This window comes from Hyperolius riggenbachi, chromosome 9 (assembly GCF_040937935.1).
Source record: "Hyperolius riggenbachi isolate aHypRig1 chromosome 9, aHypRig1.pri, whole genome shotgun sequence".
In the NCBI taxonomy this organism is placed as follows: Eukaryota; Metazoa; Chordata; class Amphibia; order Anura; family Hyperoliidae; genus Hyperolius; species Hyperolius riggenbachi.
Genome location: NC_090654.1, coordinates 167,075,269 through 167,147,357, shown reverse-complemented (window position 1 = coordinate 167,147,357; position 72,089 = coordinate 167,075,269). Strand labels below are relative to the sequence as shown.

At 44.2% G+C, this 72,089-nt stretch overlaps 1 protein-coding gene and 1 long non-coding RNA gene across 2 annotated transcripts; both read left to right on the top strand.

Moving 5' to 3' along the window:
* Positions 1 to 16,063: 16,063 nt before the first annotated feature.
* LOC137532785 (uncharacterized) lies at positions 16,064 to 58,627 on the top strand. Its single transcript, XR_011023996.1, has 3 exons — positions 16,064 to 16,153; positions 58,163 to 58,220; positions 58,332 to 58,627. It is a non-coding gene; the product is annotated as an uncharacterized lncRNA (long non-coding RNA).
* Positions 48,404 to 49,735, top strand: LOC137531774 (protein phosphatase 1 regulatory subunit 42-like). The gene has a single exon (XM_068251732.1). It carries the CDS (start codon positions 48,495 to 48,497, stop codon positions 49,611 to 49,613), a length of 1,119 nt encoding a protein of 372 aa, XP_068107833.1. The 5' UTR covers positions 48,404 to 48,494; the 3' UTR covers positions 49,614 to 49,735.
* Positions 58,628 to 72,089: the final 13,462 nt, after the last annotated feature.

Genomic DNA, 72,089 nt, shown 5'->3' with positions numbered 1-72,089 from the left:
CAGCTTATCCGGATTTTGGGACCGCCTTGGCTGGATTTATTTGAATCTGTGATCGGTAATATCCAAGCAACACTATGTACAATATAATTTATTTGTAAGAGTAAACAGAGGCTCCAGCAGGAAAAAAGGTTCTAAAAGGCTTAAAATCCCTCAGGACGTGGTGGTGGTGGACTCGCCTCCCCGAAGCAGACAAGATACCATCAGTTTTATGACAACAGGTTTCTTAATATACTCCAAAACAAACTGTGCAACGCGTTTCACAGGTATGTTCCCGCTTCCTCAGGCAATAAAAAGATAGGAGTACACTGTAAAGACAGACAGGTAGCGTGTCCTTAGACCAATTTACATGTGTGCTGATGATTTTTAGAGTATAGTTTCGTTAACTTGAATAATGGGTAAACAATGCTGTGGTTAGAGGTATATTGGGAGAGGGGGTGAAGGGCTGTGCGGGGATTGTTATAAGAGTAAAAATCGTAGTGAAAAAGGAGTGGGGAAGGGGGGAACATTTTTTTTTTTTTTTTTTAATATAGTATATGAACAAGCAGACACACCTTTATTTTTATTAGCCTTATTGGCCTTACACACAAAGAAAGGTATTTTTAATGGTCTACTTTTTCTTTAAGAAGGAAGAAAATCTATTCTGACAGCAATGACTAAAAACATTAACCAGTTCACCACGGTTCACCCTTACAGTTCACCCTTACAGAACAGAGCAATTTTTACATTCAGTGTGCCTCCCTTTCATTTGCCAATACTTTTATTACTACTGATCACAATAAAATTATCTATATACTTATTTTTTTCACCACTAATTAGGCTTTCTTTAGGTGGTACATTTTGTTAAGAATTATATCTTCTAAATGCATTTCAACATAAATAATATGAAAAAAAATTGAAAAAAAAACATTATTTCTGTTTTTAGTCAATATAGTTTTAAAATAATACATGCTACTGTGATTAAAACCCATGTATTTTATTTGCCCATTTGTCCCATTTATTACTCCGTTTAAATTATGTCCCTATCACAATATATGGCGACAATATGCTATTTACAAATAAAAGTATATTTTTTTCAGTTTTGCATCCATCACCAATTACAAGCCCTCACTTGCAAAACTAATAGTAATACAGTATACCCTCATGGCATACATATTAAGAAAGTTGAGTTCCTAAGGTAACTATTTAGGTATATTTTTATGTAATTGTGCTTTTTTTTAATAAAAGTGTTTTATTTCGGTAACTATGGGACGGGAGGTAAGGGTTTAATTAATGAGTATTTTATGGATTTTTATTTAATGGGATGTGTATGTATGCGTAATTTTACTATTTGGTCACTAGATGTACCCCCGCGTTATTCTGATTGTGTATCTTTAACTGCAAGCATGTGTTACAGGAAGTAACACGTGTATGCATTCACTTTCTGTTTTGACAATGAACACGGCATTTCATTGATGCCCATTTTATTGATCACAGGCACTTAGATTAGTGAATGGGAACTGTGTCATTCACCGATCTGTGTACTAATGGGCATCGACATGAATCCCCGTGGAAGCGTGCGCGGGAACATGTGCAGCGGCGGTCGTGGCGAGATATGTATATCTACACCCCTGGACTTAAGATGAAGTCTCCGGGGGCGTAGATATACTGTAGTATTTTCATTAAGTGGGTAAAGGTGCCCACTAGGGATGCAACATTTTTGTCCAATCTTACTTGATCCATGTAGCTATTACATAGAAGTGGTAAGATTAGACAATAAAGATTGTATTATTAGTGGTCAGTTTTCTTACATGAATCAAGTACATTGGTATACTAAATGTATTTGATGTATGTACCAAACGTATATTTTAATATGGCAAATTAAAGCTTTCAGTTCCAACATTTATAAAACCCCTTAAGGACCAGAGCAGTTTTGATGTTTTAGCTATGTTCCTGTGCAATCAGCAATAACTTTATACCTACTTATAGACTACTAAGTAATAATAATTAGAGATGGCCCGAACGGTTCGCCGGCGAACGGTTCCAGGCGAACTTCGGTGGTTCGCGTTCACAAGCAAACTTTTCCGGAAGTTCGATTTGCCCCCATAGTGCATCATGAGGGTCAGCTTTGACCCTCTACATCACAGTCAGCAGGCACATTGTAGCCAATCAGGCTACACTCCCTCATGGAGTCCCCCCCCCCCCTTATAAAAGGCAGGCAGTGTCAGGCTTTTCGTTCACTCGTGTAATTAGAGAAGGGAGAGCTGCTGTGCAGAGAGAGCTATAGGAAAAGCTTAGTTAGGCTCTTGTAGGCTTCTTAGCTTGCTCCTTGCTGATTCTTATTGCTAAAAAAAACACCCCTCAACAGCTCTTTTGAGAGCTAATCTTGTTCTTGTGATCTATTTTTTTTTTTTTTTGGCCCACTTGCATTATATACAGTCGCAGCTGGCCTTTGGCCCCTTGGTGGTATAATTACTACTGTGCCAGGTGCACATTGTAATACCTATCACTGCATATACAGTGGGTTGCAAAAGTATTCGGCCCCCTTGAAATTTTCCACATTTTGTCATATTACTGCCACAAACAGGAATCAATTTTATTGGAATTCCACATAAAAGACCAACACAAAGTGGTGTACACGTGAGAAGTGGAACGGAAAATCATACATGATTCCAAACATTTTTTTACAAATAAATAACTGCAAAGTGGTGTGTGCATAATTATTCGGCCCCCTTTGATCTGAGTGCAGTCAGTTGCCTATAGACATTGCCTGATGCGTGCTAATGACTAAATAGAGTGCACCTGTGTGTAATCTATTGTCAGTACAAATACAGCTGCTCTGTGAGGGCCTCAGAGGTTGTCTAAGAGAATATTGGGAGCAACAACACCGTGAAGTCCAAAGAACACACAAGACAGGTCCAAGACAGGTCAGGGATCAAGTTATTGAGAAATTTAAAGCAGGCTTAGGCTACAAAAAGATTTCCAAAGCCTTGAACATCCCAAGGAGCACTGTTCAAGCGATCATTCAGAAATGGAAGGAGTATGGCACAACTGTAAACCTACCAAGACAAGGCCATCCACCTAAACTCACAGGCCGAACAAGGAGAGCACTGATCAGAAATGCAGACAAGAGGCCCATGGTGACTCTGGACGAGCTGCAGAGATCTACAGCTCAGGTGGGAGACTCTGTCCATAGGACAACTATTAGTCATGCACTGTACAAAGTTGGTCTTTATGGAAGAGTGGCAAGAAGAAAGGCATTGTTAACAGAAAGCATAAGAAGTCCCGTTTGCAGTTTGCCACAAGCCATGTGGGGGACACAGCAACCATGTGGAAGAAGGTGCTCTGGTCAGATGAGACCAAAATGGAACTTTTTGGCCAAAATGCAAAACGCCATGTGTGGCAGAAAACTAACACTGCACATCACTATGAACACACCATCCCCACTGTCAAATATGGTGGTGAGCGCATCATGCTCGGGGGGTGCATCTCTTCAGCAGGGACAGGGAAGCTGGTCAGAGTTGATGGGAAGATGGATGGGGCCAAATACAGGGCAAACTTGGAAGAAAACCTCTTGGAGACTGCAAAAGACTTGAGACTGGGGCGGGCTTCCAGCAGGACAATGACCCTAAACATAAAGCCAGGGCAACAATGGAATGGTTTAAAACAAAACATATCTATGTGTTAGAATGGCCCAGTCAAAGTCCAGATCTAAATCCAATCGAGAATCTGTGGCAAGATCTTAAAACTGCTGTTCACACACGCTGTCCATCTAATCTGACTGAGCTGGAGCTGTTTTGCAAAGAAGAATGGGCAAGGATTTCAGTCTCTAGATGTGCAAAGCTGGTGGAGACATACCCTAAAGACTGGCAGCTGTAATTGCAGCAAAAGGTGGTTCTACAAAGTATTGACTCAGGGGGCTGAATAATTACGCACACCCCACTTTGCAGTTATTTATTTGTAAAAAATGTTTGGAATGATGTATGATTTTCTATCCACTTCTCACATGTACACCACTTTGTATTGGTCTTTCACGTGGAATTCCAATAAAATTGATGCATGTTTGTGGCAGTAATGTGACAAAATGTGGAAAACGTCAAGGGGGCCGAATACTTTTGCAACCCACTGTACCTACCTGTTGTTCAGTGCACCCACCTACCTACGTGAGCACATGCAGTGTCACTGTGCCTGTCCGGTACCTGTCTGTGTGTGACAGGTGCACATTGTAATACTCATCACTGCATATACCTACTACCTGTTGTTCACTTCAGTGCACCCACCTAGCTACGTCAGCGCATGCAGTGTCACTGTGCCTGTCTGGTACCTGTCTGTGTGTGACAGGTGCACATTGTAATACCCATCACTGCATATACCTACCTGTTGTGTTCAGTGCACCCACCTACCTACGTGAGCGCATGCAGTGTCACTGTGCCTGTCCTGTACCTGTGTGTGACAGGTGCACATTGTAATACCCATCACGGCATATACCTACCTGTTGTGTTCAGTGCACCCACCTACCTACGTGAGCGCACGCAGTGTCACTGTGTCACACAAACTTTGCATAAAGTTCACATTAAATGCGAATGGTGAATAATTGTTGTTTGCCACAAACATGTTCATCCATCACTATTCATCTTTGCCTCAGAAGCTGAATTCTTCACATACCATCCACACCCACCTAGTGACATGGCTCCCTGCCCACCTTCCTTAAAGCGGACCCAAAGCAAACACTTTTTAATTCAAAATATTTAGTTGCACTACTCTGACACATACAAAGATAAATAAACACTCCTTCAACCCTATGATCATTTCAGTGCATGCTTTTCATCCTTCTCTTTCCATAACTAGGGTTATACAGGTGGTAGCCATTAGCAATTCCTCCTTTGATGGACACATTCTACTCCACCAGTTTGCTGGATTCTGTCCCGGCAATATAAAAGGAAGGGAGGAGTTCCTCCAATAAATGTAAAATATTTTATATTTGTCATCATGCAGCTGAAAAAGGCTGCTATTTATTATTATAATTTAGAAAAAAGATTTTATTTCTGAAATCTTGTATTTTTAATTTGGGTCCACTTTAACCATTTAAGCTTTCAGAATGGTGATCCTATGTCCAAAACAAAGGCTGCTTAAGCCTATTGTCTGTAGGAGCTACGTCCATGTGGTTACCTCCCAGTGGCCGTTCACGCGCACACGTGCACCTGCCGGCGGTAATACCAATCCGTGCAAGGGACCATACTGTCCCTGCACTGATAGGATAATTATTAACCCCTTGATGATCACTGTTCCGACGAGTGAACAGTGATCATTACACAGCCTGGCCACACACTTTTCTCTTTGTTCCCGGCAAGATCGTGCGCGCACATGTGTGCTCCCGGCGATCCATTTGATTGCCCCAGAGATCATGTGATCATGGGCGTCCGCACATACGGCAAAACCGGGCATCTGCCCGAGCCTGGCCGCCCGCTGCACCCCACTGGCCGCGTGCCCGTGCAGCCAGAAGGAGGGGAGCAGCGCAGAGAAGAGAGAGAGCTATGGGCACAGTGGGGAAGGGCGGACGTCTCCCCCCCCCTTCCCTCACCTTAGGGGGCTCTCTCTCCCTCGCTGTCCCCTCCGGAATGAAGTGTGCAGCGGCTGGGCAGCAGGCAAAACTTACCTCGTCTCGCTCCTGCGCCGGAAGTTCTGGTGCCCCACTCTGGTCTGGATCAGACCAGAGTAGCGGCTAATCCATCCGGCGCGTGCGACGAGAGGAGGTAAGTTCTGCCCGCTGCCCAGCCGCTGCACACTTTATTCCGGACTCCGGAGGGGAGAGCGAGAGAGGGAGGGAGAGCCCCCTAAGGTGAGTGCCCATAGCTCTCCCTCTTCTCTGCGCTGCTCCCCTCCTGCTGGGGCACACATGGCCACTTTTTCTGGGGACATATACCCCTGGCTACATATACTGGGACATATCCCCCTGGCTACATATAATGGGACATATACCCCTGCCTACATATACTGGGACATATACCCCTGGCTACATATACTGGGACATATCCCCCTGGCTACATATACTGGGACATATACCCCTGCCTACATATACTGGGACATATGCCCCCTGGCTACATATACTGGGACATATACCCCTGCCTACATATACTGGGACATATCCCCCTGGCTACATATACTGGGACATATACCCCCTGCCTACATATACTGGGACATATACCCCTGCCTACATATACTGGGACATATACCCCTGCCTACATATACTGGGACATATCCCCCTGGCTACTTTTTCTGGGGACATATATCCCTGCCTACATATACTGGGACATATCCCCCTGGCTACATATACTGGGACATATACCCCCTGCCTACATATACTGGGACATATACCCCCTGCCTACATATACTGGGACATATCCCCCTGGCTACATATACTGGGACATATCCCCTGGCTACATATACTGGGACATATACCCCTGCCTACATATACTGGGACATATACCCCTGCCTACATATACTGGGACATATCCCCCTGGCTACATATACTGGGACATATACCCCTGCCTACATATACTGGGACATATACCCCTGCCTACATATATTGGGACATATACCCCCTGCCTACATATACTGGGACATATCCCCCTGGCTACATATACTGGGACATATCCCCCTGGATACATATACTGGGACATATACCCCTGCCTAGATATACTGGGACATATACCCCTGCCTACATATACTGGGGACATATACCCCTGCCTACATATACTGGGCACATATACCCCTGCCTACATATACTGGGCACATATACCCCTGACTACATATACTGGGCACATATACCCCTGGCTACCTGTTCTGGGGACATCTCTACCCCTGGCTACCAGTTCTGGGGACATCTATACCGCTGGCCACCTATTCTGGGGACACCTATAGACCTGGGGCTACCTATTTTTGGGGAACCACTGCTGTCAGATTAAGTGTATTTTGGGGAACTGCTGCCAGGTGAGAGGTGTTTACATATTAAGGGGGCATTCTGCCTATTTATGTGAAAAGCTGTCTATTTATGTGCCTCATGACTGCTGAATTTGTCTTGTTGCAGGCCTCATGGTTACTGACTTTGTCTTGTTGGGGGCCTTATGATTTGTTGGGGGCCTCAAGATTACTGAATTTGTCTTGTTGGGGGCCTCATGATTGCTGAATTTGTCTTGATGGGGGGGGGGGGGCCTCATGATTGCTGAATTTGTCTTGTTGGGGGTCACATGATTGCTAACTGCGAGACTATGGAAAAAGCTGAATCATCATCATATGAGACAATAGCATTAAACCTACTTTTTCCGCTTTTTAAAACAGAAAATGAAACTGGGAGGTTCTAAAAAAAATGAATAATTTTTTCAGGAGTATGATGAATGAAATTGTTTATCTTCACAGTTTATTTTCAACTTAATTTTCCATAATGTTCATGTATGAGTTAAAACGTTTGTATTTAGTTTAAATTGCTGTTGGCACTTTGTGATAGTAAAGTGACTTTGCAGTTTGGACACTCGACCTCCAAAAGGTTCGCCACCACTGTCCTAATCTAATGTCCCACCATTGCTTAGTTCATGTAAACTTGTCTCCACCCACGACCACACCCACATTCTGGTTCATGACCACACCCATTTTTCGGTGCGGTGCGCTTTGCGCGCCGCATGACTTAGCTCCATTTTTACACCAACCCAGATTTGCGGCCCCGCTTTTTGCTCCCCACTTTTTGCCCCCCCCTGGAAAATTTTCTGCGGACGCCCATGCATGTGATCTCTTGACCAATGAGATACCTACCGGCCACCACATCAATGATCATTGTTACAGCTCAGTAACAATGATCATTGATTAAAAAAAATGACAAAATGCAAAAAAAAAAGTAGTAGAAGGAAAAAAAAAAAAAAAAAATGTTAAATCATATGCTCATTCCCCCTCCCCTAAGTCAACAATAATTGGTGCAAGGGATCATGATCCTTGAACCAATCATTGTGCATTATACATGAGTGATGTATATTAAAGCCAGTAATATACATCATTCATTCTAAATATTTACAATCAGGGCCGGCCTTTGACCTGAGCGACCAGTGCGATCGCTCAGGGCACCGGCTTCCAGGGTGCGCTCCTACTGCCTGGCCGCATGTGTTTTTAATACCGAAGCTGCGGCCCTGGCTGGGTCCGTCTCGCTCCGCCCCGCCCCCTGGTGCCGTTGCTGTGGGTGATGGGGCATGGGGGGCAAACATGCCAGTGCGGCCACCGTGATGGAGGGGGGAGCCGCAGCCGCGGGGAGGGCAGCCCGACCTCGCCTCCCTTTCTCTCTGGGCCACCCTCCGTGCTCCCCCCTCAGGCTCAGACTGCAGCAGAGAGCACAACTCACCTCCCTGATTCCGATCGCCGGCGCCTCTCACTTGCCGCTGGTCTCCTCTTATACATAGTCAAGGATACACACTAAACTTTCTGCTTAACAGGAAGTTTAGTGTGTATCAGTAACTATGTACAGTAGAAGAGGAGACCAGCAGCAAGTGAGAGGCGTTGGCGATCGGAACCAGGGAGGTGAGTTGTTCTCTCTGCTGCAGTCTGAGGGGGGGAGCACGGAGGGTGGCCCGGAGAAGAAGGGAGGGAGAGGTCGGGCTGCCCAGGGGTGCCTCTAGCCATTTTGTCACTCCAGGCAAGAAAACCTGTGGCGCCCCTCATGAAAATAATCATAATGCAACAGCGTTTCACCAGGAAATAATTGTAATGCGGCAGCTTTTCACTAGAAAATAATCCATGCGGCAGCATTTCACCAGAAAATAATTGTAATGCGGGCAGCGTTTCACCAGCTTTGATACCTGCCTGCACCGATAAGAAAAAAAAACATTTACTCACCTGCAGAAGACTCCTCTCTTGGCCTCCCTCCAGCGCTCAGCAGCTTCCCCGATGATCTTTGTGCAACAACTGTGGCAGCAACACTCCCGCGTTGACAGGCAGAGCAGGGAAACAGGAAAATTACGCCCGAAGCCCTGCACTGGAGACACAAATAGTCTTCAGTGCAGGTCTTCGGACTCCATTTTTTTTCTATAGCCCTGCTCTGCCTGCTGGAACCTACAGACACCGCAGACTGCAGAAAACGCCGCCAGCCAGTTCACTACCTGGTAGCCACAGTCTCCCCCCCCCATGCCCCTCGCGCAGCACTCGCAACCACCTGGTCGGCCTGGTTGACCAGGCGCCTCTGAAACAGGGTCAGAAGGAGGCACAAAGAGGGACACAAGGAGTCACAAAGGAGGACAGAAGGAATCACAAGGGGACTAAAGGCTGCACAATGGGGGAAAGAATGAGGCACAAAGGGGAACAGAAGGAGGCACAGGGGGACTGAAAATGCACACAGGACGACATGGGGAGGCACACGGGGACAAAGAGGCATGAGGGTCAGAAAAAGTCACAAAGGAGGGTAGAAGGAGGCACAAGGGGACAGAAGGAGGAACACAGGGGGACAAAATTAGGCACAATGGGGGACAGAATAATACACAAAGGAGGACAGAATGAGACACAAAGGAGGATAGAAAGAGGTACAAGAGAAATAAGAAGGCATGAGGGCCAGAAGGAGGTACACAAGAGGACAGAAGGAGGCACAAAGTGGGGCAGGAGGCAGCACAATGGGGACAGATTGAGGCACAAAGGGAGACAAAAGGAAGCACAGGAGGGAAGGAGGTGGCTGAAGGAGGCAAACAGGGGACAGAAGGAGGCACAAAGGGGACAGAAGGAGGCACAATGGAGGACAAAAAAAGCCCAAAGGAGGGCAGAGGCACAAAAGGGGGACAGAAGACAGCAGAGGGGGATATAAAGAGGCACAGGGAGACAGAAGGAGGCAGAGGGGACAGAAGGAGGCACAGGGGGACAGAGGAAGGCGCAGAAGACAGAGGTGGCAAATGGGGACTGAAGAGCCACAGGGAGACAGAAGGAGGCACAGGAAGACAGAAGGGGCAGAGTGGGACTGAAGGAGGAACAGGGGGGCAGAGGTAGCACAAGGGGACAAATAAAGGCAAAGGGGGACAGAATGAGGCAGAAAGGGGTTCAGAAGGAGGCAGAGGTGGCACATGGAGACAGAAGGAGGCACAAGGAGACAGAAGGAGGCACAAGGAGACAGAGGGAGGCACAAAAGGGGAAAGAAGGATGCAAAAGGCACAGAGGTGGCAGCTGCCTGCAACTTACACTAAGTAGATGCAGCAGAAGCAAGTAAAAGAAGACCCATGGGGTGGGGCTTAGTCCAGGGGGTGGGGCTTAATTTTGGGGTGGGGCTTAACCTAGCAACATGGCGCCCCCCAGGACCAATGGCACTCCAGGCAATGGCCTGTACAGCCAATGCCTAGAGGCGCCCCTGGGGCTGCCCTCCCTGCGGCTGCGGCTCCCCCCTCCATCATGGGGGGCACCTACCTAACCTATACTGGGGCAGCTACCTATCTAACCTATCCTGGGGGGCACCTATCTAATTTATACTGGGGGCAGCTACCTATCTAGCCAATACTGGGGGCACCTACCTATCTAACCTATACTGGGGGGCATCTACCTATCTAACCTGTATTGGGGGCAGCTACCTATCTAGCTAATACTGGGGGCACCTACCTATCTAATCTATTCTGGGGGCACCTACCTATCTAACCTATACTGGGGAGGCAGCTACCTATCTAATCTATACTGGGGGCACCTACCTATCTAACCTATACTGGGGGGCACCTACCTATTTAATCTATACTGGGGCAGCTACCTATCTATCCAATACTGGGGGCACCTACCTATCTAACCTATACTGGGGGGCAGCTACCTATCTAATCTATACTGGGGGCACCTACCTATCTAACCTACGCTGGGGGAAGCTACCTATCTAACCTATACTGGGAGCAGCTACCTATCTAACCTATACTGGGGGCAGCTACCTATCTAACCTGTATTGGGGGCAGCTACCTATCTAAAGTATACTGGGGGCAGCTACCTATCTAAAGTATACTGGGGGCAGCTACCTATCTAAAGTATACTGGGGCAGCTACCTATCTAACCTGTATTGGGGGCAGCTATCTATCTAAAGTATACTGGGGGCAGCTACCTATCTAAAGTATACTGGGGGCAGCTACCTATCTAAAGTATACTGGGGGCAGCTACCTATCTAAAGTATACTGGGGGCAGCTACCTATCTGACCTATACTGGGGGCAGCTACCTATCTAATCTATACTGGGGGCAGCTACCTATCTAATCTATACTGGGGGCATCTACTTATCTAATCTATACTGGGGGCAGTTACCTATCTAATCTATACTGGGGGCAGCTACCTATCTAATTATACTGGGGGCAGCTACCTATCTAATCTTTACTGGGGGCAGCTACCTATCTAATCTATACTGGGGGCAGCTACCTATCTAATCTATACTGGGGGCTGCTACCTATCTAATCTATACTGGGGGCAGCTACCTATCTAACCTATACACTGGGGGCAGCTACCTATCTAATCTATAGCTGGGACAAATGCTTATCTAACCTATACTGGGGCAAGTATACTGGCTAACCTATACTGGGGGGATCTATAGCTGGCTACCTTTACTGGGTCACCTATGCCTGGCTACCTATACTGGGGGGACTTATAGCTATATGTCAGGAATCAGGATGGACGGAGGCACACTGAGCCTCAGGCTGCTGCAGAGAAGCGCGCAGCACGTGTGCCACTCAGCCCTGTGACAATGTCCTGAGTGACGACGAGTCCTGCCCCCAGAATCCTGGCACCTACACTAGCACTAAGTCTGCAGACTGCTCTGCAGACAGTAAGAAGAGAAGACTGACCAGCAAGAAGTAAGGCTCCCCAACCTCCCTACGCTAAAGGGGGAATATGCTTATGCTGCTATATACACTAATGGGGGGGATCTGCTGCCTAAATGCACTAAAAGGAGATCTGCGACTGCAAGACTAGTAGCCTAAGCCTATATACACTAAAGGGGGGGATCTGGCAGATCCCTGATTAGTGTATATAGGCTACTAGTCTTGTATATGTAGGCAGATCCCCCCTTTAGTGTATATAGGCTTAGGCTACTAGTCTTGCAGTCGCAGATCCCCTTTTAGTGTATTTAGGCAACAGATCCCCCCCCCCCCCATTAGTGTATGTGTGTGGTGCGTACACACACGAAGAGGATGAATGTGGGGGGGCACCAAAATCTGGTTACGCTCAGGGTGCTGTGAAACCTAAGGCCGGCCCTGTTTACAATGTTCATACACAGAAACTCTTTCTCTCACAGCAGCTCTATATTACCTCAGATCTGTGATCTGAGGTGACAGAAGCTGCTGTGAGAGAGCATTTTGGTATTGTACACTATTTTAGAAAGTTTGTAGAGGAGCAGCATAGGGACCCTTTAGACAGTTTGGCTGATGAGGGGCAGCCAGGTCCCAGCACAGCAGGCAATGAGGGCAGTAGCCGGAGGGCAGCCAGGAGGAGGGCATACTCAGGCCGAAGGGCAAGCAACAGGCAACAGGTACCATTGGAGATCATCCAGGCCCAGTGGTCACCTCCTTGCATGGTGGCGCCAGATATCACCATATTTACCCCATCTAGTGTGGTATTGGTACCCACAGCAAATTTAAGGGCTATTGATTTTTTTGGTCTTTTCATTACCAAGGACTTTCTACAATTTATTGTAGATCAGTCCAACCTGTATGCTGCCCAATTTATTACTGCCAACCCCACTGCCCGATTTAATACTCGATGGAGGCCCACTAATGTGCCTTAGATAAAAGTTTTTTTAGGCCTGACCTAGTGACCTTTATTATGGGCATTGTCAACAAGCCTCAGCTGTGAGACTACTGGATTAGGGTTCCTGCCATTTCCACACCCATCTATTCAGCAACTATGACAAAAGAAAGACTTGAGTTGCTGTCAAAAAGTGTCTGCATTTAATGATAACTACCAACAATTGCTTAGGGATGATCCAACCCATGACCGCCTCTTTAAATTAAGGCCTCTACTGAGTCACCTAAATGATGTTTTTAGAGAGGTCTATATGCCAGAAAAACATATTGCTCTAAATGAGTTCCTCATTCCGTTTCATGGCAGGCTGGCGATCAGGCAGTATATTCCCAATAAACGCTCACAGTATGGGGTCAAGTTACACAAACTCTGTGAGAGTACGACAGGCTATACCTATACCTTCAGAGTGTACGAAGGCAAAGATAGTCAGCTGTAGCCTTAGGGGTGCCCACCTTATATGGGTAGCAATGGAAAAATAATATTTGACCTAATTAACCCCTTACTAAATAAAGTCTACCAAATTTTTGAATGTCTTAGAGCCAGGAAGATACCAGGGGTCTGCCTCAGGCTTGATATATATAAGGCATTTGATTCTCTCTCATGGGAATATTTACATTATGCCCTTCGCCACCGGGGCTTTGGCTCTACCTTCCTGAATTGGATCCAATCGTTATATTCATCCCCCTCGGCTAGGGTTAAGTATGCTGGCTACTTTTTTGATACGTTTCGAATCACAAGAGGGACTCGACAGGGTTGCCCCCTGTCTCCTATCTTGTTCATACTGGCCATGGAGCCTTTAGCCCAGGTAATCAGGGATGCAGGAGACGTTAGGGGCCTTGAAATAGCAGGCACTCAACACACAATCTTTTTGCTGACGACATGATGCTCTTCATTGCGGAGCCTCAGGCCTCTATCCCACATCTATTGACCATTTTAAAAAGGTTTTCGCAGGTTTCGGGTCTGACCATCAACCTGCATAAATCTGTTCTCATGAATATTTCAATGGATGATAGTGAATGGTCCTCATTAATCAATGATACTCCTTTCAGAATTGCCACAACACATATAGAGTATTTGGGGATTCGTCTCACTCCCAGTTATGATTCCCTTTTTCAGGCTAACTACTATAACTTATCCAAACAGATCTCTCATCTAATTTCCCGCTGGTCTACCCTCCAATTGTCCTGGTTAGGGAGGGTGCACTCCACTAAAATGACCCTCTTACCAAAGATCTTATATCTATTTCGCCTCCTCCCAGTCAGGGTCCAGCCACATTTTTTACGATTATTGCAATCTAAACTTGTGAATTTTATCTGGGGAACTTCTAAGCCTAGGGTGGCTAAAACCACTATGTTTGTACATAAAACTCAAGGGGGTTTGGGCTTCCCCAACATCATGAAATACTACCAGGCCGCCCAGATAGCGCCTATGGTAGGCCTATATAGGGGCTCTGAGATGCCACTCTGGTCCCTTTTTGAAATCGTGGCGGCTGCTCCTCAATCTGTCCAATGTTCCATCTGGTTGCCACCTAGGCTGAGGCCTCCCTTATTGGGGAAAATTTATAAACATTGTCTGGCTGTATGGGACTCCTTTAAATATTCTCAGGGGCTCCTCTCTCCCACTCTACCTTTGTTACCTATCCTGGAAAACCCCCTCTTAAACCCGGCATATGATAATCCTACTGCGTTCCGTTGGTGGTCCTCTAAAAAAATATATTTGGTGCAAGACCTGGTTAAGAACTCGAAAATAATTCCTTGGTCTGACCTCCAAGAAAAATATCTGATCCCTACCTCAGAATTCTTTAGATATCACCAACTGAAACATTGGATTAGCTCCCTTCTTGCACCTCACCAGGATCACAGCTCCACATTGTCATGCTTTGAGAGGGCATGTGTCCAGAACCCGGAAGGACAGGGTCTCATTAGCTCATTATATTCTGCCCTAAACAGCCCATCGGCTACTTTTTCTCATGCCTATGTGAAAAGCTGGGAGCGTGACCTAAAGGGATCTAAGGACATAGATGATTGGAGGGCAGTTTGGGATACCATTAATCATATCTCTATTAATGTGAACCTGGTAGAATCCTCTTTAAAAATCCTAATGAGATGGTACTGGGTGCCAGCTAGATTGGTACATTTAGGCGGGTCGGGCTCCTGTTTTCGGGGTTGCGCAACGAAAGGTGACCTACTTCACACTTTCTGGAAGTGTCCCATGTTAACCCGCTTCTGGACCAAAGCTTATAAATTGTTGCAAGCAGTTTTTCACACTCCCATTCAGAAAGACCCCTGGTCAGCTTTATTGCACTTCAAAATAGATTCTCTCTCAAAGCATCAGAGGGCACTATGTCACTTTATTTTTGTTGCGGCCAAGCAAACAATAGCCAGAGCCTGGAAACAGCAAATGGTCCCATTTGAGGAAGTTAAAAATAGGATCAACAACTTTATGACAGAAGAAAGGCTGGCAGGAATACTCCTGGATAGGCTGACAAAGGTCGATAAGATCTGGCAGCCCTGGAAGGATTACTTGACCATAACAGGCAGGGGATAATACCTTGGTCTGGGGAGCCTTGCAGAATCCTGGAGCGTACGGTTGTGATCCTGGTGCACGAGTCCTTCTTCTCTCCATTTCCTTTCTTTCCTTTCTTTCCTCCCTCTCTTTCTTTTCTTTTCTTTCTCTCTGGGATGGGGGGCGGGGGTGGGTAATGGGTGGGAGGACCTTTAGGGGAAGGGGTATGGGTCAGTTGAGGGACCAAGTTCACCATCGCCAGGGGAGTTCGGCAGTCCTGGGCTGGATTCCCCTGCTAGCCATATATTGGGGCGGCTCCTTGCCCTCTCACCTTCAATTGTTACTGTGCGGTATGCCATCTTTTGCCTTTGTGATATATGTTAAGCTAACATGGTTATTGTCATGCTGTCCAGTTCTGGGTGAATATTGATCCCTTACTGGAGTTGTATCTTATTCTTGAAAAATTCTCAATAAAATACTTGAAAGAGAAAGAGGAACTGTCGCGAAAAAACACATACACATAAGAAGTACATTTCTCCCAGAGTAAAATAAGCCATAAATTACTTTTCTCCTATGTTCTTGTCACTTACAATAAGAAGTAGAAATCTGTCATTACTGACAGATTTTGGACTAGCCCATCTTCTCATAAAGGGGTTCTTAGGGTTTTCTTTATTTTTAATATGCACTTAGTGAATGGCAGTTGCTCCGTCCAACTGCCAAAATAGTGTACAGCAAGCAGGGAGGCTGGCCAGCATCTTTGTATAAACCTTTTTCAGGGAGCGTCTTTATAAAGAATAAAGGCCATGCTGAGAATACCCTATGGAGAGATGGACTAGCCCAAAACCTGTCGGTAATATCAGATTTCTACTACCTACTGTTAGTGACAGCAACATAGGAGAGAGGTAATGTATGGCTCATTTTACTCTGGGAGAAATCTACTTCTTATTTGTATGTGTTTTAAATTTTAAGATTTTCACGACAGTTCCTCTTTAAGGCCCGCTTCACACTGCAGATCGGCAGTGCGGTGGACAGCTTTAAGGATTACCGTGTTAGTACGCAGTAATCCCTGTCTGATATCCGGCCTAGCAGGAAGTGACACTCACTTCCTGTTGGGCAATTGATGACGTGTGCGGAAGTGTATTGTTAAAATACGCCTCCGTGCATGCGCGATGCTGAAAACTGTGGCGGGCTTTTAAACAACATGCACGTTATCATAGATTTACATGACTTCTGGTCCAGTGCAGATCACCAAAGGTCACCACAGGAACCGCATGGTATCGTAAGTTTGGAAGCGCTTTAGATAAGGCACTTCCAGTGCAGCGTACCCCAATATGGGGAGTGTGAACTCCCCCATAGACTTCCATTAGGGTGCGGTGGGGTGCGGTAAATTTAACGAAATGAGCTGAGAGAAAATTGGGAACATGGGTGGGAAGCTGAGTAATAAGGTAAACATTATGCCAAGTGGTTGGGATGGCTAGGGATTTTTACAATGGGGTCTTGGCAGAATGTTGAGAGCACTTTCACATCATGTTGCGACGTGTACAGTACTCTCCCCCGCCGCAGCTCCCTTTAGTCTTTAAGAGACAGACCCCAGTACCCGCAATGTGGTGCAATGTGACAAAAGTGGTCCGTCCGACGCAGAACCTGCAGCGCATTTCTGAGCTGTACTGAGCGGCACACGACTCTATGGGAGTCAATGGCACCCCAAGAGATATAGATTGTTGCAGTAGCTGTGCCCCGCACATGTACAGATCACAAAAAACATATGATGCACTTCCTGTCTGGAAGTGTTCATGTGACTGAGGGGGTCACACATTTCTGATATCACTAGCATAGACGTTTGGGGGCCACAGCAATTTCCCTGTCAGTGCAGTCTACTGCAGGGAACAAAATATAGGTGCATGAAAATCGCACTGCACCATAGGTGCAACCACCCTTATACTTACAGAGATTGTAATAAGGCGATTTAGGAGATCCTTTAATTGGTAAGTACATGTTTACATGTTTAAATGAAAATTACAATGCACATCAGTTTCGTTTTATGTCATGGGAGTGACCAGACACACATTCCCCCCCTCCCCTCGTACTTGCTCCCCACCTTGTAGAGTAAGCACAGCAGAGCAGTGTAAAGTCTAATATTTCTCTGTTCCAGTGCGGCGTCTGGTCTCTTCACATTCCTGGCAAGTGGCAACCACTCACTGTATGCTGTATACCCTTCTCCCAATGAGTGTCACAATAGCAGGAGCCAGGAGATAGCAGCACAGAGTGAGTGGCTAACTGCTAGGAAGGAAGCAGAGACCCAACAAAGTGCTGGAGCAGCTAAATATTACAGTGCTCTGCTGTATTTACCTGCAGAAGGTGCAGTCTTGTCTTTTCAGCACATCTTTCAGGCAACTGAAGATGATTTATTAGACCAGGCTATAGATTTCCATTTCTCCCTGAACCGATTTTGATGCTCGTCGTGTGCCCATTGTAGGTGTTTTTGGTGTAATTTCAGTTACTAGTCTGATCATAATTGCAATTCTGTGATTATCTTAATATCTCGTAATTTCCATGTCATTTTTGCAAGTTATGCAAAATTATGTTTAAAGGCTTAATTTGAGGTCATAAGAAAACCTATTCTCACATAAATGCATTGAAGACTCTGGACACGAGAAAACACATTTTTTGCACAAATGCAATGAAGGCCAATGGACATGAGAAAACATGTTTTTGCGCAAACGCAATGAAGTCTGTAGATTTGAAAAATTATGTTTTCATGAAATTACGTGTCATTGCGTAATTATGCATCATGATTATGGTTATCTGCAAAATTAATTTTGCAATAGTCTGACAATTTTTGGCATTATGATCTTGCATGCTGCCTTAAGCAACCACCTAAAATATCCTGACCGTGCCTCTTTACCACCCGCCAGTCAGATTTTTATGATCGGATCTGTTCTGGGCTTGCTGAAAATCATACCATTGATGTATATGTTATGGCCAGAGCCCGAAGTCGATTTAAAAAGAGGAGGGGGATTGTGGCACCACTTGCTGTGTGGTTAGGAGACTCACACTTTCTATGTGAATAGAGGTGGGTGGCAGACACTCATATTATGTGAAGGATAGCTTGGTAGTTGTTACCAATTAAGGGCTGAGGCTTTATAGTCCTATCCAATCACTCCAATAAAAGAGCAATCAGATATTCACCCCTGCTATAGCTAATGAGTATGGGGTCTACCTCCTAAGATGCTGCTTACCTATTTGCCAGTAGTGTATTGCAGGAATTGTAGAATCACAGCAAAACTGTACTACTATTTTTATGTAGTGTTGCTAAAAGTTATAATGCCCTATCAACATTTTTTTGCATTAAGTCCTAGGTTTAAATTAGTATTATTATTATTGATTTATAAAGTGCCAACATATTCTGTGGTGCAGTACAAAGTAAGAAACAAGAAAGGGGTACAAAACAATACACACCCATATACAAAATAGAGAATTGGCACACAATACAGAATTGGTAATTACAGTGAAAGAAATTAATATGAATAAATGTGTAACAAATTCCAAGACACAAAAGGGTGAGGGAGCCCTACCCTTGAGAGATTACAGTCTAAATGGTTGGGAACAAGAGGTGGGGTAGTATACAATATTCGTATTTAGAGGCAGTGTGTTTTAAAGGGACTCCGAGCAGTGCAGAAACTATGGAAAGATGCATACCATTTTGAAGCTCTCTTTCTCCTCTTTTCAACGACACATAAACCGTCACCCTACGCCTTTTAGTTTTCAATATTTTCGCGATCGAAATCATGGCAGCCGCGATTTCGATCGCGAAAATAGCGAAAAATAAAAGGCGTAGGGCGGCGGTTTATATATCGTTGGTAAGAGAAGAAAGAGAGCTTCAAAATGGTATGCATCTTTCCATAGTTTCTGCACTGCTCGGAGTCCCTTTAAGTTTAAATTAGAGCCAAAACATTAAAACATAGCTTGGATAAAGCCTGTATGTTCTCACCTTGATTTCTTGATTTTCCACCTACATCCTAAAAACAAATTGTAGGATTACGGTAAGAAACTTCCCCTGGTTAAAAAAAAAAAATCATAAGTAAATAGTCCTAGACTTTGATACAGACCTTACATTTTAAGCCCCTCTTAGATATAGTTAGTGACATACTGTATATTGTCAATATTAACTATGTGCAGCAATTAGCAACACAATATAAATGATGATAATAACACTAAGCCAGTCCATCTACCAGGAAGAGAATGGTGACTGCAATACACAATGTCACCAAATTATTATATTCTTGTAACAAAGTTGAAACAGAGTGGATCTATGGTACAATATGACAAGTATTTTTACATTGGACTATAAATCAGGCATGGGCAAACTTGGCCCTCCAGCTGTTGAGGAACTACAAGTCCCACAATGCATTGCAGGAGTCTGACAGCCACAGTCATGACTCATAAAGGCAAATGCATTGTGGGACTTGTAGTTCCGTAACAGCTGGAGGGCCGAGTTTGCCCATGCCTGGACTATATAGTGGGTAATCAAAACATCTAGTGCATGTCCCTATGAATTGGTGGTCTGCAGAATCCCTTGCATATCCACAGCCGATGAGTGAGTACTGTAGTGGTCCAGGGCCTCATGGAATAGCCCATTAACCTTGCTGTTGTTTGGTCTTGACTTTTCCAAACCAAATGACTGATGTTCAAGGAGACATTCATTTTAACCTAAATCTGAATTGCAGCACTACTCCTAAGAGGCAGAAAAAACAGATGAAGCCCACCATACAGGATTGGATGTTTGCAGTGATTACAACGAAGTTTAACGTCTTTTCAATTGTTTGCAATTAATAAATCATTCCAACATGTTATAGATACAGGAATAGATCTGACAGGAAAACATTATTAGATTTTTCCCCCCCCAAACTAATAGTGGATCTCTCAAGGGGTCCATAGCTGGGAATTCCCAATCTAAAAATGTACTTGGTAAGGAGAAAAACCCTAAACTCTGCAGTGACCTCAATGACCTTTTTAAAGGAACGTTAACTTGCGCTCTATCATAGCATTCAATCATTGGCAAGTCCACAAGGGACTGAAATACAGTACCTAATGTCTACTCCGGCAGAATATGAATAGCCATTAGGAGAAAGCTGTAAGCTACGGCTTACATCGTTTCACAGTTGAGTTGTTCGAAGACAGGCTGCCCATTACATACAGCAGCTGCGGGATTTGGCTTTTCCTTGCATTCATTTTGAAGCCCTCTCTACTCCTCCAACTACTTTTCAATATTTTCCTCATTACCAGCCAGCGGCACTGACCATATTGTCATATGTAGTTAGATTAGGCAACCAAATGTAAATAGCCGGGAGACTGCAATGGCTAGAGAGTGCACACACCTGGTAAATGCTGAGGCTGTGTTGGTATATAAACACTGCACGGCTGGCAGAGTGAAATCTTATTACGTTGTAACTGCCAAGAGTTGAATGCACCATCCAGGAATAATGGGCTGCTGGACAGATGGATTGAGGCATACAATGTAAACTGCACAAATACGGACTAAAAAAGTTCAACGCAGCTTTGATAATATGATATGTGCAGCAATCCATAAGGTGCAGCAATCCAATAGGATTTTAGTTACTTCTAGTGAAAACTGCGTGTTGCAGTGTGAACAACATAATGGTAGACCATGCAAAATCGCCTCTTATCTAAACTAGTAGTTGTTATCATTAAAGTAACCTCATCACTTTGTTTAAACTCCTTGTCCTAGAAAAAAAAATCAAATAAGGTAGAAGACTGAAAATACCAGAGACCAGAGTAACATTAGTCAGAATTCTATGCAAAAGTGAATCACTAATTAAGACTTGCTTCCATGTTTACACTAAAACCCCCTTTGAGGTGGATTGATGCCTTCCTTCTACAAATATCAGAGTAATCAAGCCGCTCGGGGTGACCCAAAACCACTAGGACTGGCTGTCTGCATGTTGGGTTGATGTGTCTCTTAAAAATGTAAAGCTATAGGCTTGATATACACCAGCGGTTCTGGATGTAAGCCTGGCTTCAAGGGCATAAAGATATAATTTGCATATTCAACAACAACAACAACAACAAATAACATTTGTAAAGCGCTTTTCTCCCGTGGGACTCAAAGCGCATAAGCATGGCTCCGACCATCGTGGTACAGGGGAAGAATTTTATAAATCTGGAAATGCCAGGCTAAACAGGTGGCTTTTCAGTCTGGATTTGAATAGCTCCAGGGATGGTGCTGTCTTTACTGGGTGTGGTAGGGAGTTCCAAAGAGTAGGGGCAGCATGACAGAAGGCTCTGTCTCCAGATTTTTTGAGGTGCACTCTGGGAGTGACCAAGTTTATAGAACTTGCTGATCTGAGGTTGTGAGAGGTGTGGTGCAGCTTCAGCAAGTCCTTCATGTATCCAGGGCCCAGATTGTGCAGGGATTTGAATGTCAGCAGTCCAATCTTGAAGAGTATTCTCCATTCTACTGGTAGCCAGTGCAGTGAGCGAAGGATCGGTGTAATGTGACAGTGGCGAGGCTGGTTTGTTAGCAATCTGGCAGCAGCATTCTGCACTAATTGCAGGCGACGCAGGTCTTTTTTGGGGAGGCCAGCATAAAGGGCATTGCAGTAGTCCAGCCGTGATGTGATGAAGGCGTGGACTAGGGTTTGAAGATCCTCTGGGGGAATCAGATGTTTAATCTTTGCAATGTTCTTCAGATGAAAGAAGGAAGATTTAACTACAGATGAAATTTGGTTTCTGAAACTCAATTCCCCATCGATTAGTACGCCAAGGCTGCGCACAAGGTTGGAGCTGATTATGTCTGAATTCCCAATCCTGATTGGTGTTGCTTTAGGATAGAGCTGTTTTGATGGCGAGCACTGGCTTTGGACAAACAGGACCTCAGTTTTGTCAGCATTCAGTTTCAACCAGTTATCATTCATCCATGCCTGAAGCTCAGCTAAGCAAGAGTTTATTTTTGGGGTAGGGTCTGTTCCACCAGGTTTGAAGGACAGGTATAGCTGTGTGTCATCGGCGTAGCAGTGGTACGTCAGGCCATGTCGTTGGATAAGTGTACCGAGTGGCAACATGTAGATTGCAAACAGCAGAGGGGATAGGATTGATCCTTGTGGCACTCCGAATTGTAGAGGTGCAGGTTTGGACATTATAGGTCCTAGGGATACTCTCTGTGTTCTGTCAGTCAGGAATGATCTGAACCACTGGAGGACTGATCCACTGATGCCACAGTACTCCTGCAGTCTGTTAAGCAGGATTTCATGGTCAACTGTATCAAAAGCAGCTGAGAGATCCAACAGGATTAGGATGGAGCATTCCCCTCTGTCCCTTGCCATGAGCAGATCGTTGCAGACTTGGATGAGGGCTGTTTCACAGCTGTGGTGTTTCTTAAAGCCAGATATTCAGCAGTGTGCATTGTGGGTAACCACAGTTACACACTTAAATCTGAATTATTGCAAGTACCTTCTGTTTTAAGAAGGCAAACCACTCTTCTACAAATACTGTCGCCCCTATACATGACTAACCTATACTGTGACACCTATAGCTGACTAACCTATACTGTGGCACCTATACATGGCTAACCTATACCATGGCACCTATAGCTGGCTAACCTATACTGTGGCACCTATAGTGGGCTAACCTATAATGTGGCACCTATAGTGGGCTAACCTATACCGTGGCACCTATAGCTGGCTAACCTATACTGTGGCACCTATAGCTGGTGGCACCTATGCCTGGCTAACCTATACTGTGGCACCTGTAGCGGGCTAACCTATAATGTGGCACCTATAGTGGGCTAACCTATACTGTGGCACCTATACCTGGTTAACCTATACTGTGGCACCTATGCCTGGCTAACCTATACTGTGGCACCTATACCTGGCTAACCTATACTGTGGCACCTATACCTCGCTAACCTATACTGTGGCACCTATGCCTGGCTAACCTATACTGGGGGAACCTATGCCTGGCTAACCCATGCTGTGGCACCTATAGCTGACTAACCTATACTGTGGCACTTATAGCTGGCTAACCTATACTGTGACACCTATACCTGGCTAACCTATACTGTAGCACCTATCCCTTGCTAACCTATACTGTGGCACCTATAGCTGACTAACCTATACTGTGGCTCCTATAGTTGGCTAACCTATACTGGAGGCACCTACAGCTCACTAACCAATACTGGGGCACCTATAGCTGGATAACCTATACTTAGGGAACTTATGCCTGGCTAATCTATACTAAGGGCACCAATACCTGGCACAGAGGGAACATCTTAATGTCTATGGGGGTGTGGCCTGTGTTAAGGAGTGGTGTTTAGGGCGCCGGAGCTTATGTGTCTATAGGATCCTGAGCTGTAAATCCAGCCCTGTCTGTGCTTGTAGAGGTGCCCATTCACTGTGTCGAATTCCCGCCTATATATAGCAGATCACTGTGATAGAATCTGCTGTTAAATCGATAATGCAAACGCTGACCGATCGACCGATTTCCATCCAAAATCAATTAATATCGTTGATCTGTCTCGCCGAAAGATTTCTCTCAATCGCCGGCGGGTCAGGAGCGTGTCGATAGCGCTCCACCAATACTTTACCTCTCCACCGGCACGAATCCCCTGGCCATCTTCAGTCTTCACTTCCTGTCCCATCCTGTCAGGGGAAGTTCAAACAGTAGAGCGCCCTCTACTGTTTGAACATCCTCTGGTCACATGGCGTGCCTGGAAGTAAAGAGAAGATGCCCAGCGCGGACAGAAGGAACATCGGGGACTTGCGCCGGCGGAGAGGCAATGTATTGCAGCGGGCAGCGGCAGCTCCACAGATTGTCAATCGATTTCATGCTGAAATTGATTCAAAATCTGTGTGCAGTGTATGGGCAGCCTATAGATCCCTCTCCAATCAGATTAGATCAGAGAGGGATCTATCTGTTGGTTTATCTGGTGGCAATCGATTACTAGTATGGCTGCCTTTGTGATCACTTCTATAAATGTTTTAAATGATAATAATCATTAGCAAGCTGTTCTCCATCCCCTTCTTGCACCTTTGACACTGTGTTGCCCTTGGCAGGTTTTTGTGCACCAAATCAATTGTTATGTAAAGAATGATGGGGGGCCCAGTGTAAAACTCATACCGAGGCCCATAGCTCTTTAGCTACGTCACTGAATTCACTGCATGCAACCAGTTGAGGTAGAGGCTCACACCCAATCTAAATATGTTTAACTAGCTGCTTTAGACTAAGCCCCACCTCCAACACATCAGAGGATAGCAGTTCGAATGATTTCAAATATGAGTAAGATCTCACTCTCTCTCTCTCTCTCTCTCCACACTACATGCTAAAGCTGGTCTAGCATAAACCATACTACCATTATGATTAATTCAATAGAAAAAGTAGCATGAATAAGGATTTGTACTTTTGAAAAGCATGCTTATATACCATAGCTGGGATTTGAACCCAGGACGCAGTGTGTAGTAGGTATCTGTCTTACCCTCTAGACCATGAACCACACTACATGGCAGTAGGTATCTGTCTTACCCACTAGACCATCAACCACACTCAGGGCCAGGCTGAGGCAGAGGCTGGAGAGGCTCCAACCTCAGGGCGCAGTGTAGGAGGGGGTGCACAATTCATTCAGCTGTCATTCCCAATTGTGTTTGAAGCAGAAAGAAATAAGAAAAGGTGATACATGGCAGTTACTGCAAGCCAGATAAGTAGAGATTAAGGTGTTGGGGGGGTTGGGGGCCCTGGGGCACCTCTTAGTGTAATAGCAATCAGTGTGTGATGGCTGGGGTGGGAGGGATGGGGGGGCGCACTTTGCTGTCTCAGCCTTGGGTGCAGAAGGACCTTGTCCCACCTCTACATGCTAAAGCTGGCGTAGCATGTACCATACTACCATTACGATCAATTCAATAGATATGCTATGGTATATAAGCATGCTTTTCAAAAAGTCGAATCCTTATTCATGCTACTTCTTCTATTGAATTGATCATAATGGTAGTATGGTTTATGCTAGGCCAGCTTTAGCATGTAGTGTAGAGAGAGAGAGAGAGAGAGAGAGAGAGAGAGAGAGATTTTAAAATGTGTCAGACGGAATTCCGGATACGTCGGAATTCAGCGGAACAGCTCTGGAATCCCGTCGGAATGAAACGGTAGCGGTATGACGGTATGCGGAATTGTCCCGGAAATGGGCTCTTCCGACCATGCCTGCTCTTTACCCCCTGTATCACCCTGAATCATTCCTCACTATCACCCCATCACCTCTCTCCCCACACAACCACCGCCGTCATTTTCTACCCAGCACCCTAAGACCCCTTTTAGGCACCATTTCCATTTAATAAGCATGTAGTTCAGCCTCCTGTCTGCCAACCACAAGCACCTATCAATGGCATGCAGCCAAATGGCATTGCTTGGTAACATCACGCATTTCATGGTTTCATGGATCTTGGACATATACCTTCCCTTATCATTTTGGACCATCCCAAGTCCCTCCTACCCTACTCCATTGTCCTAACTTCCCATAAGTTTGGGGTATCCCACCCACATGGTTGTTTTTTTCTAAGGAGCAGCAACCTCTCCATATCTCCACAAGGCCGAGTGGGGATGATACTTCCCCACATGCTGATCTGAGTACTTGCCTCTGATGCAACCCAGCCTTGTGAGTGTAATGATTTTCTTTATTATACAGTATATTGGAAACCAACAATGATACACCACGTCAGGCTTCTGGTGTCCCTTTGTCTATTTTTATCTCCCCTGCAAGTCTTTGCGAGGGATTCTCACTAGCTAAGATCATAGGGCCAATAGGATGGATCTAGAACAGGCATTGGCAAACTCGGCCCTCCAGCTGATACAGAACTACAAGTCCCACAATGCATTTGCCTTTATGAGTCACGACTGTGGCTGTCAGACTCCTGCAATGCATTGTAGCACTTGTAGTTCCTTAACAGCTGGAGGGCCATGTTTACCCATGCCCAGGGCCGGTCCGCCCATGAGGCGGGGTGAAACTTTTGCCTCAGGCGGCACTTCTGGGGGGCGGCACCCACCCGTCCGTGGGTGTGGGGGGCCACCCGAGCTGGAGGGGATAGCGGGCAGGAAGGGGGTATTGGGCCTAGCGGCGGGGAGGGGGGTCAGACCCCCCCTCCCTCACCTGGGTCCCCCGTCCTCCGCTCCCCTCCAGCTTTAAAAAGTTAAGTTGCCGCCGCTTTTGTAAAAGGCACGGGCGGGGATCACTCACCTCTTCCGCCTTCCAGCGTCCGCTCCACTGACGTCACTTCCTGCTACGCCGCCCACTGTATTGTAAGTGAACGGCATTACATAAAGTAACGTCAGTGGAGCGCACGTTGGAACGCGGAAAAGGTGAGTAATCCCCACCCGTGCCTCTTACAATAGCTGCAGCAACTTTTTAAAGCTGGAGGGGAGCGGAGGACAGGGGACCCAGGTGAGGGAGGGGGGGTCCGACCCCCCTCCCCGCCGCTAGGCCCAATACCCCCTTCCTGCCCGCCATCCCTTCCAGCTCGGCAGCCCCTTCCTCCATGGCTTGGGGGGGGGGGGCAGCGATTTCTTTAAAGTTTGCCTCAGGCGGCAAAAAGTCTAGGGCCGGGGCCTGCCCATGCCTGATCTAGTAGAATTTTAAAGATGCTTTTACTGGGGCTCTGTAATGCCTGGGGGTTATACTTTCTGACCACCCAGCGCAACAGGGCTAAGTAGCTGGATAATGGAAGAGGCTCCACAGATGGACACAGGAGTAATGAACAAGGGAGCAAGATTGCCCAGAGCAACTGCAGCTCTGGGCTGCCTATCAGGCTAGATGCAAAGTGATACAATGCACAACAGACGTAGTCGGTAGCAGGCTTGGGTCATACACGTTAAAGCGGAATATAACACTGCATTTTAACTTTGCTCTAAAACATTATTTACAGCATATTATATGCAACCAGCATTTTTTTTTTTACTAGACCAGCATTGGAAGGGTTACACAGAGTTTTAAAGTTCCTGGAGATTTCTGCAGACGCATCCGAAGCTGAAATAGATACATTTTGTTTACATAAATATATCTAAGTGTTGAATGTTACACACTTTGGCTGTCCTCCAGCTCAGTCAGAGAGAGTGAGTCACATTCAACACTTAGATACATTTATGTAAACAAAATGTATCTATTTCAGCTTCGGATGCGTCTGCAGAAATCTCCAGGAACTTTAAAACTCTGTGTAACCCTTCCAATGCTGGTCTAGTAAAAAAAAAAAATGCTGGTTGCATATAATATGCTGTAAATAATGTTTTAGAGCAAAGTTGAAATGCAGGGTTATATTCCGATTTAATTTAGATGTCAGGTGTATTGGAAGGATTAGGCAGATTCATAGTCGAGAGGCAGGCAAAGGTCGGTACACAATACAATATACAATATTACAAATAATACAATACTGACTGACTAGAGTACATATATATTGTGATTCGAAGAAAAAAGTGAGAATTGGCTATTGGGTGCATGAGAAATTGCAATATAACTTTATGCAATATCAAAATCTAAAAAATCCTCTATTACACTCTACAAATACTATGAAAAAACTATTAAAAGATATGCTCAATCTCACCGGGCCCCCACCTGAGGGAACAAAAACATTGAGGCTGCAGCCCTCAAAAAACTATAAAAGGAGTCCCACTTATAAGGGTCGAAATTCAAATGTCCACAGGAAGGTAGAAATGCACATTAACTAATGAATCCCCTGACATTAATGTTGTTGTCCAAATAGAAGTCTTGGGTGTCCCCCATTCGCAGGGAAAGTTGAGATAAATGGACATTTAATACAAGGCTTAACACCTGGGTGCTAGTTGCAGAGCATGCACAGCTGTTTTTGCTCACTAACATCTTGGCTTGATTGAGATTGAGCATACCTTTTAATAGATTTTTCATAGTATTTGTAGAGTGTAATAGAGGATTTTTTAGATTTTAATATTGAATAAAGTTATATTGCAATTTCTCATGCACCCAATAGCCAATTCTCACTTTTTTCTTCGAATTTCAATATTGTTGGCATGATGCATGAGGGTGTTGTTATTATGTGAAGTATAATCTATTCTGTCATCCCATTTGCCTATCTCTTCCCATTTTTTGAGCCGTGCGATACATATATATTGTGCTGATGCGCAATATATGAAATGTAGCTCTCAAATAACTCACTAGCTAAAGTACAAGTAATGACATTTAACAAGACAGACAATAGACAGACAGACAGACGGAATGCTCAGCCAACCTAGTCGCTGTTTCAGCAACGGCAACATTCACACTGAGATAGACAAGACTAACAGGTAGGAGCAAAACTAATGACAACCGCTGCTATAATTCATCCTCAAGAACAAGGCAAGAACAAGACTAAAAGGAATACTACCAGTCACCAACGTGGTGCTGGCAGAATCCAAACTATCAGGATCGGAAGGACTTTACAGACCCCCGCAAGTCAGCAAACGTCCAGCAAACATGAAAATATAGAGCAAGGCATTATACATTTTTACAATAACAACTTTCACAGCATAGACCCAACGACATTTCAGAGAGCTGAGCGCTATGTCGGGCGGAGTCTGAAATGGGAGGCAGACTTTTATGCCGGCATCAGCCGATGGATGCAGGTATGCAAATTTCCACACAGCTGAATGGTAATCATTCAATCCTGAGCTGGCTTGATTACCATTTGCTAGCTGAAAGACTATCATAACAAATGCATGCAGTACTATGCAACAACATGCATGCAGGAAATCCAGGGCTATCTGGCTGCAGTTCAACTGCAGCAAACTATATTAGGAATCCTGACAGCATCCTGAACTGCTCTGAACTGAAGAGTTATTGCAAATGTCAATAAGACTTACTGCGAATACGCAACCGAATGCAAGCAGACAAGTCAGAACTGCCCAGTTGCAGCTCCACTGCAAGGGACAGAACATGCTACAGGAGAGATCCTGACAGGCTCCCATTCAGTTCAGTGTTGCCGTGGTATGTAGCAATAACAATAACATTTCTATAGCGCTTTTCTCCCATAGGACTCAAAGTGCTTAGGCTATCTCAGATAGCTGTGCAGATGGAAGTGTGTGGGCGTGTGTGTGCGTGCATGTGGGCTGGTAATGTGCAGGTGGCAGAGCTCCACGTTCACAAACTTAGATATGATGAGCAATAGCAGACTGTTAGGTCTACAAGGGGTTACAAAAGACTTAGAGGCACACTGCTTTATTACAATTTTTAGAAGATGGGTAAGATGGAGCAAGAAAAATACAAATGCTTTTTTCCCTTCTATAGGCCATAGCGGACAGAAATATGTATAACAGTATGTTTAGAAAATGCACTGTGTTGCATTGCTTTTATTGGTATCTTTCTATGCAACGTTTGATGGTCCTGCAGATTTTCAAATGCATATATTGGAACAAATTCATTGCAACACTCAGAATTGCATTCAATGAAAATACACTGTAGTTTGCCTTTTAAAAATTTCATCTGATTCAACCCTTTTAGCTGGTTCCATCTATCCATTTTCCTTTAATTCCTGAGGTCACTTTCAACCAAGCCATCAATTACGATGTCCAGAGGAAGTTTGTAATTAGTGAACTAGTAATGACCCTGACACGGTTTGAGCTGAACTGTAACCAAGCTGTGCCTAGCCCACAAGTCACAGATGTGCCGGGATAATGGGAGTTTGCAGAATGAAAATAATTTATTGCCAGCCTTTTTCTTCTGACAAGCAAGTACATTTTCTGTGTGTATGACAGCGAGTCTATAGGTCACATGAATGCACACTTGCTTTCCTTTTTTCCTGCTTTGAATTGGCCTCATTTTACAGTGGTGAATATTACTTGGAAATTCATTGTTCCTTTGCAAACTGCTGCTGAGTCTCAAGAAGTTTTCTGAGTCAACTCAAATATAGTAAAATGTACAAATAGCGCAGGACACGGTGTGCCCAATCAAGCCACACAAATAAAAATGCAGCCTTAATGATAAAGGCCTCCACGCGATGGTCAAAAGTGCAGGAATTATCTTAACCCCAGGAAAGGAAAGGTAGTTATATTTAAGCTTAAATATGAGATTCTCTGAATCCCCTCCATTTATTTTTATGCTAAAGGATGTTAGGTAGTAACTCTACCACTGATAATGCATCAGCTTTTCATTAATGGCATAGCTGTGTACTTTGCATACTGATAATCACCAGTAAATTGTTTCCTGCTCTCTACTCATCTGGGACAGCCAACACACTTGCAGTGCAGTTTAGTGGGGGTTTGTAGGTTTATGGAGGGTGAGGTCTAAGGTGCCAGGACATCTGTGCCTGAAGCCTCCTGTGAGGTAAATACGGGCCTGAATTAGGGTCATGACTCTTCAACTACGCTACTGATCTGATCTGTACACTCATAATACCCTATTGTCAACACCATTATCATAGATTGCATATTTCTATGTATAGACCATGATGTGTATGTGACTCCAGCCGCCTTTCCCGGGAACCCCATGCTTGGGGAATTTGCCATGTCATGATTAAAGAACAACATGCACTTGATAAAAACGGTTGAAAAGGAGAAGGCCCCCACTCACCACCTTTACCAGATACTGTGATGCTCCCATAAAATTTTAATGACAACTTTCTGCTTATCAACATATACAAGTGATTGTCTGCTCTTGAAACCAATGACAGCTTTCAGTGTAGAAGAAATGTCAGCAGGAATGTATTCAGCCCATGGCAACAAGAGCTAATGGCAAAAAAGGAAGCATTAAGCCAACCGAGGTACAACTGTTTTTTTTTTGTTTTCCATATGTGGGGAACATATAAACGCCAATAGCTTTGTATTATGCAGCATTATTCTAACTTCACTTCAGAAGACTGGGCTTCATTATCTCTCATATAATTTTAAATTGCATGTATTTTAGCTTAGATTCCGAGAGTGCTAAAAGCATCTGCTGAATGCTGTTGTGTATATTAGTTGGCATTATTATGTGAAATAGCACATCTCTGCTTCATATTGATTAGGACAACTATAAGAGGCCATTAGCGGAAATAAAGCTCACTTCAGATTACGGTCCTGTCATCACGTGTTTCTTTCAGATGCAATAAAATGTTCAGCTGAGTAGCAGCATTTAGCTGTCAAACACTTTATCACATAAAACATTGCTGCCTTTAGAAATGCTGCTCTGAGCTTATTGTTTGACAACAGAAGTACAAAATAAAAGGGTGGAAGTGAAGCATTTTTGCTCCTTTAAAGAATAAGTATAATTATAAAACATTTTAGCAAGCTGAATATTTCCAGGAAAAAAGAACAAGTGTGCAAGTTTCACCCTTTTAGCCTTTTTCCTTTTCCACACTGTCCTATGATCATGAAATTTGTGGATACTTGCACTATAAAGGGTGTGATTTAATCTGCGGTGTGCTGGTGAGATCTTTAAGATTGAATTACGAGTGTGGTATTGCCTATACCACCTCACCAAGCACCCCAAGAAACGGATGGTGTGCCTGACTCGCTTTGAAACTAATGATCATGAAATGTCTTATTAACTCAAGAACTCCAGCCTGATAAATTCTAGTTGTAGCTGGAAATGTCTCCGAATATGTAGTTAAAAAGCTGCAGTGAGAGGTTTATGGAGGCTGCCATATTTATTTCCTTTTAAGCAATACCAGTTGCCTGGCTGTCCTTCTGAGCCTCTGCCTCAAATGCTTTTAGCTATAGACCCTGAACAAGAATATGCAGATCAGGTGTTTCTGTCATTATTGTCAGATCTGACAAGATTAGCTGCATGCATGTTTCTGGTGTTATTCAGACATTACTGCAGCCAAATATATCAGCAGGGCTGCCAGGCAAGTATTTTCTAAGATAAAAATAAGATAAAAATAAATATGGTAGCCTCCATGTTCTTCTCACTACAGTTGTCCTTTAAAGAAAGGATGCCTACAGTTGTCCTTTAAAAAAAGGATGCCAAAGAAAAACAGATCCCAAATAAATAATGAAAATTAACATCAATATTTATAAGAAAAATATTTAAACAGTGGTGTAGCAATAGGGGTTGCAGAGGTAGCCACCGCATCGGGGCCCTTGGGTCAGAGGGGCCCTCCCTAAAGCACAATATTAGCTCTCTATTGGCCCTTTGTTGGTTATAATCACTTCTATATATATATCATTAACAAACTGTTTCACATCCCCTACTTGCACATCTGACACTGTTGTTGTCCTTTGCAATTGTTTTGTATAGAGTGCTTGGGGGGCCCCATGGAAAACTTGCACCAGGGCCAACAGCTCCTTAGCTATGGCACTGTATTTAAATGTATGTGGATTAAAACCTGCATAGACACCCAATCTCTACACAAATGATTACAATCAGTGTAGCCACACTAATTGAACAAAATAAGGCATACTGTGAAAAGAACACATGAGCACAAAGAAATGGACGGTCTTCATGAGATAAAACAAAAACATTGACACATGTGAGGTGAAGTTAGTTAAGCGTGCATGAAAAAAGGGTGCCGGGAAAAAAGGGCCCGGGTTATTAACAAATTTGGCGCCAGGTATTAACGAAATTTGCTAACGAGAATCATCGTTCTCAAGCTTTATTAACGATAATTACTGTTCCAAAAAACAAATGAGAAATAACAACGAATAAATATTAATGTTAAATATTGTAACGTTTTTCGTCAATACTGCTTAACCTAACCCTACCCTCACACAGAACCCTCCCCTGGTGGTGCCTAAAACTAAGCACTCCCCTAGCGGCGCCTAACCCTAACCACCCCCCTGGTGGTGCCTAACCCAAACCCCCCCGGTGGAGCCTAACCCTAATCACCCCCCTGGTGGTGCCTAACCCTAACCTGCCCCTTGGTGTTGCCTAAAGCTAACCGCCGCCTAGGTGGTGCCTTACCCTAACCACTCCCCTTGGTGTTGCCTAACACTAACCACTCTTTCTGCAGAAATACCCTTTTAGATATATTAACGATAATAGCTTTGAAAACGGAAAATCTGTACTTATAAAAATAATATATAAAATAATATGACAAAAACTATACGGTTATAAACTTCTAAAACGATAACTACCTCAAAAACTATAACCTTATAATGTTATTAATGAAATTTTTCACGGCATCCTTTTTTTCATGCTTTTTTTGCCATATTAACGATAATTGCATCAAAGTCTATGGCGGCGCCCTTTTTGTCCACCCTCAGCCGGCGCCCTTTTTTCCTGCTCCCGAAGTTAAGTAGGTGTAAAGAATATAGATAGGCCTGTGATCAGGGAAGGACTAGGACAATTTGGCTTTCGGTAGCAAACAAAACAAAGTGGCCCTTGGATTAGGGTGATATATAGGGAAGGAGGAGTGGGAAAACAAATGTAGTGGCACAAGAATCAAGTATAGTGTAACAAATGTCCACCTTTTCCTTGCTCACCAATGCATTGTTGATTCTAAACCTCTCCCAGAATGTGTTACAACTTTCTAGTTTACCTTGCAGTATGTCCTCAGCTTTGTAGTACATGATAACCACTGACAGAGGCAGAGATCACCTCTAACAGAGATTGTGGCCGCCTATTGCTGCTTTAGATATGGGGAGCCATCTATGACCGATAGCTGACAAGGAGGCCACCTATGACTGCTGGCTTATATTGGAAGCCATCTATGACTGCTAGCAGATACTGGGAACTACCTAAGTCTTCTGGCTATTATTGGGAGCTATTGATGATTACTGGATGATATTGGGAGCCACCTATGACTGCTGGCAGATAGAGATGTCGTGAACCCGCGGATTTTGGTTCATGAACTGTGAACACGAACTTGCAAAAAAGTTTGCGAACCGGCAAACATCGCAAACCACAATAGACCTTCAATGGGCAGGCTAACTTTCAAAACTACAAACACTAAATCTGGTCACAAAAGTGATGGAAAAGATGTTTCAAGGGGTTTAACACCTGGAGGGGGCATGGCGGAGTGGGATACACGCCAAAAGTCCTGGGGAAAATTACGGATTTGACGCACAGCAGGGTTTTAAGGGAAGAAAGGACATTGCATTGCTAAATTGGAGGCATAAAGTGCTTTAAAACATCTTGCGTATGTATACATCAATCAGGTAGTGTAATTAGTGCACTGCTTCACACTGACTGCAAAGAGTTGTTTGAGTAGTGATGGCCATGCTGGACTGGTGCGCACGATGGCGAGAGTGCAGGCGATGGCGGTTTTCAAGCCCATTTGATCTGGCAGGTAGCTCAATGACAGATCAACAGTGACTGTCCAGCTGATCAAATTTGGTCGGTGCACAATGAAGCAACAACCTTATTATCTTGGGTCAGATGTGCCCCCCAACACACTCATATAGGTCTGGTCATTGCTTCACCAGAAAAATTATTATAGTGGCCGCTGCTAGCAAAAATTCAGGAATCCACCTGGAGTCCTGGACCCTGTTGGTGGTGGCGGAGAAGGCAGTCAAGCGGCCTGCAGGCAGAGATGCTGTGTGGGGGGACTGACTTAGTCTTGGGGCAGGCAGCAGCGGCGTCAGGCAGAGATACTGTGTGGGGACTGACTTAGTCTTCGGCCAGGCAGTAGCCCTCTGGGATCCATGCCTCATTCATTTTGATAAACGTGAGGTTCTGAACACTTTTTTGACCTAGGCGACTTCTCTTCTCACTGACAATGCCTCCAGCTGCGCTGAAGGTCCTTTCTGACAGGACGCTTGAGGCAGGGCAAGCCAGAAGTTGGATGGCAAATTGTGACAGCTCTGGCCACAGGTCAATCCTGTGCACCCAGTAGTCCAAGGGTTAATCGCTGCTCATGGTGTCTATATCCACACTTAAGGCCAGGTAGTCGGCTACCTGCCGGCCGAGGCGTTGGTGGAGGGTGGTCACTCAACAGGCTGGAAGGGGTCACTCAACAGGCTGGACAGCATGAAAGACGCCATCTGCACAAAGTTGGATGCCGACATACTAGCCATCTCGTCTTGCTCTTCCTCAGTGATGTCAGGTAAGTTCTCCTCCTTCCCCCAGCCATGAACAATTCCACGGGAAAGGTGAGCAGCACAAGCGAACTGCGATGCCTGCTGCGGTTGTTCTTCCACCTCCTTCTCAAAAAAACACCTTCCTCATCTGACTCCTCTTCCCCAGATGACTTTTCCTCCTTCTCCCCCCTCCTCTGTGATGCCGCGGGTGTTGCTGATGCCACAGGTGATGTTTCCCACAACTGTTCCTCCTCTTCCTGTTCACATTCCTTTAAAGCTTGATCCACCACTCTACACACGGCACGCTCCAGGAAGAAAGCATATGGGATCAAGTCGCTGATGGTACCTTCACTGCGACTCACCAGGTTTGTCACCTCCTCAAATAGACGCATGAGCCTGCAGGCATTACGCATGAGTGTCCAGTACTTCGGCCAGAAAATGCCCAGCTCCCCAGAGCATGACCTTTCACTGTAGTTGTACAGATACTCATTATTATTATTATTTATTGTATTTATAAAGCGCCAACATATTACGCAGCGCTGGACATTAATTTAGGTTACAGACAATATTTAGGGGTGACAAACAGCAATATGACAATACAGGAATACAAGAAAACCAGATAACACAGCACAGTATGAGTACAAGGTAATGCTTAGTCAGTCACTGGAGGGGAGCATGGAGATTAGGCAAGTTAGGTTCACTCAAATGCATAGCATGGGTGCACAGTAATGGAGGTGCATGATCAGGTAGGACACAAAAGGAGGAGGACCCTGCCCAAAGGCTTACAATCTAGAGGGAGAGGTAGGGACACAAGAGGTAGGGGAACATAGTTCAGCTGTGGGTTTAGAGCAATTGTGAGGGGTGGTAGGCCAGAGTGAAAAGGTTCTGAGGGCCTTCTTGAAGGTGTTGAAGGAGGGGGCTGCCCTAATGGGTGGAGGTAGGGAGTTCCATAGTGTTGGAGCGGCTCTTGATAAGTCTTGGAGGCGTGCATGGGACTGGGTGATGCGGGGGACGGTCAAGCGAAGTTCATTGGAGGAGCAGAGTGAGCGGCTTGGTGTGTATCTCTGAGTAAGATCAGAAATGTAGGATGGACAGGTTTTGTGGACGGATTTGTAGGTCAGACACAATATCTTGAATCTGATTCTGGACTGGATAGGAAGCCAGTGGAGGGATTCACGGAGGGGAGCTGCCCTGGTGGAGCGATGGGAGGAGTGGATAATTCTGGCTGCCGCATTCATGATGGACTGCAGTGGGGCTATTCGGGTCTTAGGGAGACCAGACAGAAGGGCATTGCAGTAGTCGAGGCGGGAAATTATGAGGGCATGGATGAGGAGTTTGGTGGTGGCAGAGGTCAGGAAAGGGTGAATCTTACAGATGTTACGAAGGTGGAAGTTGCAGGACTTTGTGAGGTTTTGGATGTGGGGAGTGAAGGAGAGTACGGAGTCCAGGGTGACACCCAGACAGCGAGCTTGAGAGGTAGGGCGAATGGTAGTGTGGTTAACAGTGACCTGAACATCTGGGAGGTCCAGGGATGACTGGGGTGGGAAGATCATAAATTCTGTTTTGTCTAGATTTCGTTGATGGCTTTCTCCTGTTGTAGCAGGCGACCAAAAATGAGGAGCGTTGAATTCCAGCGAGACGGGCTATTGCAAATCAAATGCCTCACCGGCAAGTTGTTTCTCTGCTGAATGTCGGCCAAGCGCACCATGGCTGTGTAGGAATGCCTGAAATGCCCACACACCTTCCTGGACTGCTTCAGGACCTCCTGTAAGCCTGGGTACTTAGACACAAATCTTTGGATTATAAGATTGAGCACATGTGCCATGCAAGGTACATGTGTCAACTTTCCCAAACTTAAAGCTGACAAGAGATTGCTGCAGTTGTCAAACACCACGTTGCCGATCTCCAGTTGGTGTGGGGTCAACCACTGATCCACCTGCTCCAGTGTGACTCTCGGCTTTGAGTCAAGACATGTCCAAGATGGCGTGACAACCTCGTACCTGGCATGTAGCATAGGCCCTCGGGAGCTGGGGGTGTGTAGTTGGAGAGGAAATCGCAGCCCCAATAGAGTGGCACTGCCACTCAGCCGAGGAAGAGGAGGACGACAGTGAAGAGGATGTAGCAGGAGGAGGAGGAGGAGAAGGAGAGGAGGTGGCAGCAGGCCTGCCTGCAAGCTGTGGAGGTGTCACAACTAGATCCACTGCACAGCCACGTACTCCCTGCTTGCCAGCAGTCACCAGGTTGACCCAATGTGCCGTATAAGTAATGTACCTGCCCTGACCGTGCTTTGCAGACCAGGCATCCGTGGTCAGATGGACTGGGACCCTTGACCCAGGGTCGCCTTCAGAAATTTTTGGGCCACATACTGGACAAACAAACTGCCCCCCCCCCCCCGTCGGCCTGTCTGTATACTTTCTATTGTTGCAGGAATGTGTCTGAGAGAGCAGAGTAACTGCCCAGAGTAATGGTTGCAATTGATTTAGGGGGCTTGTGGTGTAGAATCTGGGGGGGGGGGGGGTCATTGTGGGGTTGTATCTGTGTGCTCTATGTCCAGCAATGACCACAGTGCCTTTCCAGACCTTTCAGAGCAACGGAATGTATATAGTTTATCTTTGGGGCTATTTTAGTACTGTCTCTTTAAAACGGAACTGATGCAAACCTGATACATAACCTGATACTTTTTTGACCACAAATGGAACTGATCCTGAAGGGACTCGGATCCGTGTCCAACTGACAGTTTTGGCTGCAAACGCAAGTGTGAACCGGGCCTTATGCTGGATGTGGACTGCATCCTCCACTCCCCTAACCACGGCTCCATTCAGCTACAATTTGGACGGAAGTAGGCCCTGACCCAAGGAAGAAGTCTTTGCCCTGCATGTACAGTTCAGTTATCATGTACTGCTGGCAGCTGGTATGAGTGCAGCATGCCGCTCAAGAAGCCACGGGAGCGCAGACACATCATTCTGAATAAATTGCTCATATGCTTTATGCAAACGGCCTGAACTGCGCATGCGGGCAGACTTTTACTAGTTCAAATACCCCGACCTCTAGTCTGGAACAAAGTGGTAGCTGAACGGATTTGTGAGGGGCAGAGAATGGAGGACACAGTCTGTGTCCATAGATTGCATTTTGGACAATATGGACACTGCTTCATTACAATTACCCAGGATTTCATTAAACTGTTTCTTTTTCTTTTTACTTTAGACTTCCTTTTAACTTACCTGGGACTTCTTGCAGCCCCCTGCAGTCACCCTGTGCCCACACTGTCCTTTTGGGGTGACCCAATCAAAGCTTCCAGCCACGCACCTCATTGCATCCCCATACACAGCAGCATTCTGTGCATGCACAATTTGGGAAAATCGTTTCTGCTCATAAGTAGAATGTTCCTGTGATGACCAGCCAGCTTTGAGGGGGTTACCACTTCTGACTGGAGGGTTCTGGAGTGACGGGGCGTGCACAGGATGACTATCGGGGGCTGCAAGAAGCCCCAGATAAATTAAACTGCACTGCTTTACTTTAATAACCCTTCGAAAGAATACCAAAGCCAAAAGAAATTGGAAAAACGGGGAGCAGGCATGTATTGTTCTCATGTCCGTTCTATTCCAGCCCCTTCCTTTGTGTTACCTAATTGCCCCCTTGCACCCCCTTCCAGGTAGGCAAGTTGCACATGTGCGTGTCATGGGTACGTTGTGCATTGTTCCTGGCCGTGGTTGCGCGATATAGGACTTGCGCAGCCGGGCCAGTGCCTGCGCACTACTGCAGCTCACTCACTGACTTAGTTGCACAGAAGAGGCTGCAGGGGGGCAATTATCTTTTAACCCCCTTGCCGTTCCAATTCTTTTTTTTTTTAAATCATGATAGCTGCTGAGCAGCGGCAGCTCTGCAGCCACTAAGCAGGAAATCCCGTTCAGAACGTGATTTCCTGCTGGGCTTCCCCGGTCGCCATGGCGACAGGGCGTGATGACGTCACCGACGTCATGGACGTCGGGACATCAGAGGGAATCCCGATCCACCCCTCAGCACTGCCTGGCACTGATTGGCCAGGCTGCGCACTGCCAAATGACCGCCATGGGACAACCGCTAGGTCCTATGGTGTAAGCGACACCTCCTGCGGTGCCAAAATGACCGCCATGGGACCACCGCTAGGTCCCATGGCTTAAGCGACACCTCCTGCTGCAAAAAAAAAAAAAAATGACAGGGGGAATAGCCACTAGGTCCCATGGGCTACCGTTTAGCATAAACAAGGTTTCATTTGCGATTACTTTAATTTTTCCGCCAGAATGCGGAATTCCACGGAAATGTAATGGCGACGGAACTTAGCACTGGTGGAATTCCGCAATTCCGGCGGAACGGAATTTGCTCCTTCCGATCATCCCTAGTCCTCAGGTGGTCATCTCATTGCCGTTTGTGCTTTTTCATCATGTGCCTTCGTAAGGCAGTTGTCCCTACGTGGGTCTTGGTCTTTCCACGAATTTTTTCTGGCAAAGAGTACAGATGGCATTGCTCTCATCTGAGGCAGAAACACAAAAAAAATGCCACAGCGTTGAGCCCTGGAATGATGGTACTTTGGTGGTGGCATCAGCAGCTGAGCTTAAAGGGCATGTTGGCTGGCTGTCCATAGGTGGCGATACATGCCGCCAGACACTGCCACGAGCTGTTTCTGATGACAAGCTGACCCTGCTTCTTTCAGCAACTCGTCTCCTCCTACTCCTCTCTGACTCCCCCTCTGAACTGTCCCCCTGTTCATCTTTTCTATTGGGAATCCACGTGACATCTATGGCAGTATCATCATCATCATCATAATAATCATCCTCCACTTCTTTGCTTGTATCAGACACCTCCAAAACTGCACAAACAGGTACTTCATCATCCTCACACCTTAGGTACATACTGGCGCCTAACTCAGACATATGAAATGATGGTGTAACATACTTAATGCCATCATCTTGTAACAATAATGCCTGTGAATCAGTTAATTCCCCACCAAATAACTCCTGCATAGTGTCAAATGGAGCGGAAGGGGTGCTAGTAGTAGCAGTGGTGGCTGCAGGGGGAAGATATGTCACGGTTCCGTACGGAAGCTGAGGGAGATGAGGTGTTCTGTGTTAAATAGTCAACTACGTCCTGGCAATCTTGGAAGTTGATGGCACGTGCCTTCTGAACACTGTACTTTGGTTCAGGGCCACACGAAATCACATCAGCACGACCTCGAACAGACCTGCCGGGTGGCCTGCCTCTGGCTTTGCCTCTGCCTTTTTTTTGTCCATATTGGGGGAGATGAAGTGAAAGGTATGCACTGACTTGACTAATATAATGTGCAGTCACACAGCTGCAGTGAAAAGTATACACTAACTGCTGGTATAATGCAATGGGCAGTCACACAGGTGCAGTGAAAGGTATGCACTGACTGCTGCAATAATACAATGTGCAGTCACACAAGTGCAGTGAAAAGGTTGCAGTGACTGCTGGTATAACAATGTGCAGTCACACAGTGCAGTGAAAATGGATGCACTGACTGCTGTTATATAAAACAGCGTGCGGTCACACAGATGCAGTGAAAGGTATGCAGTGACTGGTATATAAAACAGCGTGTGGTCACACAGATGCAGTGACTGCTATATAAAAATGGCATTTCACTGCACACAGGTGCAGTGAAAAGTACGCAGTGACGGCTATATAAAACAGTGTGCGGTCACACAGGTGCAGTGAAAATGGATGCACTGAATGGGCTGGGCCAGGCACAGTATAGCAATTAGCAAGAACCAGCTGCGACAGACAGGACTGTATATGCAGTGTCAGTGGGCCACACACAAAAAAAAAAACACATCACAAGAACATTAGCTCTCAAAAGAGCCGTTTTGGTGGTGCTTTTCAGCAACAAATATCAGCAAGGAGCAAGCTAACAAGAGCCTAACTAAGCTTTCCCTATCTCTGCAGCAACCTCTTTCGCTTCTCTCACTAAAACAGCAGCACACAGAGTGAGAACATGGCCGATGCTGCTGCTTTATATGGGGGGGGGGCTCCAGGAGGGAGTGCAGCCTGTTTGGCTGCCTAGGGCTTGATTCACAAAGCGGTGCTAACTGTTAGCACGCCTGTGAAAACCCCCTTAGCACGTCTAAACAAGCTTTTCGCGCATAAAACTTTACGCGCGCAAAACTTTATGCGCGTAAAACTTTACGCGCGTACTGCACAGAGCGCAGGGCGCTCCGCGCGAAGTGCCCATTAAAGCCTATAGGACTTAGCGCGCATAAAACTTTGCGCGCGTAAAACTTTGCGCGCGCAAAGTTAGCGCGCGATCTGATTGAGAAATCCGGTGCTAACCTACTTAGCACCCTGGTTAGCGTGTCTAAAGACTTTAGACGTGCTAAGTAAGTTAGCACCGCTTTGTGAATCAAGCCCCATGTGTCTGCTGACTGTGATGTAGAGGGTCAAAGTTTAGCCCAATGATGTAGTATAGGGGGCGGGTCGAACTCGCATAAAGTTCACGATCCGATGCGAACGCGAACTTGCGTTGTTCGCGTGAATAAGTTTGCGTGCAAACTATTCGGGACATCTCTACTGGCAGATACTAAATCCCAGCTATGACTGCTGCCATATATTTAGAGCCATGTTTTCCCAGTGGCCAACATTGGGGGTCCCATATGATTGCTGGCAGATATTGGGAGCCACCTATCAATGCAAATAGAGACTAAAAGGCCACTCTTGACTGCTGATCAAAGTATGAGTAATTCTGTACGTGTTTTAAGATTGTGGGGCCTTGATAAGGACTGGCAGGTCACACTTGGCACCTGGCAATTATTTCTGTGTGGTTTCCTGTGACTTCTCCAGTTCCACCTCCCCCAAACTGTTGTCCAGTTATTAAGGGGTGGATGTATTTTCGGAAATGGCTCCATAGCGGAGAGGAAGCTGCAGGGGGGCAACAGCAAACACCGCCTTTTAATGGAAAGACAGTGGTCCAAGGGGAAAAGACGGCAGTCTCTTTAAACAAATTCTAGGAATGGTAATCCAATGATTGCATATATATTTAGAATTTAGAAGTAGACGATCATCAGATGTAGTAAATCCCATGCAGTCCAATCCAAGAGCAACAGAGGGTAAGCCATATAGAATACCCAAAGCCAGAGATAATTGTGAAGTAATTTTGACTTTAGAGTTGGAAATGGAAACCTAAGGCCCGGTTCACATTAGCGTTCGCTCTCCGGATTCGCCGGGTCGGATCCGGACCGTATACTGTACAAACGGAACGTACGTTCTGCATAGCAATTCAAAGTCTATGCGGCCGTTCACATGCGTCCGTTCCGTACGGAATGGAGCCGGATCGGATCCGGACTCCGGACACTTTCCCAACATGCTCTATTTTTTGGGTCCAGATCATCCGGCCGACGCACCTGGATCGAAGTATGACTGCACCATCCGTGCATAGAAACCAATGGGAGTGCGCTGTTGCAGACTCCGGTAATTGGTTGAATAGAACTCTGGAGCTATTGGTCGGCAGCATTTTGGGACATGTGTGACTGGGGGTAAGCTCTTCACCCTATTGGTCGGCACGTTAGTTTTGCTTACTTTTGATTTGCCATATGCTAATTTTTTAAATTCCTGCTGTAGGATTGGTTTATATTGGAACGGCAGCTTTGTGGGGTTAACATGTATGTGAGTTATTGAATGTTTATGGATCTTGGTCGCCTCATTTGGATACGATAACACAGGGGTTCTATTTTATTTTTAAGATAATCAATAGAATTGTGATATTCAGATCGGTGCAATATATACTATAGGTATTTATAAATGTATTCACGTTTTGTATTGTGTGACCAATCGCAATCATTTACCCTGATGGGGGTATGTACTTAGTATTTAAATTAATAGTTCTTCATCAGGTCCTCTTATTTGTATATTGATTCTGATTGGATGTTTACCTGTATATAAATGAATGTCTGAACAAGCAATGTTTAGTATTGGGCAACTTGAGGATGGGCAATAGCCTGAAACAGTGAACTGTCTTGCCCTGCTGTTTTGCTTTTTAATGTTGATTTTTTACAATAAATAAGGATTTTTACTGAAGGTGGTGCGGATCATAATGCCTTTCTAGAAACCAATGGCAAAGGGAAAGCACAGAACACACTGGCTATAAAAAACGGACGTTCTACCCCACTTCCTATGCGTTTTCTAGCGGCCATTTTGGATGGGGACACATGGGCCCAGCATTTCTGGAGTGGAGCTGCAGTGACTTTGTGCTGGAGCTTTTTGGCAGTATGTCGGACATGGAGGTGAGGCCCTACACAGCGTAGGACCTGATTCTACAGGTGCACCTTCTGCTGACCTCCCAGACCCCAACAATTGTATATAGTGTGTTATCTCTTTTAACAAACGGATCCGGATCGCAGCCGTATTCATACCTGATGCTATGTATGCAAACGGACCGGATCTGGATCCGATCTGGATCTGGTCCGGTCATCCAGTCCGTTTGTCCCAGAAACGCAAGTGTGAACGGGGCCTTTGATTCTGGGCTTGATTTACTTCCAACAGTCATCAGCATTCATTGCTGGAAATTGTAAATCACATTATACAATTAACCTATTTTGGTTCCTGGCCGTAGAAACTACATCCAGGAACAATGCGCGCTCCCGTGGCCAATCGCGCGCATGCACGCGCGCTCCCGGCCCGCGGTTTGTTAGCCAAGCAATCAGTGAATCGGGCTACGGTGCCCGATCACTGATTCCTCTCCCCCGCTGAAAAAGCGACAGCTTCTCTCGGAAGCTGTGCCTTTTCTGGCTGTTCCCTCCCCGATGCGTCACTCTAAGCGTTTGTTACGCTTAGAGTGACGTCATGTAAACAAACTCATGGCCGCCATCTTGTGGCCAAAAAGTAAAACTGCAACAAAAAGTAAAAAACATTTAAATCAACACACAATTACATTAAAAAAATATGGTTTACATTCCACCCTCCCAAAAATACCCAAATAAAATGTTTAATATAAAAAAAACAAAAAACATTACAATAAAAAACATGTAAATATTTACCTAAGGGTCTAAACTTTTTAAATATCAATGTAAAGATGAAATATTTTTTATATATATTTTTTATTTTAAACTTGTAAGTAGTGATAGATGCAAAATGGAAAAAATGCACCTTTATTTCCAAATAAAATATTGTCGCCATACATTGTGATAGGGACATAATTTTAACGGTGTAATAACCGGGACATATGGGCAAATACAAAACATGAGTTTTAATTATGGAGGCATGTATTATTTTAAAACTATAATGGCTGAAAACTGAGAAATAATGATTTTTTTCCGTTTTTTCTTATTCTTCCTGTTAAAATGCATTTACAGTAAAGTGGCTCTCAGCAAAATGTACCCCCAAAGAAAGCCTAATTGGTGGCGGAAAAAACAAGATATAGATCAGTTCATTGTGATAAGTAGTGATAAAGTTATAGGCTAATGAATGGGAGGTGAACATTGCTCAAGTAAAAACGACGGAACGCGAATGGGTTAAAGTACTCCTGAACTGAGAGGAATATGGAGGATGCCATATTTATTTCTTTTTAAACAATACTAGTTGCCTGGCTTTCCTGTTGGTCATCTGGCTCTTATACTTTCAGCCATACACCATGAACAAGCATGCAGATCAAACACTTATGACTAAAGTCTGAGTAGATTTGCTGCATGCTGGTTTAAGGTGTGTGATCCAGATATCACAACAGCTAGGGATGACTGAACTGGAAATTTGTGGCGAGCCCCATTGATTTTAATGGTAGGTGAGCCTCAAAAACCTTCAGGGCATCTTTGCAGCCACAATTTCTTTTAAAAGGTGTACAATGTGTACAAAAATCCAGACAGTGGCATGGTGGAAGGGTATCAGGGGGTGAAATGTGCCTCCACAAATACATATTTTATGCAGAGGGTTTTTTTCATGTGTAAATGCCAAAAATCATACAGTTTCTAGATTTTTTTTTCAAATTAAGAATGGACACCATGTTTACCTGCCTAAAAATTTTTATGTACAGCCACTGTCTGAGATGCCAGAAAAATGTTTTATTTATCTGCTTAAACATTTTAAATTGTAGCCACAGTATGTGAGGCCAGAAGAAAATATGCTAAAATCTCTAAAATTTCTTGGGAGGAAGAGGTGGAGTTACCTCCTCAAAGCAGACCAGAAACTCGATTTTTAAACAAATAAAAATGATTCACATGCTCCAGAATACAAAGCAACGCCTTTCGCAGGTATATTCCTGCTTCCTCAGGCAATAACAAGGAGGAGTATACAACAGTATAGTCGCATGGCAACACTAGGCCTAGTGTTGCCACACGACTATACTGTTGTATACTCCTCCTTGTTATTGCCTGAGGAAGCAGGAATATACCTGCGAAAGGCGTTGCTTTGTATTCTGGAGTATGTGAATACATTTTTATTTGTTTGAAAATCGAGTTTCATGTCTGCTTCGAGGAGGTAACTCCACCTCTTCCTCCCAAGAAATTTTAGAGATTTTAGCATATTTTATTCTTTTGGCACCACTGTTCACGTTCTGCATTACTAAGTGTCCACCTCGGGTGGAGGGGTGTTATACCCTTTATCTTCCGATCTACAGAGAGCTACATCTTAATCCTGAGTGGGGACAGGTCTTAATCTCCCCACCTGCCTTCACAGTGGTTGCCTATATGGTGACTCTGGTTTGTGAGTATTATTGTTTACTTACTTTCATTTACCCTTTATTATACATACTACACTATATTGGGCTCTCGGTGTCCCCTTTCTCTTGTTGTGTTAATATTTCAACCTACTACCAATTACTGAATCTGAGAGAGCCTAAGCACTTCGAGTCCGACGGGAGAAAAGTGCTATAGAAATGTTATTGTTATTGTTAACACACTGGTGCACAGCAAACACACTAACGAGCAACTGGGTTTCTCACAATGTCAGCACAGCAGCAGTGACACTTTTTTTTTTAATGTCATATTACATGGTGATGATGACAACAAGAAGAAAGAGATCAGCACACATGTATCAGTTCAGCATAAGGGGAGTGCCCCGATCCAGCTGCCCTTCAGTACCTCTCGTACAGGAATGCAGTCCATGATGATGGTAATATAACACACTAGTACATGGTAAATGCAGGGACACTGTATACAGGTGGTGTCTGGTGTGGTGTATTATCCTGTCTGATTCGCTATCCTGTCCCATGTAACTTTAGGGTGAAGAACTAGAAAATGGCTCTATAGTATAGTATATATACCCTGACCAGACGTCCCGTTTTACCTGGGACACGTCCCAGGTTCAGTGTCCCTTGTCCCAGGTTCAGTGTCCCCTGTCCCTGACTGCAATGTGTCCCAGGTAATGTCCCACTTTTGGCCTCCGGGTGTCCCAGACGTGGGACTCTGTGGCGTAATGTTTGCCCCATTTACCGTTTGCGGAGGCGAAGTAATCGTTTTCTGTTGCATTTTGTGTGTCAGAGGTAACGGTAGTTGCATTTCATTTGTCGGAGGTAACGGTTATTGCAATTCATGTGTCAGAGGTAACAGTTGCTGCAGTTATTATTTGATGGTCATAGAGACTCCATTTGCTACGTTGGGGTTATTGTTGCAGCATTTGGCATTTTGGGGGCTCATAATTATTAAATGAGATGCTGCTAATACTGTAGCATCAGCAGCTTCTGCAGATTTCGCGCACAATCGAATCCCACCATAGTCATAGTCTAATGTCCTACCATATTATTATGTATTTATATAGTACTGGCATCTAACGCAGCACTTTACAGAGAATGTAGTCATGTCCTTGGCGGGAGCTCACAATCTAATCCTGGCGATAGTCAAAGTGTAAGGGCTCTTTCACATTAGGGCAGATTTTCTGCGTTTCAACGCAAAGGGTAAAGTTTGCGTTACCCAAGGTGAAATGAAAGTCCATAGACTTTCATTTTAGCTTTCACATATAACGCAGCCTTTTTGTGCGTTGCGTTACACTGCACCCAGGCGCAGTTTTTCGGCCAACGCTAGCTTTATGCGTTACAATGTTAGTCAATGTAAAACGCACACTACGCGCGTTTTTAATCCGTTAACGCAGGCAATCAGTCCCAGAATGCAACAGAGGAACAATGCAGAAAGTTGAAAACTAAAAGAAAAAAAATTACCTGCGTTTTTCTATGTGCTGTAACGCATTGAAAACGGATTAAAAACGCACACTCACTGCAGTGCAACGCATATCAAAACGCATTAAAAGGCATACAACAAAACGCATGCTTTAAGCGTTCTCCAAAGCAAGCTCTGATGTGAAAGAGCCCTAATGTCCCGCCATATCATTATTATGTATTTATGTAACACTTGCATTTTCTACAGCACTTTACAGAGTACATAGTCATTGTATGGACTGACATCCATGATGCAAATCTCCCATTTTACTACATCATTGTGGGAACACGGCTTTTACCGTATTTTTCGGACCATAAGATGCTCTGGACCATAAGACGCACCTAGGTTTTGTGGACAAAAATCAGGAAAAAAAATTATATACTTATCCTAGTGTGTCCATGGCACAGGGGCGTCTTATGGACCTTTTCCCCCAATCCCCCCAAATGATAATGGCTCCTTTGTACCTCTTGTGTCCCTCCTTGTCCTCCTCAGTCCTTCCATGTACTTCCTGTGGCCCCCATATCCTTCCTGCTTTCGTCCTGTGTCCCCCTTTTTCTGTCCTGTGTCCCCCTCTGTGTCCTGGGGATATCCTGTCGCCTTTTGCTGAATCTCCCATGGCCCCCTTCAGATGCCTGCCAGCTAATCACTCACCGCACCAATGCCCCATTGTGTCACAGGTGGCCTCCATGATTATTCATCCTTCAGATGTCAGCAAATCTTGTGGGGGCGCTGTCAATCATGACACGCTGACCCCTGCCATCACTCTTCCTACTGGCCGGATCCGCGTACAGCAGCGTCTATGCGGGCATTCCATTAAGTCCGCTCTGCCTAAGGGCTGCCTCGTTCTTCCTCCAACGTCCATTTTAACTTGCTGCGAGTCATGGTCAGACGTGCTGACCCATATGCCGTCCACCGCGATCGCGCACTGTTCCTCCCGGCATCTGCCTCCATTTGTCCCTATCAGGCGCCGCCAGCCAATCAGGAGGGGGCCGCGGTCTTGAGGGCGGGAGCAGGCTCTACCATTCTGGCCAATCATTGCACTCGATTGGCCAGAATGGCAGAGCCTGCTCCCGCCCTCAAGACCATAGCAACCAACGCCGATCCCGGGACTGTAAACAGTGGTGGAAGAAGCGCGGCTCTCCGGTAGAACTCAGCAAGTGGACACAACCCGGTTAGGAAAGCTATGGAGGATTCATCCGAGCACAGCATACTCTCCGTAACACAGGGAACTATGGTGCGTCTGTCAGTGGATCTCATTGCAAAGAGCAGCAGCAACCTCCGCAGCCGCAAAGATGAGTCCTTAGCTCAGTATTTGAAAAGAGTGACTCACCTGAATTTTGCAAATAAAAATATTGACTATGTTGAGGACCTCTCCACATGCAGAAATCTCACTGTGTTATATCTGTATGACAATCACATCAGTCAGATTGGAAATCTGGGATTTGCAACAAACCTAACACACCTTTACCTCCAAAATAACTGCATATCCAGCATAGACAACCTGAGTGGGCTAAAGAGACTTGAAAAACTATACCTGGGTAGCAATTACCTCACTGTGGTGGAAGATCTAGAAGGTCTTCATGACTTGAGGGAACTGCACATTGAGGGACAGCATATCCCACCAGGAGAGAAGCTCTTGTTTGATCCTAGAACACTTCATGCATTAGCTAAGTCTCTTAGTGTGCTGAATATCAGCAATAACAATATCGATGAACTGAAGGAACTTGCTGTCTTGGAAAATATGACTCAGCTTGTGGCTATGGACAATCATCTCACGGATATTAAGGACTTGGAGTTTGTCCTGAGCAAATGGCCAAAGCTGTGGAGAATGGATCTGAGTGGAAATCCTGTGTGTCAGACACCCAAATACAGAGATAAAGTCATTGTCATTACAAAGACACTGGGAATCCTGGATGGTAAAGAGATAAAAGAAACAGCCAGACAGTTCTTAATTAACTGGAAAGCCTCAAAAGATGCCAGGAAGAAGAGCAGAGAGGAGAACCTGGAGAGGCAGCTCGTTTACCACCAGATATATAATCTAAAGCATCCTAGCCCTCTTCTGCCTGCCCAGTATCAACACAGCAACTATTTCAGCAAGGGGAAAGTCAAGCATATCTTTATGGCTCAGTTACAATGTGATCGTAAACAAGATCAAGTGCATACATTTACAACCAAGAAAATAATTGACATCAGTGAAGGCATACGACAATTAGCAGTAAAGGATTCTGCGAGCTCACTGCCTGGACAAGATGTTTATGGAGCGCACCTATGCAGCCAAATGCTATGCGCAGCCACACTATAGGAAATGGACCATCTCATCCTATGTATGGAATAGGGCAGCCAGCTAACACATTGACTGCATTTCTGAGTGATCGAAATTTATTAAAAGTCATCTTAGAAATAAAAAAAAACTTTATTAAGAAAAAAAAAAAAAAAAAAAGGAAATACACATGGCAGTATCCAAAACAGTTCAGGTACACTGCACAAGCAAATACTGGAGTTTTTTTTTCTTGACCTAAGTTTGTTTAATGCTATTTTTAGTGGAATAGATTCGGGTTTAGTATAAAAAAATGAGAGCAGATGAGTGTTAAACTTGTCACCTGGTTTGCCCAAGTAATAAGACATATTGCTCCTGTTACAAGGGTGTTTTTTTCACAAATTTTTTGTATAGCTATGACTGTTTTGATAATGATTTAAAACAGAAATATGTAGCCCCTCCTCCAAGCTGGAAAATGTATATAGTGATAAGGTGTTCCAAACCTGTCCTAAGATCCAAGCCTGATCTAAGCCAATAATCAACTTAGCGTTAAAGGGCCACTATCGCAAAATGTATAAAAAATAAATCTAAAAAAATGTATACTAAAGGTAATGGCAGTAAAAGGGATAGTGAAGGGTTAAGAATTAGTTAAAAATAAATAACACTGCTGTTTACACATTCATGACAGCGTGAATGTGAGGGGACCTTACCGATGGGTTATGGGAGACTGAACTGTGGGCTGCTAGCTGTCCAATGGCATTTCAGCTAGTAGTAAAACTGTCTCATGATTCTAGCTAGGCAGATACACTGCAGCCTGCAGTACAGCCTCCGAATGAATGTGTAAACAGCAGGGTGATGTATTTTTAAACTAATTCTTAATCCTTCACTATCCCTTCTACTAGCATTATCTTCAGTATAAATCTTTTTTAGTTTTATTTTTTATATATTTCGCAATAGTGGTCCTTTAAGCCAGAGAGCAGCAACAGGCAGACGTGTTATGCTAGGTACAACTTTCTGACAGATTAACTGTCAGATCGACTATTTCCAATAGGTCCAATCTGATTTCCAATCAATTTTCCGATCCATTTTCCGTTCACTTCTATGGAAAATTGATCAGAAATCAGATTAGACCTGTTGGAAATAGTCGATCTGACAGTAAATCTGTCAAAAAAATTGTATCGTGTGTACCTAGCATTAAAAGTTGAGAACACCTCTGCCTGTTGCTGCTCTCTGGCTGAGAGCTAAGTTGATTATTGTTTTTGTTTACCTGTATTGACAAATGCTGCCAGGGTTCAATAGATTTAAACAATTAATTAATCTTTTTACATTTCAAAAGAGGTAATACTATATAACATCACACCAGATTGAGCCAATGGGAATTAAATAAAGGTCTCTGTATGTTACATTCACTATTGTATGGTTCTGACCCAGTTCTGTATAGTGCCTGAAGAAGAAACTTAAAGGGAACCTGAAGCGAGTAAAATTATTTAAAATAAACACATTATGTAGCTACAAATTAATATTACATACTAACCTCACCGACGGTTCCTCTCAGAAGCTCACCATTTTCTTCTTACAGTGATCCCTTCCAGTTCTGACAATACCAGAACTGAAACATACCAGTTGCTGTCAGTTACAACTGAATGTGAAAGATAAGGTTCATGTTTCCCTAAGGCTCAAGTGGGCGATTTTACAGTTAAACAGTGTGCTGACCAGGAAGCTGTTATGGGGTAATGGCCATTTTTTAAATGGAGGACTGAAAATTCCATCGATCACAGGGGACAAATGGGACGCAGGAGAGGAGAAAGAGATTGAGGAGTAGACTACATGGAAGGTAAGTATGACCTGTATATGGTTATTTTGACTTTTTATTTTCAGTTCAGGTTCTCTTTAAAATTTTGAAAGCTTGCAATAAACCATGAACAGTTAGTAATTAAAGGTATCACTGGAATTTAGTAATTAAAGGTATCACTGGAATCAATTTTTGTTGGTTTGATGTCTGCATTTCTGCTCCTCGACTAATACTGGACCATACTTCACTTATCTGTTTTGTAATATCAAAATTTGCTCCTTTATTCATCTTATGATCATTGATGACCTGTGCTTACCTTCCTTACCATCTCTACCATCTCCACTAGATATTTCATCTCTCACCACTACCCTCTAGTCTTTCATCTCCGCTCTTACTCCCTTACAATCCCAAACTCCATAATACTCAACCCTTAGCTTTTTTCACTATTCCTATCCCTCCAGGTCCACGGTTGCTCTTCTTCCTCCAGACTGCTTGCTTAATTTATTGAAACTCCCTGGTAGATGTTTCCTGTGTACCAATTGAAAACAAAATCACCTTTCTTTCAACCACCAATGAGTATCAGAGAGTGTAGATGGGCCACCTTCAGCTAATGTAAATCTCCCAGCATAAATCTTGTGTACAATCTCATAGGTATAATCACATGAAGATGAACCAGCCAGGGTTTTAAAATTTATTGTTAAAAAAAAGGAAATGACCTATATTATAAAGCAGTATGTACACATACATTACTGTACAGCAGGAATGCTGTTGATTTAGCTGTGGGTCTGGCAGCTTTTTATGCTTTTCCCTGTTCACACCCCTGAAATGTGCTGATAAATCAGAATCAAAATCATTTATTTCGCCAAGCATGAGGGGTCATGCCCGGAATTGTTTTTGGCACAATATAAATAGCTCAGGAAGAGTACATAGAAAGAGACAGGTATCAGATTAACATTACATTGTAAACACATCACATTCCCAGAGTGTCAATGAGATGTCTAATAGTTAGTCTTGTGGGCTGGTCAGCCAAAATGCTCGAGATTCACAGGGTGAGGGTGTAGGTCCCATAGCAGCCACTGTGGTTACTATGGTTATTGCTATGCCAACAGACCTGGAGCTCGCACAAACAGTTAAAATATGCAAAAATATGTAGGCATGTGCTAAAATTAGTGATATTCTACTACTGAATTTAAATAGTAATATATCAGTAATATTTATTATTATTTTATTATGGCTAAACCTAACCCTATTCTCATACAGAACCCTTCCACTACAGATGCCTAGCCCTAAAACCCCCCATGGCGATGCCTAACCCCATGAAACCCCTGGTGGTGCCTAACCCTAACCCCCCTCTGGTAGCGCCTAACCCTTAACCCCCTAAAGCTTTCCTCCTCCCTCTACCGCAAAGCCGTGATGTGTGGCAATCAAGGTAAATTTGAAGCGGTAGTAATTTGAAATAATTCCTGAGCGCCGGGGCTTGCGGAAATGCTAATAGCGGCATTGCATTATGGAATAGCAGCATTGCATAAATGCTTGCGGAAATGCAAATAGCGGCATTAAATTGCGGAATAGCAGCATTGCATTGTGGAAATGCAAATAGTGACATTGAAATGCGGAATGGCGGCATTGCATTGCAGAAATGCAATGCAAATGCAATGGCACTATTTGCATTTCCGCAAGCCCCGGGGTCGATATTTCAAAGCACTACCGCTAATTGGGCACCTCCAGGAAACAAAATTTAGCTTGATTGCCACATAGCTCGGCCATTATAAAAGCCACAAAGGGAGGGGGGACACCAAGAGCCCAATAGTGTGATATTGTATAGATGATAATTAATAATGAGTAATATAACAATTTAATACTCACAAACCAGGGTTACCATTAGGCAACCACTGTGAAGGCAGGTGGGGAAATTAACCTGACCCCACTCAGGATTAAAAGTCGCTCTCTGTAGATGGGAAGAAGATGGGTACAACCCTCCACCAAGGGTAGACTTAGCAATATGTAGAAGCTTTCCAGAGGCGCCAATAGAATAAAAGTCACTTAAATGAGCTTAAAACCGATGGGGCAGTGGTGGGCCTATCCCATCCATGCAGACAAAGCAAACAAAGGAAGGACTGTGGCATCAACAGTCAAACAACAATTTTATTTATACTCCACAGTAAAAATAGGCAACGCGTTTCACGGGCTCAATCCCGCTTCATCAGGCCAATCAAAAAGGAGCATACAGCTTAACAGCATCAAAACCACACTGAGCGCCTCTGTTTTTAAGCTCATTTAAGTGACTTTTATTCTATTGGCGCCTCTGGAAAGCTTCTACATATTATAAAAGCCACGATTTGCGGCACAGAAGGTAAATTTTGGTACCCGAAGGTGCCCGATAGCGGCTGCTGCCGTGCACCCAAATTTGCTTTCATTGCCACTATTCAGGGCTTCTATAATAGGCTATGCCTATGGTGGTGCCGTTTTTGGTGAAAGGGCACCTGTCTTTCTTGCTTCGTGCGTAGGGAACTAGGGGAGAGGACCCCAAAAAATGTAGAGGATGGGTGCCAGTTAATATGCAGCTTAGTACATATTGGCATAGTTTGAAGGAGCAATTACAGAGATCAGTTTACGTACAGACATACTTATTGATGCACGGTAGTGTATGGAAGAGAGAGAGATCCCACTACTGATAGAAGACCATTCTATTCCACAGCTGCATCTGATATGTAATTGTTGCACACTTAATTATGCTTGTGTTTGTTTTCTGCTGTGTACACTTCTTTGCTTTTCAAGTGTCCTTAATATGTAAACAGATCAGATGGTTACTGTGCCATCCCAAGTATGCTGGGCGGGTAAGCTTGCTGTAGAACCAACCCAGAAATGAACACCTACAAAGTAAACTAATATAACTGGTAACCGTGCATTGAGCAAAATGCTTTGCAGGGATCCAGGTCACAGAGCGACTGTCCCTGTCATTATTTCACCTTAAAATATAGGGGTTAGAACTTGATCAATCAGAATGCCAACAGGGAGCATGTATAAATAAAACATGTCTTTTCTGCACAGGGCAAAGCTGTAATTTGCCAAGTGCATAGTAATTATTTCTAGTTAATTATCACAGTAGTGCATTTTGAGCAGCTAAGGTAGGCCCAATTACATGTAGAACAGCAGTTATGGAAAATACCTTAAGATGATAAAAATTTCAAACATCAGCTGCTGACAAGTGCATAATATTCTACTCTCTCACAACAGAGGGCAGCAGGAGGTGGGTGGAAACAAAGCAATTCAATGCTGCTTTTAACTGGAAGCATTAATGTCAGTTAACGCGCAAATAAAGTCCTTTGCTGAATGTTTTTTATTCAACTGTCTCAGGAAGCTAGCATACATATATCTTCCCCTTTCAAGCTTCTGCAACCAGCACGGTGCAAATCACAACCTTTATCAAAAGAATCTAGCATATGAACAATAATTTATTGTTGTCTTTGAATGTAGCTGGAGTAGCTAATATTTCCCTGATGTGCATGGTACAGGTTATATGGACATAATTAGTAGCAGAAGAGATTTAAAGTGACCCTGACATAATATAATCAGAGCATAACATGATAAATTACAATATCATGTTATCATGAGAGAAGATAGAATGATCTAGAAATGCCTTGGAGAATAATATGCTAATCAGTACTGTCACTGAGCATCAGTTACATAGTTACTGGGGCAAAAAAAAAAAAAAAAAAAAACACGTGCCCATCAAGTTCAGTCTTTGAACATCACTACACCTCAATCCAGGGAGCCATTGGAGCGTCAGCTCCCTGGCTGGATCAAAGTATAGCCTCCCCACACCTAGCAATCATAGCATAGGTGCAATTCCTGGCAAGGAAAGCATTTAACTACTTCCGTACCAGCAGTCTCTGGCCCCTTAAGGACCAGAGACTGCTGGTAGCGCAATCTGGCGCTTACTAATGATTCGCCGCTCTCACCAGTCTCATGGCGGCAAAGCTCTGTGCGCCGGTCAGGAGCCGCTTTTCTTGGCTCCTGACCCTGTCCATCAATGTAACCCAATGGGATTGGTTTACAGTGATGACAGGGTCGGGAGCCTATGAAATTGGCTCCTGACCGGCTCACAGAGCTCTGCTGTAATACTGATGGCAGGGCAAGTTGGTTGGGAAGGGGGCAGAGCTGCGCTGTCGGTGGGAGCGTGCGGCGACAATTGGTGAAATCTACATCCTGTCAGAGCCGCACAGCCACAAGCAGGACAACTGTGCTGGTTCAGAAGTGGTGAAAGAGGCTATACAGCCAAAGTTATATGGATCCCCTTTAGGTAAAAAGTTATACCGACTTGCCTCCTGGCCTTGGAAGCACTGTCTTCTGGTGTGTAGCCCCGCCCCCTTGCAGATAAGTGTCATGGCACTCTCTGTATTGGAGATGCAGAGTGCCACATAGGCGCCACGGCACTAATCTGCAAGGGGCGCCGGACACTTCCAGAGCTTGGGGAAGACTTGAAAGGAAAAGACCCAGCAAATTGTTATAACTTTTCACCTGAAGGGGATCAATCTAATGTCTAATTTTGGCTGTATAGTCTCTTTAAGCTCCCTTTTCAAATGCCAGTATAGATTTTGTCATACATTATTTTGAATTTAGTTGCCCAACTTACCTTTAACCTGTATAACCAAGTCCTTCATTAGTCTCATGTCCTTAGCCCTAGCGCATTTATCACTAATGGCTCTTTGGCATTCGCACTTCCAAGATGGATGACCTTTGATTTGCCATGTGCCTGCCCATACAGCCATGCTGACAAGATCCTTTTGAAATGTCACACCTAGTGGAGTGTTGATCATTGTACATAATTTCGTATCGTTTGAAAAGATGGCAAATTTACTTTGATTTCCATCCATTATCCGTTATTAAAAAAGAGTAGAGAACCCGACCACATACTCCACTGCTAACAGTTACCCATTTTGAGGCTGATTCATTTCTACTACCCTTTGCCTTCTGTCCCTTAGCCAGTTTTCTATCCATTTACACACATTTTTTCCTAGTCCCTGCATCCTCAGCTTTGCAAAGTCTTGCTAAGTACACTTAGGAACTTGTTCAATTAACTTTCTAAAATAATTTTTCAGCAACTCAAACAATTGAAAAAAGGACTAAAAGATGGTATAAAGAGAATCTGTAACAAAAAAAGAGCCCCTGGGGGATACTTACCTCAGGAGGGGGAAGCCTCTGGATCCTAAAGAGGTGGCTTCTGTCCTGCTCAGCCATCTGGATCCAGCACAGGCTCTCCCAGACACAGAACAGCAAGAATATTTACAATTGCCGCTGTGCACATGCACAGTAGTGGCTCACCATTCCGACTCCGACAGAAATAGCCGAGACTGATCTGATCCACTCTACTGCACAGGCGCATATGACTCTGGCCTGTGCAGTAGAATGGACCCAATCGGGCTCAGCAATTTCCTCCGGATTCCGAGCAGAGAGCTGATACTACGCATGTGTGCAGCATGACAAGTGGCCAACAAGGAGGGTCCCACCACTGTATCCCATCTACTGAGGATGAAGGGGGAAGCCTCTAGGGGCTCTTTTTTTGTTACAGATTCTCTTTTTTTGAGTATTTTTTTGCTTGCTGGTGGCTTAAAAGGTATTTTATTGGTAAAGTTTGGAAGAAAACTCAGAAAAAAGTTATTGAAATAAGGACCTATGTCCATTGCTTTCTCAAGATCTAAATTTGCATTCACCATGTCATAAAAACTGAGCAGGTTAGTCATACAAAAATAACTTATCTCTGCTTAGAAAAGGATCTTTTACAGTGATAGTAGTTTAAACCTGTTGTAAATAGTTATGGAAAACTCAATGTCTGCATTTAAAGACGGCTTGGATGCTTTCCTTCCATTGAAGGGCATCCACAGCTATAATTACTAGGTAATTCCGGGGTGAGTTGATCCAGGGCTTTATCTGAGTGCCATCTGGTGTTAAGAAGGATTATTTTTCCCATTAAAGGGACACTTAAGTCAAACAAAAAAAAATGAGTTTTACTCACCTAGGGCTTCCAATAGTCCCCTACAGCTCTCCGGTGCCCTCGTCGTCTCCCTCCGATCCTCCTGGCCCCGCCGGCAGCCACTTCCTGTTTCGGTGACAGGAGCTGACAGGCTGGGGACGCGAGTGATTCTTCGCGTTCCCAGACACATTAGCACCCTCTATGCTGCTATATGGTATATGATATATGCGATAGCAGCATAGATTGTGGCCTGGATTGTGGCCTATTGTGGCCAGGAACGCGAAGAATCACTCGCGTCCGCAGCCTGTCAGCTCCTGTCACCGAAACAGGAAGTGGCTGCCGGCGGGGCCTGGAGGATCGGAGGGAGACGGCGAGGGCAACGGACAGCTGCAGCGGGCTATTGGAAGCCCCAGGTGAGTAAAACTCATTTTTTTTTTTTTTACTTAAGTGTCCCTTTAAAGGCTAATTGTCCCAGGCCTTGTAAAGTTTTTTTCCCCTTTCCTTGGATCAACTGGGGTAACAGAGATATGCACTTGGGTGAGGTTTTTTTTCTTTTTTTTTTTTCTTTCTGCTTGATGAACGGATGTCTTTTTTCAACCAAACTATGTTATAATGCTTTACTTTCTCATCAGTTAATTACAAGACAATGTGATTATTTGTCTTGCAACAAGTAGTTATTAATAAACTTCAATCAAGTGTAACTGTGCCTTTGAGTGACATTACTGTATATTAGTAATTTTATATTGGTTGTTTTGGTGTGTTTAATATTTTAAAATGCAATTTTGAGTTTCATGCCAATTTAACACTCTTCTGGGCTTTGTCTCTAAGCTAGGAGCACAAATGTACTGGTAGTGAACTGTGCCTGGGCTCATAGTAGTAACAGATGGTAAGTGTAATCTGGCAATCTTCTTGTTGTTTAAAAGAGTCTTTTCAGAAATGTCTGTCCTCTTCAAGCTCTTGTGCTAATAGGCTCCTTCTGCTCCTTCTCTGTTCATAGTTTTTGCCATTCCTCCATGCTGCATGGCTTAGCAAGTCCATACAAGCTGACAACAAGCTATTAATTGTGCAGAGCAGCCTAAAGGACACCTAAGGGGAAATAAAAACCTGCTCTTTCACCTACCTGGGTCTTATTCCAGCCTCTGTAGGCTTGTATGTACCTCGCTGTCTTCCCAGCCATACTCCTTGTTCAGTAACCAGGATACTGCATGCAACTAAGAGAGAAGACTAGTAACAACAAGACAAGAGCCATACTGCAATCAAGGCTGGTAATGAAAATGGGCATCCCAGAGAAGAATCCTGAAGACTTCAGAATAAAATATCACAACCCCCTTAGTGTGTTTACTGGCTGTCACTTTATTTCAGGTGCCAAGCCCCCCCTCTTCCTGCTATGTGTAAAGAACTCTTGAAGTTTAGAGGGGAGGTGGCTATGTCTCTTCTTTCAAACAAAGGCCTGCTCCCTCTTCTGGCAGCACAGGACTCTTTCAGGAGAAGGGGCTGTGCTGATTTTTTTAAAATTTATCAAGAACTATGGAAAGGTCTATTTTACTTAACAAAAACACAAATATGTAGTAGGTTATCTCCTAACACCTAATGTGAGCTGGTAATATTAACCAATATCCACTTCCCCTTTCCCAGGACTAGTAACTACGTCGCTGCATTTCCCCATATCGTCTCACAAGGGCATAGCTTTTACATCCCTTGCTGCCGCGCACTCCCAATCACCCCTGCACTAATATTCATCAGCGATCGGTGGGAGATCAATGATTCCCAATGTTTCCCATTCATTGATCTAAGTGCCCACATGAATGACTGCAGCCATCAATGAGATGGCACCGTCATTCACTAAGAACCGATACTTACACATCCACACATTGCTTCCTGTTTGCGTAGTAATACTATGCATAGGAAAGTTATGCACAAGGACATCTTGTGGCCAAATAGTAAAATTACATCTACACACATTTTTTTCCATTCCATTTTTTTTCCATTTAAAATTATCCCCTTACCTCCCACACTTACTAATAGTTACTCCCCAAAAATGATTGTAATATATATACATATACATAGTTACCTTAGGGACTGAACTTTATTAATATGTATGGTGGGATGTGAAAGTTTCGTCGACTTTGTTAATTGTCATGATTTTCCTGTATAAATTGTTGGTTGTTACGATATAAAAATGTCAGTTAAATATATCATATAGGAGACGCACACAGTGATATTTGAGAAGTAAGTGTGCAATAATTGTTTAACCTCCTTGCCGGTCTAATTCCCGCAGCCCTGCGGCCGCGGGAAGGTTTTTTTGCATTTTTTTTTATCATGTAGCTTGCCTAGTGCTAGCTACATGATGCCCCCCTCCCTGCGGCGTCCCTCCCACCCCTCCGATTGCCGCCGGCGCACTCGCCCCTAAGGAAATCCCGTTCTGAATGGGATTTCCTTTGGGGCTTCCCCCGTCGCCATAGCGACGATCGCGATGACGTCACCAACGTCATCGACATCGTGACGTCAGCGGGAGTCCTGATCCACCCCTCAGCGCTGCCTGGCACTGATTGGCTAGGCTGCGCACAGGGTCTCGGCGGGGGGGCCCACTAATGCGGCGGGTAGCGGCGAATCTGCGGCAATCGCAGGTAACACGCAGCAAGCAAAGTGCTTGCTGCATGAATTAAAAAAAAAATATGTAAATCGGCCTAGCAGGGCCAGAGCAATCCTCCGCGGTGGGTTACCCCGAGCTCAGCTCGGGATAACCGGCAAGGAGGTTAAAGGATACCCGAAGTGACATGTGCCATGATGAGATAGACATGTGTATGTACAGTGCCTAGCACACAAATAACTATGTGGTGTTCCTTGTTTTCTTTCTCTGTCTGAAAGAGTTAAATATCAGGTATGTAAGTGGCTGTCTCAGTCTCGACTCAGACAGGAAGTGACTACAGTGTGACCTTTACTGATAAGAAATTTCCCTTTTTATCTCTTTCTTGCTCTCAGAAGCCATTTTTCTGCTAGGAAAGTGTTTTATAGTTGGAATTTCTTATCTGTGAGGGTCACACTGTAGTCACTTCCTGTCTGAGTCAGGACTGAGTCAGCCACTTACATACCTGATATTTAACTCTTTCAGGCAAAGAAAGAAAAAAAAGGAACAGCATAGTTATATGTGGGCTTAGCACTGCACATACACATGTCTATCTCATAATGTCACATGTCACTTCGGGTATCCTTTAACTATTTGCCATTCCTGGACGTGAAACTCACGTCCAGGAAGCCATGTGCGCTCCTGCGCGTCCAAGAGGCCGATCGCGCGCGTGCACGCGCGCTCCCGGCCGGCGGTTTGTTAGCCAGTGAATCAGTGAATCGGGCAACGGTGCCCGATCACTGATTCCTCTCCCCCGCAGAAAAAGCGACAGCTTCTCTCGGAAGCTACGCTTTTTCTGCTTCCTATGTCGCTCTAAGCGTACGTGGTACGCTTAGAGTGACGTCACTGTAAACAACTCATGGCTGCCATCTTGTGGCCAAAAAGTAAACTACATCTAAATGTTAAATAAAAATAAAAATACACATATATTTACAAAAAAAATACAATTTCAATCCCACCCTCCCAAAAATACCCACATAAAATGTTTAATTAAAAAAAAACAAAAACATTACAATAAAAAAAAAAAAAAACACAAATATTTACCTAAGGGTCTAAACTTTTTAAATATCTATGTAAAGATGAAATATTTCTTTTTTTTTTTTATTATAAGCTTGTAAATAGTGATGAATGCAAAACGGAAAAAATGCACTTTTATTTCCAAATAAAATATTGTCGCCATACATTGTGATAGGGACATAATTTAAATGGTGTAATAACCAGGAGAAATGGGCATATACAATACGTGGGTTTTAATTATGGAGGCATGTATTATTTTAAAACTATAATTGCCGAAAAGTGAGAAATAATGATTTGTTTCCGTTTTCTTCTTATTCTTCCTTTTAAAATGCATTTACAGTAAAGTGGCTCTTAGTAAAATGTACCCCCCAAAGAAAGCCTAATTGGTGGCGGAAAAAACAAGATATAGATCAGTTCATTGTGATAAGTAGTAATAAAGTTATAGGCTAATGAATGGGAGGTGAACATTGTTCGGATGCATGAAGCGAAAAACGACTGAATGCGAACTGGTTAAACAAAATTAGGCAGGTGCATACATTTCAGCACTGTTGTCATTTTATTGATTACAAAACATTTAGAACTAATTATTGGAACTCAAATTGGCTTGGTAAGCTCAGTGACCCCTGACCTACATACACAGGTGAATCTGTTTATGACAAAGAGTATTTAAGGGGGTCTATTTAAGGGGGTCAATTGTAAGTTTCCCTCCTCTTTTAATTTCCTCTGAAGAGTAGCAACATTTGGGTCTCAAAACAACTCTCAAATGACCTGAAGACACAAATTGTTCACCATCAAGGTTTATGGGAAAGCGGTCAGAGATTTCAGCTGTCTGTTTCCACAGTTAGGCATACATTGAGGAAATGCAAGACCACAGGCTCAGTTCAAGTTAAGGCTCGAAGTAGCAGACCAAGAAAAATCTCAGATAGACGGAAGCGACGAATGGTGAAAACAGTCAGTCAACCCACAGACCAGTGCTCAAAGACCTACAACATCATTTTGCTGCAGATGGAGTCACTGTGCATCGTTCAACCATTCGGCGCACTTTACACAAGGAGATGCTGTATGTGAGAGTGATGCAAAGGAAGCCTTTTCTCCACCCACAGCACAAACAGAGCTGCTTGAGGTATGCTAAAGCACATTTGGACTAGCCAGCTTCATTTTGGAATAAGGTGCTGTGGACTGATGAAACTAAAATTGAGTTATTTGGGCATAACAAGGGGCATTATGCGTGGAGGAAAAAGAACACAGCATTCCAAGAAAAACACCTGCTACCTACAGTAAAATATGGTGGTTGCTCCATCATGCTGTGGGGTTGTGTGCAGGGACTGGGAATCTTGTCAAAGTTGAGAGACACATAGATTCTACTCAGTATCAGCAGATTCTGGAGACCAATGTCAAGGAATCAGTGACAAAGCTGCGCTGGGGCTGGATCTTTCAATAAAACAACGACCCTGGAAACACTGCTCATAATCTACTAAGGCAGTGATGGCTAACCTTGGCACTCCAGCTGTGATAAAAATACAAATCCCATCATGCCTCTGTCTCCCAGAGTTATGCTTAGAGCTGTCAGAGTATTGCAATGCCTCATGGGACTTGTAGTTCCACCACAGCTGGAGTGCCAAGGTTAACCATCACTGTACTAAGGCATTCATGCAGATAAACAAGTACAACGTTCTGGAATGGCCATCTCAGTCCCCAAACCTGAATATAATTGAAAATCTGTAGCGTGAGTTAAAGAGAGCTGTCCATGCTCAGAAGCCATCAAACCTGAATGAACTAGAGAGGTTTTGTAAAGAGAAATGGTCCAAAATATCTACAACCAGAATCCAGACTCTCATTGGAACCTACGGGAAGCATTTAGAGGCTGTAATTTCTGCAAAAGGAGGATCTACTTAAAGGGGAACTTCAGCCTAAACAAACATACTGTCATCAAGTTACATTAGTTATGTTAATTAGAATAGAAAGGTAATATCATCTCTTACCCACCCTGTTTTAAAAGAACAGGCAAATGTTTGTCATGGGGACAGCCATCTTTTTGGTTGAAAGGAGGTGACAAGGAGCATGAGACAGTTCCAACTGTCCTGTGTCCTGATAACCCCTCCCAGCTGCACACGCTAGGCTTCAAATGTCAAATTCAAAATGTAAAGAAAAAAAAAATGCACCAAAACAGCAGAACGAGAACGACAACATCAGAAATCCCATCATGCTTTGCACAGCATCAAGGGAAAAAGGCCCGGGCAGTTTTCTTCTGTGCAAACACCAAGCCTTTTCAATGCTGCTGAGTAGATTTTTAGTCCGGAGGTTCACTTTAATATTGATTTCATTTCTTTTTTGTGGTGCCCAAATGTATGCATAAATGCACCTGCCTAATTTTGTTTAAACAATTATTGCACACTTTCTGTAAATCCAGTAAACGTCATTTTACTTCTCAAATATCACTATGTGTGTCTCCTATATGATATAATTAACTGACATGTTTTATCGTAACAACCAACGATTTATACAGGAAAATCATGACGATTAGCAAGGTTGCCCAAACTTTCGCATTCCACTGTATGTCAAGTTACTGTTACTTTTGAAATTATGGGCTTGTAATTAGTGATGGACGCAAAACTGAAAAAATGCACCTTAATTTCCAAATAAAATATTGTCGCCATACATTGTACTAGGGAAATATTTTAAACGTTGCAGTAACCAGGACAAATGGGCAAATGAAATGGTGTAGGTTTTAATTACAGTAGCATGCATTATTTTAAAACTATAATGGCTGAAAACTGAGAAATAATGAATTTTTTCAATTTTTTTCTTATTTATCTTGTTAAAACGCAGTTAAAATAAAATAATTCTTAGCAAAAAGTACCTCCTTGTTACTAAATAATAAGATAACCTGAAGCTAGGAAAATTGTTAGAAAATAGATTACATAAAGGAGTTATGAAGCACTAAAAAGTTTTCGGTCTTATTCCCTTTGATTGCAGCAATGAAAAAGGTAGTCACTATCAAGATTCATAGAAATTGTTCATACTAAGTTCTATGAAAAAAAAATCCACATTCCTCTAGACTATAGGTATTTCTTATTAATTTAATTGCCCCTATAAAATAAAATGAAGGGTCATTTTCTTATGTGAATGGAGTTAAACGTTAAAGGATATGAAAACTTAAGTTAAAGTATCAATCCCATCCAGGATACCTAAAGCATAACTGTCAAGGTCCTGTTGATCTCAGCACCAGTGATTGGTGCAGGCACTCCCAGGGTGTGGGTTGTAAGTGAGCACGGGTCTTCACCAGCGTACCCCACAAAGGATGATGGGCCATCACCGCTAGTGGGCGATTGACTACTTTGCTGCCTGATTCCCACCAGGTCATGAACCCTAGGGCTGCTCCACCAGGGTTGAGAAGAACAGGAGGAGTGAACCTTGCAATAAGGGAACAACTGGAGGGACAGTCCGGACCGATGTGACAGGACAGGAGTAACGGATTGGCCTGACAGATGAGAGGAGTGACTAAAAGCTGGACTGACAGGTGACTGGAGTTAGAGGACTGGCTGAAGGCAGGGCTGATAGGTCACAGGACTGAGTGACAACTAGACTGACAGGCTGGACTGACAGGGCAGGCTGAATGACAGGACTGACCGATGATGACAGGACTGGCTGATGGTGGGACTGAAAGGTGACAGGACTGAATGATGACTGGACTGACAGAACAGGACTGACTGGATGGGACTGAACTGACTGGACATGACAGAACTGACCAGACTGACTGGACAGGACTGATTGAACAGGACTAAACTAACAGGACTGACTGGACAGGAGTGAATTGACAAAACTGACTGGACAGGACTGTACTGACCGCACTGACTGGACAGGACTGAAGCGACAGGACTGTGTGATGAGTGTCACAGATGGCGTAGGACACGCCACAGCTACTCTGACTGAACAGCACTGAGCAGTGATTGGCCAGGATTTAAATACCCTGGGTTTTCGCTCCAGTGCAGTAGTGCAGTAGTCCCACCCCCTGCTGCCGCTACAATTGTGTGAGAGAGGCCCACGAGTTCCTTAGAGCTCCACTGCAGCTGGAGGAAGTCTCCTGGGATGGCATTCTGAGAGACCAGCACTGGACCCGGGACTGGTGAGTATAACAATAACTTTTAATAGTAATCTAAACTCCCAAATAAACTCTGCACAGTCATTCTCGTTTTGGACCACTAGTAGATATAACCTGACAAGTGGTCAGTAGAAATCTACTCTCGAAAATCCACTAAGGCTTGAATTGCTACATGTGTTAAGCACAGCACTTTACTGATTTTTCACCTGCACACTTGCAAACACCTTTTATGTATATGCCCTGACAAAGCCCCTTTGAAATGAAAAGATGCAGGGATTAGTGGTGGTTTTTTTTTCCAGTGCTCTGGAGGTTTCATTATAGAGTGGATTCCATTGACACTTGACAGGATTTATCTTCGAGTTGTCCTTAATGCAGCCAACTATAGTCAAACCATATCCCTCCCCTGCTGTATATGTTTATAATGTATCACTGTAGTGTCTGTTTGGGATTTTAGAGTGTTATGTTATGTTTTAGGTATCCTGGATGGGATTTGTACTTTATATGTTTCTGATATTCCAAACTTACAAACATAAGGTCACTTATGTTTTGCCCCTCCAAAGAGAAGTCAAAAAGTCCATGATGATACTCCCCAGAGGTCTGATGGTGCCCATACACGGTACAATAATAACGTTCTATTTTCCCGTTTATTCGACTGAAACGATCGAATATAATGAAAGTCAATAAGGATCATTTTTTCGATCAAGAAAAATTAACCATTATCCCGTTTTTTCAATAAAAATCTGATCGGACATGTTGGAAAAATCTTTATATTCGATCTAATGGAATAATCGAACAAAATTATCTAATTGAAAAAAATGAAAAAATTGTTCCATGAATGGGCACCATAAGGAGGTTATTAGCCCAGATGACAAAGCCACAAAAGTCTGTTGAAGCAGTCACAGTCTTTATTTTATATGTACCATACTTAGATAAAAAATAAATCTTCACATTTATTCATGAAACAAAATAAATAGAAACCACAGTACTTTCCATTGAATGCGTTATCTTTTTATCAGAGGAAGTATAACCGTATATGAGTACAGCGAATATGCTCATTCTAAAATGAAAGGTTAAATACGTATCTCTAGATACAGATTGTATTAGGTATAAACAAGAAATTGAGTCGTATGACAATGTGATCTTTTCAGAGACCGAACTCCTTGCCTCAGGCTCCTTTTCTACACGGTAATGAAGCATTTCACAGAACAATGAATGATCTAGATTGTCACCTCACCCAACCACGTTTAGTTATGATTAGGACACGGCAAGCGGTTTAACCTCATCATCTGGTAAAGATCTTTACTCATTAGTCTACAGTTTCAGCATTCAAATGTGGCCTAGAGCAAGTGGCCTGTGGAGCACAATGTGCTTGCGTGCAACTGATCATAAATATCTCTCACCACTTCAGCTGATAGGGAAATGTAGAGGGAAATGAGCATGTGGTGAATCCCTTTGAGGGATGTATTATGATTGTTTCCATTTATTTATGTTAGTACTAAAATATACTTATTTTTTAAATCAGGAAACATTTTGTAGTGACCAAAAAAAGTAAAAGACACAAAGTTTAGTATGCTTTACGCAATGTACATTGCAAGCATTTTCAAGCAAACAGTGATGGGCTGATGGCTATGTAATGTGTGTAAGTTTTGCTATTTGCATAACACACATTACTTAGATTGCGTGAAGTTTAGGAAACTTTATTCTTGCTGTGTAAGATTATGTTTACTAATTTTTAGTGAATAAACCTCATTGACCCGATGCATGAAACTTTCATGAGTTATAGTGTAGTATCTAACCATACTTTTTTTTCTTGCCTTATCTATATAAGATCTTTTCAGCATCTAGCAATGAAGGACCCACTCAGAAACAGGACCATATACAATTAAAGTGCACCTTAAAGGGAACCTAAACTGAGAAGAATATGGATTTTTCCTTTTTAAATAATGCCAGTTGCCTCACTGTCCTGCTGATCCTGTGTCTCTAATACTTTTAGCCACAGCCCCTCGACAAGCATGCAGATCAGGTGCTCTGACTAAAGTCAGACTGGATTAGCTGCATGCTGGTTTCAGGTGTGTGGTTCAGCTACTAGAGATCAGCAGGATGCCAGGCAACTGGTATTGTTTAAAAGGAAACATCCATATCCCTCTCAGTTTAGGTTCCCTTTAAGGGCCCACTCAAACTAGAAGCACTTTTCTGAGCGCTTCGTGATGGATTAGCCCCTTTTAAAAATCGCTCCCATTCACGTTTATTAAAATCACTGTAAAAATCGCATAAAAATCATCGCAATTTCGCGATTGCATACGTGAAAATTACTGTGATTTCTACCAAAATTTAAATGAAAGAGAATGGGAGCGATTTTTAAAAAGCACTAATCAATCACAAAGCACCCAGAAAAGCGCTTCTAGTGTGAATGGGCCCTAATCGAGTTTTAAAAAAAAAGTTTCATTATTCCACTAGCCCCCTGCAGGCGTCCTGTGCCCAAGCTGGGACAAACCAATCCTCTGGCCCCCCGCAGCCAGCCAGTTTTCGGCTACTGGCCAGTAGGGCTGATCGAAACAGCTGAATTTCAATTTTGCGGAAATTTGGTATACCGCAAGCGAAAACCGAATTCCGTGTTCCGAATTTTCGTGTTCCGAGTGCATTTCTACTGAATTGAATGGTGCCAACTTCCGTGGTCAATTGTGAAGCCCCCTTACATGCTATCATCACCAAATTTGGCATGTATGTTAAGCAGATGAGTAGGAACATGGTGAAAAAAAATGTTGTGAAAAGACCTTATAGTTTTTGAACAAACCGATTTTAAAGTTTCATAGGAAAAATTGTTTTTAAATTGTGTAAAATGACACTTGCTGCAGAACAGGGCATTGCATTCCGAGTTCGGTATACATATTGTATACATTTCATGAAAACAGACAGCATGGGGTCCCCCCTCCCAAGCCTCCTTAAAGGGGAACTGAAGAGAGAGGTATATGGAGGCTGTCATGTTTATTTCCTTTTAATCAATACCAGTTACCTGGCGGCCCTGCTGGTCTATTTCTCTGCAGTAGTATCTGATTAAAACCAGAAACAAGCATGCAGCTAGTCTTGTCAAATCAGACTTATAAGTCTGAACCACTGAAACACCTGAACTGCTGAATGCTTGTTCAGGGGCTATGGCTAATAGTATTAGAGGCAGAGGATCAGCAGGGCTGCCAGGAAACTGGTATTGTCTAAAAGGAAATAAACATGACAGCCTCCATATACCTCTCTCTTCAGTTCCCCTTTAACCCCTTGTCCCCCATGCAGGCTGGGATAGCCAGAATGCGGAGCCCCGGCCGACTAGGGCTTCGCACCCTGAGCTATACCAGCCCGCATGGCCCATGGTATGGAGGGGCTCTGGAGAAGAGGGGTCACCAAGCCTTCCCCTCTCCCCCGAAGCCCTTGTCCAATCCATGAACAAGGGGTTCTTCCCCACCTCCAGTGGCACAGGAGGAGGTGGGGGCCACCAATGTCCTGGGGGGGTTCATGGTGCCATCCAGGGGTCCCCTTTAACAAGCGGATCCCCGGAGGCTGCCCCCTTCCCAGGAGAAATGAGTATAGGGGTACACAGTACCCCTTACCCATTTCAGCAGAGAGTTAAAAAATAAAACACGACACTGAAAAAAGTCTAGTTTAGACTCACCGGTAATGATGTTTCTACCCATCTCAGTGTACGCTGGAAGAAAGGAGAGACTCCAGGCTCCTCCTCCTGTGGAAACACGAAAACAAAAAGCTTAAAAGCCCCCCGCCCTCCTAATCCCTCAGTATCTAGATGAGAATCCGGCCACCAAGAACTAACCCGTTACCCAGAACTATCTAGAATTATATTCACCCATAGAGTGCATAGAGGGAAAACAGCAGCAGAGAGGGAGGGATGAGGTACCGCGTACACTGAGATGGGTAGAAACATCATTACCGGTGAGTCTAAACTAGACTTTCTCTATCCATCTCAGTGTACGCTGGAAGAAATCCTGTTGTCATATCCTGTCCTGACAACACGTCTATCCTATAATGCTTAATGAAGGTTGTCGGTGTCGACCAGGTAGCTGCTTGACAAATTTGCTCTAAAGACGCTCCTGCCTTTTCCGCCCAAGATGTCGATATTGATCTCGAAGAATGGGCTGTTAAGTTATCTGGAGGTACCTGTCCTTTTAACTTGTAGGCTTCCTCTATTACTCTTTTAATCCATCTAGCTAACGTTGATTTTGACGCCTGTAGCCCCTTATTCGGTCCTGTGTAGTTTATGAACAAATGACTCGATTTTCTGAATTCCTTTGTTCTCTCTAAGTAATGCAATATTACTCTCCGTACATCTAATTTATTATACTGTCTTTCCTTATCATTCTTTGGATCTTGGCAAAAAGAAGGTAAAGTTATCTTCTGAGATCTGTGGAACTCTGTGACTACCTTTGGCAGGTAATTTGGATCTGGAGTAAGCACGATTTTATCTGGGAAGACCAGCAAAAAAGGCTCCTTCACTGATAGTGCATGTAAATCTCCTACTCTCTTGGCTGAAGTAACTGCAGCCAAAAACAATGCCTTCAAAGATAATCTTCCCAGGTCTAACTTTTTCAAGGGCTCATATGGAGGATTCATAAGCATCTGGAGGACCCTCTGGTCCCATTGAGGCGATATTTTAGCTTTCACTGGTCTAGACCTCTCTACTGCTGTAAAAAAACCTTTAATCAGTCTGACTTTTGCCAGTGGCCTATCTAAAAATAAGGATAAAGCCGTGCACTGCACCCTCAAGGTACTAACCGCCAGCCCCATTTCAACTCCTTTCTGGAAAAATTCCAGAATATCCGGGATGGTATTTGAATGCCTATTAGTGTTAGTACACCAAACTAAATATGCTTTCCACATCTTTGAATAAATTTTTCTGGTCACAGGCTTCCTTCTTTTCAACAAAGTCTGCACAACCCCCTGTGATAGTCCCTTTGACCTCAGTAGGTCTTCCTCAGAAACCACGCTGTGTAGTTGTACATGTCTGGATCTGGGTGCCGAACTGGCCCCTGGAGTAACAGATCTGGTCTTGGTGGCAGAGTCCAGAACAGGCCTCCTGCCTCTGCCCACAGCTGAGCGAACCAGGCCCTCTTTGGCCACCATGGGGCGATCAGTATCATGTCCGCCCCTTCCCTCCTCCATTTTCCTAGAACCCTTGGAATGAGCCTTGTTGGGGGGAAGGCATACACTACTTTGTATGGCCACGGCTGTGCCAGGGCGTCCACTGCCACCTCCTGACTGTTTCTGTAAAGGGACATGAACTTTATTAACTTCCTGTTCTTTGGTGAGGCGAATAGGTCTATCTCTGGACTTTCCCACCTGTTTGCTACTATCTCGAATACTTCCTGGTTGAGACTCCATTCTGCTGGATTGACGTCGAATCTGCTCAGGTAATCTGCTTCCAGATTTTGACTGCCCTTTAGATGAGTGGCTGATATGGAGGATATTCTTTGCTCGGCCCATTCTAGAATCTCTTGGCTCCTCCTTATAAGGCTGGGAACTCTTGTTCCCCCCTGCTTTGCCAGATATGCGACTGTCGTGACGTTGTCTGATAAGACCAGAACATCCTTGCCCTGAATTTGATCCTGGAACCCTTCCAACGCTAGGCCTACCGCTTTCAGCTCCCTTGCATTGGATGACAGAGTCTGGTCCTGTACCTCCCAACAGCCCTGAATGTGAAGCCTTCCGCACACTGCCCCCCATCCTCTGCTGCTTGCGTCGGTGGTGATCGTTACCAGGTCCCGGGGCACCCAGTGCCTCCCCTTCTCCAGATTGCTGTCGTCCAGCCACCAATCTAGAGACTGTCTCACTTCTACTGGTAATTCCACTTTGTTGTCTAGTGATTCCTGCGATCTGTTCCAATTGAGTAACAGAAAGTTCTGTAGAGGCCTGCTGTGGAATTGCGCCCATGTAACTGCCGGCATGGCTGAAGTCATCAGGCCGACCACTCTCATAACCTGCCTTATCGAGGATACAGGCTGAATCTGCAATGCATGAGTTGCCTCCTGCAACGTTTGTTTTTTGTGCTGGGGAAGAAATATCTTGCCTTCCACTGAGTCTATAAGGTAGCCCAGGAATACCACCCTCTGTGATGGTTGCAAGTTCGATTTTTGCCAATTGATGATCCAACCTAGGTTTGTGAACGTTTGTATAACTATCTGTTTGTGATGCTCTAGACTTTCTTCCGATTGTGCATGTATAAGGATGTCGTCCAAATATGGTATAATTGAGATTCCCTTCAATCTTAGTGGTTTCATTACTTCTGAAACCACCTTTGTAAATATCCTGGGAGCCGAGGCGATCCCAAAAGGCAGGGCTACGAACTGAAAATGCAGCGTTTGGGTTTCTAGCTTCACCGCAAACCTTAAATACCTTTGATGCCCTTCCCAAATCGGCACATGCAGGTAGGCATCCTGCAGGTCCAGATTTACAAAAAAATCCCCTTTGTTCAGGAGCTGGCGTACAGAATAAATACTTTCCATACGAAACCTTTTGTACTTTAAATATGGATTCAGTTTCTTTAGGTTCAAAATGAAACGAAAGTTTCCTGTCTGCTTCCTTATCAAAAAAATATGAGAATAGAAACCTCTGTTTCTCTCCTTCCTGGGAACTGGTTTTATTACCTTCATGGCTAGTAGGGACGAGATCATTGCTCTCATCCCTATTGCCTTTTCCGGGTCTTTTGGGAGAGGGTTGAGGAAAAACCTGTCTGGAGGAAGAACTGAAAATTCTAGGCGGTAACCCTCCCGCACTAGCTTCAAAACAAAAATGTCTGGGTTTATCCTTTCCCACTGACGGTGAAAAAACCTCAACCTGCCCCCTACCTCTAAGTCATTTTGACTCCTTGGGGACGTCCGGCTTCCCAAGAACGTAGCCTCCCCTTCCTCTACCCTTTGGGAACCACTTCCTTTGAAATGCAGCGTTCCTGTCCTGCTCCTTTCCTGTTTTTTTTCTGAAGAAAAGGCCTTTTGAGAGGTATTGTCTTCTTC

Coding starts and splice junctions, on each gene's coding strand:
- LOC137531774 (XM_068251732.1), top strand. CDS start 48,495: ATGGAGGATTCATCCGAGCACAGCATACTCTCCGTAACACAGGGAACT.